Source organism: Cyprinodon tularosa, unplaced genomic scaffold (assembly GCF_016077235.1).
Source record: "Cyprinodon tularosa strain WSP-4 unplaced genomic scaffold, ASM1607723v1 ctg1033, whole genome shotgun sequence".
Taxonomy (NCBI): Eukaryota; Metazoa; Chordata; class Actinopteri; order Cyprinodontiformes; family Cyprinodontidae; genus Cyprinodon; species Cyprinodon tularosa.
This window is the reverse complement of record NW_024037820.1, coordinates 207558-262500: the sequence shown is the minus strand read 5'-3', so window position 1 is coordinate 262500 and position 54943 is coordinate 207558. Positions and strand designations below refer to the sequence as shown.

At 40.9% G+C, this 54943-nt stretch overlaps 1 protein-coding gene across 1 annotated transcript; it reads left to right on the top strand.

Moving 5' to 3' along the window:
- The first annotated feature begins 22661 nt into the window (after positions 1-22661).
- Positions 22662-52661, top strand: lipea (lipase, hormone-sensitive a). The gene is made up of 11 exons (XM_038281557.1): positions 22662-22735; positions 28260-28507; positions 33914-34198; positions 34301-34391; positions 34465-34610; positions 34694-34879; positions 37213-37365; positions 37459-37603; positions 49599-49826; positions 50448-50812; positions 51962-52661. Exons 1-11 carry the CDS (start codon positions 22726-22728, stop codon positions 52193-52195), a joined length of 2091 nt encoding a protein of 696 aa, XP_038137485.1. The 5' UTR covers positions 22662-22725; the 3' UTR covers positions 52196-52661.
- Positions 52662-54943: the final 2282 nt, after the last annotated feature.

The following is a 54943-nucleotide window of genomic DNA, read 5'->3' as shown; positions in this document are numbered from 1 at the left end:
GCTGCTTACTTCACAGAACAGAGAAGAAATGTGTTTGAAACAAACCGTTCCACAGACATGATTTATGTTGAAGTGAGACCTCTTGTTGGTCAGATTAAGTCTTTTTCTATCTGCAGAGCTCACTGCTTTTAACAATGCAGGAGGAAGGCAGAGTACCCAGAGAAAACCCACACATGAACAGGGAGGGGATTAATAATGCTTTTTTTATTTCTTGTTAAAATAAGTCGTTATAAAGGATTGAAAGGATCCAGAATCAAATCTGAAAACTAAATCTGTGGTTGAACCGGATCAGGGTGAACCGGTCCGCTCTGACCGGGGAGGAGTTTCAGGTTCTCTGGCCGGGTGTATGTGGGGAAAGTCACATCTCGAGAGTTGTTGAGGAGTCGCTGATCCACCCTGTGCTTCCCAGGGAGCGGGTGACCCACCAGGCCAGGTGGGTCACATGTTTGGGACACTTGACTCTACGTGTGAATAATTGTGAAACTTTACAGGATTTAGACGAAATGTTTGAGACGCTGAGAAAAAACAGCAACAAAAAAAAACACAAAAGGTTTCTTGGAAATCCTGACTATTTAAGGAAAAGCTCCAGATTTGATCTGTTTTAAACTTGCAGGCAGTTTTAATGTAACCTGCAGTAGATTTACTGAATCTCCTGGTGATTTCAGTAAATCGTAGCTACAGGTTAGTGGATTCCAGAGGCTGAAGATGACAACTTCGCCAATCAGGAGGCGCAAATAAGCGGACCGGCAAGAGAAGAAAGTGTGATCGGTATGTTGTCATCATGGTTAATACAAATATTAACATTTTATGCGAAGGTGTTGAAAGTATTAATGTTTACTCCTCCAGTAGAAGAATAAATCCCACAGTTTAAAAAAACTTTTGAAGAAGTTAGAGGATCAACTTCAGCTTTTTACTCCAGTGAAAGTGTAATACTACAATTTTTAAAACTACTTAAATTATAAAAGTAAAAGTAATGCAGGAGAAAATGTTAAGGCCAGAAGCTTTACTGCTCTACTCTATTAAAGGAAAATTTTTCTACAATTCTGGATGATAACTTCCTTAGATTTCATTTTCTTAGTTTTATAACTAATGGTAACAGAGTCACGTTTACCTTTGCATCATCTGGAAAAACTATTTATTTTGGTTTGTGGTGAGCAACAAGTTGGGGCAGCACCGAGTCAAACCACAAAGAAATTAATTGTGTGGATGAAACTAATTATTTTGATGTTTTTGTTTTTTTAAAGGAAAAGTCAGATCAGCAAGGAATAACCAATGGATCATTATTTATAGCTAAAAAAGACAACTAATTATGTTTGTAGTGAATTAAAGAATTTTGCCTTAATCGGTAAAAAAAAAAAACAATAATATTCGTGGCTATCACTGAGTCTGGGAGTGGCCATTTTTGCCCAAATATAGTAACCCCTCCCTCCTGCCATCTTCCAGCAGTGACGTCACAGTGCGGTAAGCCTAGCGCCATTCTCCCCGCTTTCCAAGCTAAATCAATGGGAACTACTAGACACATCTGCAATCAACAACAATTATTGAAGATTTCCAGAGGACTTCACCATTGAAATTCACCAGAGCTATAGTGAAACTGACAATGCCCACGTGCATGGCAGCTGGATGCTGGAATACATCGGGTAAAAGTGAAAAAAAAACAAATCATTAAATTGTTCTTGGGGGGGCTAGTTGCCCTGGGGCCCTAAGAAGCCCCTTAGTTTGTATGCTTGGGTCTGGCCCTGTTAATCTGCACTAGAAAATCAGAGGCGATCTAAAGCGTCTGTCCTTCCTGACTGAAACCTGCACCGTGAAAGAAGCAGATAACTTGCTTTACAATCCCTGATTTTACTGAAGAATTAAACATCATGGGTCCAATAAAACTTTCAGTTTCTAATGCATCTCTTATTGTCATTCAAACGGTACCATTTGGACACCCAGAACTCAAACATGAGGGATTTAGTGATGATGATGGAGCAGCAAAGACTGAAGGTTTGTGTGTTTGGAGCAGAGGTCATGGATTAGCGGACCAGGGTCCGGATCCGGAATCAACCTGATTTAAAACATTTATAAATTACCACATGTTGTCTGACGGCAGTGTCTAATTTCACTTGCGCCTCTTCTCCTGTTAATACGGTAAAGGCCTGGGGAGCGTCCGGCTCCAGGCTGCACGTGATCCAAATGAGCCAATGAGCTGTCAGTCTGGGTTGCTGCTGCTGCTACTTTTAGACACAGCAGGCAAACCTGTGGCAAGCCGGGCGATGGGAAAGAAGGAGAAGACCATGAGAAAAAGAGAGCAGAGAAAGTGTGGACTGCTGGAAGAACTGCGGTGAACTGGTGAAAGAAAAGTGAAATGGCGTGCTCAAAGATGACCCTGCACATTTAGAGGATGTTTGGCTCAACCTGCTGCTGTGAAGCAGGATTCTCCACCATGAACAGAATCAACAATAAATCTGGATCCAGGCTCAAAATGAGCACCTTGATATGTGCTTGAGAATGGCTTAGTCTCTGGTTAAACCCAGGTTTAAAGCCTTGCAGGGCAGCCTAAAGCCCACTGCTAACATTAAGACAGAAAAAAGAAAGAAAATAACAAACCATCAGTTCAGGAGTTTGAGAAAATATGGGAATCAGGAAATTATCTATAAACCAAACTGAACGATTGTTGTTCTCTACTTTAAAAAACACTTTAGATTTTAAAATGGAAACAGTTTCTATTTTTAATTTCAGTATTAAATTCTGTTTAAAGCAACAGATTAGAATTAAAAATGTCTCTGGACCTTTACTGGTTGATGATTTTCTTTATTCAGCTGATTTTTAATTGGTCACCCCTGCCTTAGACTTTGGACCAGCTGGTTGGGATTCCAACCTTCAGCCTATGCGGCCTTCCCTCCCTCATCTCCACAGGTCAGATCTTAACATGTTGTACCGGTTTGACCCAGTTCTGTGCTCTTAATGAACAGACAACAGATCTGTACTGTAAACAGAGCTGACTTCCTGAGAAAAGTTGAAACGAAAGGTGAAGGTTTTCAGACGGATCCAACCTGAGAGGAACAAAATCTGAGAAGATAAGGGAGGCATACGGGAGCAGGGAGGGAAAGCTTCATCTGTCCAACCCTTCCAGAAGAACGTGGAGAACATCTTAGACAGCTTCAAGTCTTCCAAGGGGTGGAGGTCAGAGAAATGACCAAAAACCCAAGAGCCCCACCTCAGACTCCACAGGCCTCGGATAGGAGGTTAAAGGTCATGACCCTAAACTAGTCCAGCCGATTGAAGGAGAGAAGCCTCTTCTCTCTAAGCTAAGATGGAAGCAGGACTTAGGTGTCTGGGAAAATGTCCTGTGAACAGATGAGACCAAAGTAGAGTGGACAATGATGGACGGGGCCAAAAACACAGCCCACCTCATAAACAAGGAGGTGGAAGCATGGTGGTCTGGGCTTGTTTGCAGTCAAAGGACCGGGGCACTCTGCAGCAACTGAATGGAAACTCCTCTGTAGAGCTACAGAGTGAATTCTGTTCCATAATTATTGCAAAAAGCATTTTTTGTCAATGAAAAATTAGAAGCAAATGAAATCCAGAAACGAAACTTTAAAAAACTTCTTAGAAAAAACAAAGGTTTGACAGTAACCTTGCTGTTTTCTCAGATTTTTTTTTTTTTACAGTATATTTCATAAAAAAAACAAAAATGTTTTCTATTACAGGTTCTATATTTTCTACTGTTTATTTTTCAAATTTGTCTTTTTAAATTTGTTTTTTTATTTTTTTATTTATTGCCTTCTTTTTTTAAATTGCCTTGTTTTCAGATGACATTCTCTTCGCTGTATCCGGAGTGAGAAGCACCACATTTTTATTGGTTAAAAGTGAGTGTTTTTGTAATAAGCTTAAAGTGAAGAGAATGTGATCTGTAAAATGCATTTTGAAAATAATGAAATTCATGAAACCCTGATCTGACCAGTGATGACATGTTTAGCCGCATGTCGTCATTCAACCGCTGGTTGTCTAGGTGGTGTCCTGAAAACAACGTGGGCTACATTGATAATTGGCAATCCTTTTGGGGAAAGCCTGGTCTGATTCGGAGAGACGGCATCCATCCCACTTTGGATGGTGCAGCTCTTCTTTCTAGGAATCTGGACACATTTATTAGTCCTCCAAAACCCTGACCACCCAGGGTGCAGATCAGGAAGCAGAGTCACAGTTTAACAGACCTCTCTGCAGCTTCTCTACTGTTACACACCCTTTAGTCCATCCAGTGTCTTGCCTACAAACAAAATCAAATATATTAAAAAAGAATCCCAAAGGAGTAAATCATGATAATCTAATTAAAATCGAAATAACTCCAAATGGGGAAAATGTTAAAATGATTATGTGGTTTATTTAACATAAAATCTTCAAAAAGTCTGCTAGTTAATGACTTGATTTGTGATAATCACATTGACTTGTGTTGCCTTACAGAAACCTGGCTGCAGCAAGAGGATTATGTGAGCATAAAGAGGCAACTCCTTCAAGCTATTTAAATTATCACATACCCAGAAGTTCTGGGTGAGGAGGAGGAGTAGCAACAATCTTCCATTGCCTTTTGCATTGCCTTTCCCATTTCCACAGTTGTATGTGATCTGTCTGACAATGACGTCACAAGCCAGCGTGCTCTATGTTTACGGAAGTAAACATGGATGGTAGCGCTGGAGCAATTCTAGCAATCTTTCGCAACCATAAAAACACAATCTTTTCAAGATGATTTAAAAAAGATACTTCTCCCCACATCATCGTCTGGCTCAGTGTTGGTTTTTCTTGTCGTTTCTGTGTAGCAGGATGCAGAATAGCGACCTTTGTTGGGTATTAATGGCGTTCAGGTCAGATAATTGTGATCTGGCCGTTCAGACACAGGTTGCATTTGAAAAGATCAGATTCTTATCAGATTCTGGACCACATAGCCAAGCGGCCTGGGTCGCATTGACAAAAATCGGATCTGTGTTGTTCAGACAGCCATGAAAATATCAGATCCAGGTCGCATGTGAGCAGAAAAATCGGATTTGGGTCACTTTAGGCTGCGGTGTGAACGTAGCCACTGATTACTCCAAAGGCAGCTCATAATTACTGCTCTTTTGAACATTTAACCCTTAGTTTCCCTCATCCAAATTGCAAAGCAACAAAACCTCTTCTTTTTGTAACTTTGTATCGTCCACCAGGTCCTTACTCTGAATTTTTAGATGAGTTTTCTCAGTTTCTCTCTTAAATGGTGTTGAATATTGAAGGTAAGAGCTTGAGAGCAGCCTTTAATGCTATCTTAGACGCTATTGGCTTTGTTCAAAATGTGAATAGTCCCACACATTCTCATCTTCATACTTTGGATCTTGTGCTGACATATGGCATAGAATGTGAAGAAATAACAGTATTTCCTAACAACCCTGTCCTCTCTGACCAAATTTTAATAACCTTAATGATTACTTTCACAAAGTTCTCCTCCCCCAAAAGACGGTTTCATTTTAGCAGATAATTATCAGATAGTGCAGTTATAAATTTTAAAGAAGCCAAGTAAGTGTGTGACCACTTACACCATAAAGAATTTTTTCAAGAGTTTCAGTCTGAATTTAGAGCACTGGAACAGCTCTGGTGAAAGTCACTAATGATATTCTCATGGCCTCAGATAATGGACTTGTATCTGTGCTCGTCCTGTTAGATCTCAGTGCTGCTTCTGATACAATTGATCATAATATTGTTTTAGAAAGACTTGAATATTTTGTAGGATTTAAAGGAACAGCTCTAGACTGGTTTAAATCTGATCTATCTGATCGATTTCAGTTTGTTCACATTAAAGGAATAGTATACCCAAAACATGATTAGCCTTCATTTTCTACTCCCCCCCATGCTGAACAACACTCTGGAGTACTTTTTTGATATCTCAAATGCATCTGGAGATCTGGGAGGCTTCTTGCTGTCAGCTGACATTCAAATAATGGAGGTCTATGGCGCCCGAGGCAGAAAGGTCCATAAAAGTCCACAAAAAACGTCCTGAGTGGATAGCGTCCATAATTTACTCGAAACGAAGTCATTTAGAATGTTTTTAGAGCATAAACAGTAGTGTATAGGATTTCCTAAAAGCGCGTTCACGAGTCTACGGAAACCGCGGCAGACCAAACCAGATGAAAGTGCGCATTCAGCCCGGCAAAGAACTCATGCTCTTCCTCAACACTGAAGTCCTCAGACATTTTTCTTTCGTTGTTTCTTTCTTTGCACAGGTAAACAGCACATTTCTTCTTCTACGCTTGCATTATCGGCAGAGCAGACGCTGAATGCGCACTTTCATCTGGTTTGGTCTGCCGCGGTTTCCGTAGACTCGTGAACGCGCTTTTAGGAAATCCTATACACTACTGTTTATGCTCTAAAAACATTCTAAATGACTTCGTTTCGAGTAAATTATGGACGCTACCCACTCAGGACACTTGGAATACATTGGACGAGCAGTATGGAGGAATATTGACACGTTTTTTGTGGACTTTTATGGACCTTTCTGCCTCGGCGCCATAGACCTCCATTATTTGAATGTCAGGAGACAGCAAGAAGCCTCCCAGATCTCCAGATGCATTTGAGATATCAAAAAAGTACTCCAGAGTGTTGTTCAGCGTGGGGATGAGTAGAAAATGAAGGCTAATCATGTTTTGGGTGTACTATTCCTTTATTGATAAATGTTGAGAACAAATTAAAATAAATGGTGTGACTGTGACTATAACTTTTGTTCTGTATTTTTTTTCCAGATTTCTCAAGATTATATGTGATTATATGGGAGTTACTCAGAGGAGCTCCAGTTTCATAAAAGCAGATTTATAGAATGATTTTATTCTGCATTTATTTTGATTCCTTACTAGCTTCCGGAAAACAGCTTCATGTTGTTTTTTTATTTGATTTGGAAAGAATAAAATGCCAGAATTAAATGCTCAAGTTAATAAAACTAAATAAAACTTTCTATTTAATAATTAGACATTGTACCTTCCACTTTTGGGCAGTCATCAGTATTTTTTTACTGAGGGGGACTCAGGCTTAGACAAAATGCCCAAATGGGAACACCAGTCAAAAAAGGCTGGGAAACGCTACACTAAACCAAAGGTCTGTAAACCTGCTTCTTTATTGCGGATACTTCAAAACCAAAGAGATATTTTAAATATAAATGTTATAAGAACCTCTGCTGTGTGGTTTTTTTAATGCAATACCTGCACAGAATATACACAACAGAAGGCCACTTATGGTACAATGTTTTCAAAAGTAATTTAAACAAAATAGAATAAAAATATCCATCGTTAACATATAAAATAAAAATAAATCTTGTACAGATTGCTAAGATCTACCTTTTATTTGAAGGTCTGGACAAATTTCATGTTGCAGCAGGGGCAACAAATGCGTCCTTGAATTGAAGTCACACCGAGCTGTTGAATAAACACAGGTTCTAAGCAGTGACCGTTCATTTAAGCACTGATCCGGTTCAAATGAAACTCATCAGGTTGACGCTGTTAAAAAGTAGGTGAGCGTTTTAAAAATAGCACAGTATTGCTGTGTCACTTAGGAGTTACTTTGAACAGGAAACATGTGCAGAACCTGAACAGTCTGATCCTTCAGAGAACTTCTGCAGTTAATGCCGTAGATCACGGGTAACCAAGGGTAAGGGTAACCGCCCAATCTCAGACATTCTGTAGTGGGAGAAACACAGGTAAGTGACCACGATCATCTGACTGAAGATGATGTTCTCAGTGAGTCGCTTGCCTGGTTTAGCAGTCCAGACCAAGAATGTCCCAGTGCTGCAGTTCCAGAGGTCATGCTGGAAGCCGATCCTGGTCAGGGATCCAGAACAGACAGAAACAGACAGGAACAGGCAGAATCCAGATCAGGCAGGAACAGAAACAGGTGGCAGGATCCAGACTTCCAGGCATCCACAGGCTCCCAGGAGGGTTCAGAGTCTGACTTGGACCAGAAGCATGACCAGGTGGTCACGCACAGGAGCAGACAGGATCAGGTGCAGACAGGCAGGCACAGTGGAAGAGGGTAGCCGAGACAGGACGTTGAACCAGAACTTGATGCAGGACTTTAAACTGGTCTCCTCACTGGAGCCAGGCTTACTGGATAAAAACTGAACCTCCCCCCATATTGAGCCAAAAACCCAGAGGACTCCGTGGGGGAGGAACAGTGGATGATCAGGAGATGAGACAAACACTAAGACCCTCTATCCACTGGCTGCTAGGATCCAGGACATGAACCAAATAAAACTGAACAGACTAACAAAAAGACAAGCAATGATCTAGCACCGAATGCTCAGGTTGAACTGAATATAAACTAGAGGAAACAGGTGAGAGGAATAAATTATAATGAGGCAGGGAGGGAAAAACGACAGGTGAAAGGAATGACTAATTAAGGGAGAGCAAACAGGCCAGATCATGACAGTTTGAGGGCCATCTGGAAATGTTCCCAGCATCGACATTTAAGATTTAAACAGATTCCATCAATCAATCTTCATGTTTAAGCATCGAATAGTGACAGACACAAAGTACATCCAAAGATGGATCAACGTTTAACACTTTGCTAGTACTCATACCTTTGTGGTTTATACTTTACTGGAACAAAAACTATTTCCTCAGGAACAATCACAGAAGGTTAAGAATCAGTTTTTTTTAAATGGGTTTAATTTCTGATTTAGGTCCATATTTGACCAAAAAATGTTCTATTTACTTTCTTAGATTTGCTTTGTGAATTGGTTTGAGCACATTTCAACTGCCCTAAATTTGCCCTAAATTGAGTTAACTGGACCTCATTCCAAACTCTGTAAGTTAACCTTTGGTACTCAAACAGTAAATCCATTTTGAAATTTATTATCATTGCATAATTTTATTGATTTCGGTTACAAACCCTTTTTCATTTCTTTTTAAATGTTTACATACACTGAAATACACAAATCTAAAGATGATCTAACATTACCTGAACCTCTAAAATGAATAATACAATTTGAAGTAGGTATCATTGCACAGTATCAAGGTCAAAAATAGTTGTTTAAAATACAATACATTGTCGTTCTTAAAAACATGAATTGTTTAAGTAATAAGAGCCGACCTTTACAAGTTTATCCACACAACACAAACCTTAAGTATGTTTTATTTTGTTTTTCAAAACACCAAATGCTATTAAAAACCCATGAGCCATCAGCATTTCCAAGTAGCATGTAGACAGGAAGAGGCTAAATGTGACAGAATCCCTTATGCTAACTTCCTGGCTGTTTTTTGGTTGATTTGAATTGATACCCGTCATGGTTTCTGTTTTTCTTACGTTTTTCGGTTACTGTTGATGTTTCTTCTCTCTGTGTCCTGTTTTATAAGATTGAGGAGGAGCTTTATGGAATAACTTGGAAGACATTGCAGTCCACATTTCCTGGAAAGCTGGAAAAAAAAATTCTTACATACGTTACATCAATAAATGTTTGCTTAAAAGTTACTGTTGCAGAGTGTTTGTAAACCTGATTTGTTGTATTCTGTAAGAGGCCTTCTTTTTGACTATTTTAGCTGATGTAACAAGTACATTTCTTCACTGTGAGATCAATAAAGTCAATCAATCAATAAAGTTTATAGTTAGAGTGATTTAGGTTATCCTGAGCTATCTCTATAGTTATGCTGCTATATGCTTAGACTGCTGGAGGACATAGGGACCCCTCTTTCATCCGTCTCTCTGCCTTTTGTATATGTTCTATCATAGAAACTGCAGGTGGATGTTCACCTTTCCCATTCATGATTCGTCGTTGGACTTTTGGCCAGAGAAAAAACCCGTAATATGTAGCCAACATTTGGAAGAAGAATGTTTTCAAGATGACTTGGATAATAGCGCGTTGTGACAAACACCAGATACAGCACTGGGACTTGATCAACAGCCGATACCGCACCGTGACGTCACAAACCAGTAGGTGGCAGTAGTGTTCTTTGACAAACATGGATGCCTCCAGTAAAGCACATTCAGATGAAAATTACTCTGAATTAAAAACTCTGATCATTTATTGAACAGGATGGAATCATTTCAGATTTAAAGAACTTTCAGAAGTTTGAATTTTTAATTTGAGCGGACTTTTCCTTTAAGACATGCAGTTCTGTCTGTCAGACACGATGTTCCACTCATGAGGAAAGGACTTTGTTTGATCCATGGTTGAGGTTATAAAGTGCACTGCACAATAAGGAAAACAGTGTGGAATACAGTCACAGCAATAAAACAAGGCTGGGAATCAGTTAAAAAGAAACTAAATAAGATTTCCGGTATTTCTTCCTCTTTATATTAACTATATTCCAGTGAAATGCAAGAAGTCTCAATTATCAATAATAAATAAAAACAATGTTTCCCGTTTAGTAGCGAAACTCCAATGTTATTTGCATTTTAGAAACCTAGCTTAGATCGAAAGTAGTTTTTATTATTTTAGGATATATAATGATAAGGAAAGAAAGACAAGGTGAGGCAGTTCAGCTTTTGTGCAAGATAGTTAGGTACAAAGTGGAAAAAGGAAGCAAAGATAAAAAGTCAACAGTTGTTAAAAAATGGGCGGCTAATGATCCTATTTTAGTGATTAATATTTACAGCCCCAATTGTGGTTGAGGCAGAACATTTTTAATAAGGTTTGCCGGGTAGGAACCAATGTGCACTGAAGGGTGGCCGTAAACTGATATGTCAGGGTCATTCTGCAATAATCAACACTGTACCAACAGGTAGATGAAAGAGCACAACGTCCATGTTTTTCAAATAAATCACTGAAGACAGACCAGATTTTCATGCAGCCTTTGCTTATAAATATACACACAAGTTTATTCATCTACGCTGTCTAAAACAATCATATATGAAAAAAGTTAAGCAGTTGTTTGGATCTAACAATATAATAGATTCCCTGATGATTTTGCAGGATCACATAACTGCAGAGGTGTCAAGTAAAAAAGTAGAACTACTTCGATAGTGTACTTAAAGGCAAACACCCTTTTTTTTTTCATTGGGCCCGTTGATTTAAAGTTATTACATCATGTTCTACTCACCCATATGAGTTTTGTGTCATTTGGAGCCGTTCTGAAGATATTCCGTTAGGTTAGGTTAGGTTAGGTTGAAGGCACAAACTAAACTTGTTAAAGGAATAGTACACCCAAAACATGATTAGCCTTCATTTTCTACTCACCCCCATGCTGAACAACACTCTGGAGTACTTTTTTGATATCTCAAATGCATTTGGAGATCTGGGAGGCTTCTTGCTGTCTGCTGACATTCAAATAATGGAGGTCTATGGCGCCCGAGGCAGAAAGGTCCATAAAAGTCCACAAAAAACGTGTCAATATTCCTCCATACTGCTCGTCCAATGTATTCCAAGTGTCCTGAGTGGGTAGCATCCACAATTTACTCGAAACGAAGTCATTTAGAATGTTTTTAGAGCATAAACAGTAGTGTATAGGATTTGCTGAAAGCGCGCACATGCACGCTCACGACGCTACGGAAGCCGGCAGACCAAACCAGATGAAAGTGCGCATTCAGCTCGGCAAAGAACTCATGCTCTTCCTCAACACTGAAGTCCTCAGACATTTTTCTTTCGTTGTTTCTTTCTTTGCACAGGTCAACAGCACATGTCTTCTTCTACGCTTGCATTATTGGCAGAGCAGACGCTGAATGCGCACTTTCATCTGGCTTGGTCTGCCGGCTTCCATAGCGTTGTGAGCGCGCATGTGCGCGCTTTCAGGAAATCCTATACACTACTGTTTATGCTCTAAAAACATTCTAAATGACTTTGTTTCGAGTAAATTGTGGACGCTACCCACTCAGGACACTTGGAATACATTGGAAGAGCAGTATGGAGGAATATTGACACGTTTTTTGTGGACTTTTATGGACCTTTCTGTCTCGGTCACCATAGACCTCCATTATTTGAATGTCAGCAGACAGCAAGAAGCCTCCCAGATCTCCAGATGCATTTGAGATATCAAAAAAGTACTCCAGAGTGTTGTTCAGCATGGGGGTGAGTAGAAAATGAAGGCTAATCATGTTTTGGGTGTACTATTCCTTTAAGGTTTCTGTTTGTGGGAGATGTTTTGTGTTTTCCTTTTTTTTGTCTCCACCCATCCACTAGATGGTGCCCTTTTCCACTGTTGGCCTGGAGGGCCTCTTCTGGTTTTCCACCCAGACTTGCGGCTAGTTTGGTCATTACCAGAGGAGTACATGAGCAGCGGACTGTCACCACCTGGACACCAGAGTGTTTGCCAGTATTGGGTACTCTAGCCTCACTGAGATTAGCTGAGTCTAACCCTCTGAGTTTTTGTCTCTCTTTGCCCTGGGTTCTAACCCTTTGTCTCCTTTGTGGTCTCCGGCAGGATAACTTCCTGATCTACTGGATAAGCTTGGTCCTTCAAGCCTTGGAAGGAATAATTCGTCTCCCTGAGATTCTAGAAAAACATCCAGGTAACATCCAAGTAACGTCTTCCTATGGGCAACAACTTGAAGGCACAAACTAAACTGTTCATCATTTATTCTTTACGCCAACATTCAGAACATGTAGGCCAATCACTGTCCCCCAGACACCCGCGGTTATATTTTTTATATTTATATTTTTTTTTTAAACAAAGCGGCGCGTGTATGACGTCATCAGCGTGCGCCGGCTACCATTCATTCATCCTGTCCGCTGAACTGCTGCTAGTTTTCTTCACATGCCTGGAAGATGTCTAGTGCTGCTACCACAGATGATCTCACTCTCCAAATGGAATTGAATGATTCAGATTAGCTAGAATGAATAGAAGGGGTAGAGCGTAGCCGCCTGTGGCCCGTCTGCCTGTCACGACTCCAGTCCGGCGCGTGGATGACGTCATACACACTCCGCTTTGTTTTTAAAGATATATATATTAAAAATATAACCGTGTCTGGGGGACAGTGATTCGCCTATATGTTATGAATGCTGGCGTACCATACAGAATAAATTCTGAACAGTTTTGTTGTGATGGGTTTCAGATGTTTTGCCCACAAGCAGAAACAACTCAGAGGCGGATGAAAAGTTAAACAGTTTATTGGAAGGGGGTAACTCAAAGAGAACAAAGAAGGATTCTCAGCTGGGGAATATCTAACAGTCAGGTGAACCGGAACCAGAAACACTAGAGGGAGATCAAAGTGGTGAGTTCAAGGTCCGTGGGAATTTTCAGGTCAAAGCTTAAATTAAGGCAGGGAAGGACTCAGAGAGGTAGACTTGAGGTTGCTCCTTGATTCCTGTTTGTGGGGACTTTACAGATTTGGTGATACTTGGCTGGAGGGCGGACAGGCAAACAGGTAGGGGTCCAGAGGAGCAGCGGAGCGGACTGTCAACGAGTTTTCCTGAAGTGGACAACTAACAGGAGCGGTGAATGTTTTCCTAGAATCTCAGGGAGACGAATGATTCCTTCCAAGGCTTGAAGGACCAAGCTTATCCAGTAGATCAGGAAGTTATCCTGCCGGAGACCACAAAGGAGACAAAGGGTTAGACCCCAGGGCAAAGAGAGACAAAAACTCAGAGGGTTAGACTCAGCTAATATCACTGAGGCTAGAGTACCCAATACTGGCAAACACTCTGGCGTCCAGGTGGTGACAGTCCGCTGCTCATATACTCCTCTGGTAATGACCAAATGAGTTGTAGGTGTGGGTGGAAAACCAGAAGAGGCCAACAGTGGAAAAGGGCACCATCTAGTGGATGGGTGGAGACAAAAAAAGGAAAACACAAAACATCTCCCACAAACAGAAACCTTAACAAGTTTAGTTTGTGCCTTCAAGTCGTTTCCCGTAGGAAGACGTTACTTGGATATAACCTAACGGAATATCTCCAGAACGGCTCTAAATGACCCAAAATTCATATGGATGAGTAGAACATGATGGAATAACGTAAAATCAAGGGGCCAATGTAAAAATAAAACGGCACTCCCTTTTAAGTACACTTTATTCCATTACTTATTTTTCTTACTTCTTCTGACTTCTATTCATTACATTTTTACACAAGTATCTCTACTTTCTATTCCTTACATTTTTAAAACAAACGTTGCTTGTTACTCTTGGCTTCGGTTTAATGTTTCTGAATATTTATTTCCTGTCATGTGCTCCATCCAATGCAGATCATTGGCTCCATCCACATCTAGTGAAAACTAGTGTGATTGGATGAGTCATAGAACGCAAACACTCATTGGTTAGCTAAAGGAAATCATCAGAAGCAAGCAGGTGTTCTTCAAACTGCTAATGTGAATTGTCTATGCCATGCTACAATGATCGATTCAGAAAAAGATGTTGAAATGTCTGAAAGGTCGGGCACAGGCGAGAGCGTATCGGGAGACGGAGACCAACAAGACCTCCCTCATCCTTGGCCCTATCTCAGAGAATCTTTAGAAATAGTCGAAAAATTTAGCTTTCAGTTCATATAGTGGCATCTGGATGTTTTTTTAAAGGTTACTTTATACTTTTATACTTAAAGTAGTTTTTGGAGCACATACTTTTTCATTTTTATTTGAGTAAAGAGGTCAAGTTGATACTTCAACTTTTACCAGAGTGTTTTTAAACTGCAGTATCTACACTTCTACTTAAGTAACAAATGTGTGAACTTTTGACACCACTGCATAACTTTCACTTCTTCCCCAAAGAAACATAAAGACTTGAGGGGGGGGAAATTCAGATTTGACAGTTTGATATCTTTAATATAATGATATGAATTATTAATTACAGTATTTTTGTTGTTGGATTATGGTTAATATACTGTAGATTAAAATGTCTAATTAGTGAGGACATTACACCCGAGAGTGTTACTGCTGCCTCTCTCTGGTTTAGAGGGGAACTACTTGCTAAGGAGGGGCTTAACTATGTCCTCATGGGAACAACAAATTAACTGGTTAACTAAGTATTTCCTGCTCCTGGCCCCCATCTAGCTCAAACCCCCAAACCCTTACAAGAAGTTGAGCAATGATGCAGTAAATGCACAGTTGGTGCACGTTCTGCTTCTAAAAGGTCAAATGTGCAGATTTTAATTCACATAATCCATTGTGGGGAAGTAAAAAGCTATTTCTCAATCAAGAGTTTACTGAATTAAATCTGCTGGTTTGTGCTCACGATGGTAGAGATACAAGATAAGATGTAATAAAAACACACGGAGTGGGAGGGGGTAAGTGACTCAACCAAGCAGTCATTTCCCATAATCAATACTCTTGGATTTGAAGTCAATAAGGGAGTTGAAGTATGCATATCAAGATGGAGACTTGATAGAGTTAATTAGGAGTTATTCAAAGGTTTAGATAGCAACCAATGCGGTTTTTATCTGATGTGGAGTTATATAACTCTAAAATAATGTCTACTGTTGTCCAAGGAGCTGAGGCCTCATGTAACAGGAAAGGGTGCGAATGCAATGAAAAGTCAGTTTCTTTGTGGATTGAGCAGTGTATTTTAAAAGGAAAGAAAAATTTAAGCCATTAAATATAAATTATACATGGGATAAATTAATACAATATTAAAGAGTGCAGGATGAATATTTAAGACGCAAAAAATATCTCCTGGGGATTGTTATCTAATACTGTTAGGGGAGAAATAAAGCTGTGTGAAGTTATCGCAGAGATGAATGTGTAAAAATGGAAATACGGTATTTCCCCTATAGACCACCAGGGCGGCCGAGAAAACCTTTGTTCGACCTGAAATGACTCATTTAATCATCCAAAACGTTATGGAACACATTAATTAACTGAAAAATGTTGCATAGTATTCCTTTAAGGGTCTTGCTCAGGGACCCAGAGTGGCAGTCTGTTGGAGTGGTGCTTGAACTCTGAACCAGACATGGGCAATGTGGAGTCAACAAGTCATCTCCATGTCATGTATTTGTTCTACCCAGCCCCTGAAGCAGGCGAGTCCAATCTTCACCGTGAATTAACCTGTGCAGCTTGGACTCACCTGGTTAATTGGGGCTGGGTAGATTAAATACATGACATGGAGATGACTTGTTGACTCCTCATTGCCCATGTCTGCTCTGAACCACTTGGATCCAAGCGCAATGCCATAACCATTAGGCCACCAGTCCAGTTTTCTTAATGGTGTCCTTCAACAGCAACTTGTTCTTGGTCATCAATCAATTTTGAGTCTGACTGTTTGAGTTCTGACTTTGGCCTGGTGTCCTTTATACAGATGATGACTTCAAACAAGTGGCCTTTATATAGAGTATGGCTGTGTCCAAACGTCCGAACATCCACCCTAACCCCTAAATCCCTCCATCCCTATATAGTGTGGATTATTTAGTGGACTTTATAGGGAACCTAGTTAACTGGCAGTTCGGACAGATGATCACTACTTTTTGCTCCCCGTTGGTCACGTGACTCCGCCTCCCGGCACGCTGCCTGCACCATCTTTATTTGTTGCTGCTGTCGCAGCAGGCCGCTGTGACAACAAATCCCATAATGCTTTGCAAGGAGAGCTCTCTCAAAGCATTTCGGTATACATCTGCTCGTCTAGTGTCCATGGATGATCACTTCTTTTCAAGGTGCACTGTGGAAAATTTTAAGTCTACTACTTTTTCATCCACACTCATTAAAAATGGTGTAACCACTATATAGTGCCCTATATAGTGACATGGGCGGACATTCGGACACAATGAGTTCAAACAGGTGACATTATGCTAGTAACAGGTGGAGGACAGAACAGCTTCTTTAAATAGAAGCTGAAGCTCTGTGAGGACTAAACATCTAGTTTGTTTCCATCCTTCCATTTTCTCCTGCTTAGTCAGAATCATGATGGGGCCGGTGTCTGTCTCCAGCAGTCAATGGGAGAGATGTGGGGTACACCCTTGTTGTGATTCTATAGTTAAATTCTATTCCCAGCCCGCTGGGAATTTATGTTTCTGATACTTTAAGATGTTTATTGCCCTCCCCTGTAGGGGTGGTAAAATATCTTATTTAATCAGATATTATTTCAGCTGTTATATACTGTTTATGACACACAGTCCTACTAACTGTGTGTTAGAACAATAGATGAAAGAGTGATTCGAGCACTAATCATGGTCAAACAGTTATTTCTGCACATACATGGAATAAATTCACCACAACTTCTGTTCAAAACATAAGTTTATTAACAAAAATCATTCAGCTCCAAGTCAAACATATTTCAGTTTAACACTCTCAACTAAGACTAGTAAAACTCAACTAAACTAAACTAACTACTATGTACAAAGAGGAAGGGGAAAACGGTTGAAAACATATTAAAGTTTAAGATGGATTCTGTGTTTGAAACCAAAGTTTATCTGGAAGAATTTGGAATGTGATCAAATTAGCTTTTCACTAATTTTAAAGAAATTGGAATGTTTTCAGACCAATTCACAATGCAAATCCATGAGGTGAATAAAACATTATTTGGCCAAATAATGTTTTATTAAATGATTTGCTTAATCAAGAACCAAAAACCTTTAGTTAAATGATTCTTTACCCTCTTTGAAATAGCTAGCAGCGAATAGACATCAGGATTCCACTAAATGACTCTTGGTCATACTTGGTAATGGAAACGTAATGAGCATCTGAGGAACACATAAACACTAATGTTATATCAGTGTTTAAATCCTTAGTGAATAAAGCTAGTCTAAGCTTTAGCAACAGCTCAACACATATTCCTGTAGCATAGCGTAGCATGCAGTCCATTCGTTAGCATCAATTAGCGTTGTCTTTACTCAGCAGTAAACACACGATTTGATTAGCATCATCAAAAGACACATTGCTTGTTCTGTCCCTAATCATGCCAGACCCGCAAACCTTTTTCCATGTCCATTTGGAAAGCTTGAGTTTATCCAGTTTTGCAGCTCTGCAGTCAGGGATTCTTTGTCTCAGTCTCACACCAGGGGTCCCCTCAGTCTCAAACCCAGGGCATGCTCCTCGTCCAGTTTGGCTCTGTAAGTTCTGAAACTCAAGAGAAATGTATTGCAAAAGTTCTGTTTGCAGCAGTTTGGTTCTGAAGGGTTCGACTTATCCTCAATGGTTCTGGTTCCCCTGGGGCCCGCATCTCCACTGTGGGCCACAGTGGGCCCCAGCTTTGAACGCAGGAGCAGAAGGGAGCAAAAGAGAGAAAGAGACAGAATCCTGTGTGCTCTGTGGTTTTGTTCTGTCCTCACAGAGGGGGGTTGGTGGTTGGTCACACCTCTGTGACTTCCATGTGGCTGCTTTGGCTGAAAAAGGGGGGGCTGCTGAAGTCCCCAAGCTGTTATTCACCAAAGCTGCATTTTCTTCTCTGGTCATCCTATCAGGATGAAATATGGACACTGGTTCCCACTGTCCAAAAAGTATGATCATGGCATAACACCCTGGACTGGCTGCAGGGCATCACAGAGTCAAACAACGACACACACACTCACGGACAATTTAGAGAAGCCAATTAACCTAACAGTCATGTTTCTGGACTGTGGGGGGAAGCTGGAGTACCCGGAGAGACCCAACACATGCACAGGGAGAACATGCAGACTCCATGTGGAAAGACCATGGGTCAGGAATCGAACCCAGAACCTTTTTGCTGCAAGGCGACAGTGCTACCCACTGCCACACCATGCAGCTCTAGTTTGTTTGTTGATAACAAATACTTATTTTTCACCATAATTCACAAATCCATTCTTTAAAAATGGGGTTTCCTAGATTTATTTTCTAGTTTCGTTTCTCGTAGTAGAAGAGAACTTGTGATAAAATTACAGACCTCTAATCTTTTCTAAGTAGGAGAACTTGCACATCCAGTGGTCAAAAATTGAAGTCGTAAAAGGAAGTGAGGCACATATTTTGTGAAACAAGCCATTTTTACGACTTTCTTCTTTTAATGTTACGACTTTATTCTCGTAATTATGTCACTTTATTCTCCAAATGTCACAACTTTACTCTGGTAATTTTTCAACTTTTTTTTCGTAATTTTCCGACTTTATTCTAGTCATTTTATGACTTTATTCTCGTAATGTTACAACTTTATTCTCTTAATTTTACGACTTTATTCGTGCAATTTTACGACTTTTTTCACGTAATGTTACAACTTTATTCTCGTAATTTAACGACTTTTTCTCGTAATTTTATGACTTTATTCTCGGAATTTTACGACTTTTTTCTTGTAATGTTACAACTTTATTCTCGTAATTTTAGGACTTTATACACATAATCTTACAACTTTAGTCTCGTAATTTTAAGACTTTATTCTAGTAATTTTACGACTTTATTATCATAATGTTATGACTTTATTCTCGTAATTTTGTGACTTTATTCTCATAATTTTACAACTTTTTATTTTTTTATTTTACGACTTTATTCTCGTAATGTTACAACTTTATTCTCATAATTTTACGACTTTTCTCGTAATGTTACAACTTTATTATCATAATGTTAGGAGTTTATTCTCGTAATTATGTGACTTTATTTTCCTAATGTTACAACTTTATTCTGGTAATTTTACAACTTTTTTTCGTAATTTTACGACTTTATTCTAGTCATTTTATGACTTTATTCTCGTAATGTTACAACTTTATTCTCTTAATTTTACGACTTTATTCTTGCAATTTTACGACTTTTTTCACATAATGTTACAACTTTATTCTCGTAACTTAACGACTTTTTCTCGTAATTTTACGACTTTATTCTCTGAATTTTACGACTTTTTTCTTGTAATGTTACAACTTTATTCTCGTAGTTTTACGACTTTATACACATAATCTTACAACTTTATTCTCGTAATTTTAAGACTTTATTCTAGTAATTTTACGACTTTATTATCATAATGTTATGACTTTATTCTTGTAATTTTATGACTTTATTCTAGTAATTTTACGACTTTATTATCATAATGTTACGACTTTATTCTCCTAATTATGTGACTTTATTCTCCTAATGTTACAACTTTATTCTGGTAATTTTACAACTTTTTTTGTAATTTTACGACTTTATTCTAGTCATTTTATGACTTTATTCTCGTAATGTTACAACTTTATTCTTGTAATTTAACAACTTTTCGTTGTAATTTTATGACTTTATTCTCAGAATTTTACGACTTTTTTCTTGTAATGTTACAACTTTATTCTCGTAATTTTAGGACTTTATACACATAATCTTACAACTTTAGTCTCGTAATTTTTTTAAGACTTTATTCTAGTAATTTTACGACTTTATTATCATAATGTTATGACTTTATTCTCGTAATTTTAAGACTTTATTCTCATAATTTTACAACTTTTTATTTTTTTATTTTACGACTTTATTCTCGTAATGTTACAACTTTATTCTCGTAATTTTACAAATTTATTCTCATAATTTTACGACTTTTCTCGTAATGTTACAACTTTATTATCATAATGTTAGGAGTTTATTCTCGTAATTATGTGACTTTATTTTCCTAATGTTACAACTTTATTCTGGTAATTTTACAACTTTTTTTCGTAATTTTACGACTTTATTCTAGTCATTTTATGACTTTATTCTCGTAATGTTACAACTTTATTCTCTTAATTTTACGACTTTATTCTTGCAATTTTACGACTTTTTTCACATAATGTTACAACTTTATTCTCGTAACTTAACGACTTGTTCTCGTAATTTTACGACTTTATTCTCTGAATTTTACGACTTTTTTCTTGTAATGTTACAACTTTATTCTCGTAATTTTACGACTTTATACACATAATCTTACAACTTTATTCTCGTAATTTTAAGACTTTATTCTAGTAATTTTACGACTTTATTATCATAATGTTATGACTTTATTCTTGTAATTTTATGACTTTATTCTAGTAATTTTACGACTTTATTATCATAATGTTACGACTTTATTCTCCTAATTATGTGACTTTATTCTCCTAATGTTACAACTTTATTCTGGTAATTTTACAACTTTTTTTTTGTAATTTTACGACTTTATTCTAGTCATTTTATGACTTTATTCTCGTAATGTTACAACTTTATTCTTGTAATTTAACAACTTTTCGTTGTAATTTTACGACTTTATTCTCAGAATTTTACGACTTTTTTCCTGTAATGTTACAACTTTATTCTCGTAATTTTACGACTTTATTCTCATAATCTTACAATTTTATTCTCGTAATTTTAAGACTTTATTCTAGTAATTTTATGACTTTATTATCATAATGTTACGACTTTATTCTCCTAATTATGTGACTTTATTCTCCTAACGTTACAACTTTATTCTGGTAATTTTACAACTTTTTCCCGTAATTTTACGACTTTATTCTAGTCATTTTATGACTTTATTCTCGTAATGTTACAACTTTATTGTCTTAATTTTACGACTTTATGCTTGAAATTTTAAGAGTTTTTCACGTAATGTTACAACTTTATTCTCGTAATTTAACGAATTTTTCTCGTAATTTTACGACTTTATTCTCCGAATTTTACGACTTTTTTCTTCTAATGTTACAACTTTATTCTCGTAATTTTACGACTTTATTCTCATAATCTTACAACTTTATTCTCGTAATTTTAAGACTTAATTCTCGTAATTTTACAAATTTATTATCATAATGTTACGACTTTATTCTTGTAATTATGTGACTTTATTCTCCTAATGTTAAAACTTTATTCTGGTAATTTTACAACTTTATTCTCTTAATTTTACGACTTTATTCTTGCAATTTTACGACTTTTTTCTAGTCATTTTATGACTTTATTCTCGTAATGTTACAACTTTATTCTTGTAATTTAACAACTTTTCGTTGTAATTTTACGACTTTATTCTCAGAATTTTACGACTTTTTTCCTGTAATGTTACAACTTTATTCTCGTAATTTTACGACTTTATTCTCATAATCTTACAATTTTATTCTCGTAATTTTAAGACTTTATTCTAGTAATTTTATGACTTTATTATCATAATGTTACGACTTTATTCTCCTAATTATGTGACTTTATTCTCCTAACGTTACAACTTTATTCTGGTAATTTTACAACTTTTTCCCGTAATTTTACGACTTTATTCTAGTCATTTTATGACTTTATTCTCGTAATGTTACAACTTTATTGTCTTAATTTTACGACTTTATGCTTGAAATTTTAAGAGTTTTTCACGTAATGTTACAACTTTATTCTCGTAATTTAACGAATTTTTCTCGTAATTTTACGACTTTATTCTCCGAATTTTACGACTTTTTTCTTCTAATGTTACAACTTTATTCTCGTAATTTTACGACTTTATTCTCATAATCTTACAACTTTATTCTCGTAATTTTAAGACTTAATTCTCGTAATTTTACAAATTTATTATCATAATGTTACGACTTTATTCTTGTAATTATGTGACTTTATTCTCCTAATGTTAAAACTTTATTCTGGTAATTTTACAACTTTATTCTCTTAATTTTACGACTTTATTCTTGCAATTTTACGACTTTTTTCACGTAATGTTACAACTTTATTCTGGTAATTTTAAGACTTTATTCTTGTAATTTTACGACTTTATTATCATAATGTTATGACTTTATTCTCTTAATTTTATGACTTAATTCTCGTAATTTTACGACTTTATTATAATAATGTTACGACTTTATTCTCTAAATAGAAAATATAAATATCTCTAGCCTGGCTCTAATACTCTTAGTCTTCATATTTCCCCCTTTGATTAGGTAATAATGTTTTTATATCATAATCTTGTTTTTTTTCTAACTCTGGCTTCTGTTACCGCCTCAGGTGTGCGCGCTCCTTTCATCGCGGGAACGCGCGGACAGGAACCGTCAGAACATGAAGGAAGAAGAAGAAGATGCGGCTGGGTGAGTCTACGTTCCGATTTAAAACAGCCCAGAGTGACGCATCTGTCGCGTTTCGACGGCTTTAAACTCATAAATTGGACAGATGTCGTTATTGTGCCCCAGCAGCCATGTCTCCGCGTGCCTGCGGTACTTCACGGAGCTCATGTGTCCAACTGAAGTCACCGAACTCGGTGTCGTGAGCGAAGTTGCGTCCTAAGGGGAAATGGGCGCTTTCTGCTCTGTGCTTTTGTTTTAGTTTTAGCGCGAACCAGGAAATAAAGTTCCAGCTGTAATGATTAAAAACAGAGCAGTTTGGGCAGATCTCAGTGTTGGGATCGGGCAGGTTGACAGATCCACGTCATTCATCAGCTGACGAGCTGAAAGGAGCGCCTCTGTGTGTGGGGGCCACAGGGGGGCCACAGGGCATTCAGCTGGTAAACAAAAGGCTGCCCAGTCCTGCTCTAAGCCCCGAATTAGTCACAGAGAAAAACCTTAAACCAGCCGAAAATCACCAAACCACAGGAGAGGCTTCAGGAAACTTCCTTATTAGGATTGTCAGGTGTAAAATTACAGGTGTGATAAAGTACAGGGGCGGATTTAGGGAAATTAAGGGCCCTATGCAAAGACAGACAAGGTGCCCTCTGAATGGAGCAGACAACACATCAAACAGCCCCATTCTCCAGATGTAGAAATGTTAATAGAATAGACATCCATTATCTGTTCTAGGTTGTGTCCCTCTCTTCTTGTCCCTTTTCTTCTTGTTTTCCTCTCTATGTTTTGTACTCAGCTGACTTTTCATGCTGTCTCTAAAGGAATGAAAGATTTTTTCCAAGCACTAAGCTCACTTAGCTGATTGCTCCTTCCTGTGTTTCCAAAAAGGCCAAAGTAAATAACCCAGTCCTTCTTTTCACTGTAGACAAGCCATGATCTGCTTATCTGTTCTCCATTTTTCATTTGGATGAAATAATAGCTGCATGAATCATGACAGCAGACAAGATAGAGGAGAGCAGGAGGCGGGGTTACCAATCTACTCGCTCTGGAGAGCAGAGTTCGCTGCTTTTAGATGTTGTCTCCAAAGTCTCCAGTAGCAGAAAAAAGTCTCTAGATTTGGCGCTAGGAGCTTTTTAGAAATCAAAGTGCTAGAGGGGTCTGAAAAGTGGCTAAATATAGAGACTAAAGCGCTAAGTTGGCAACACTGCTCTTTGCATGGTTTGTTTTCAAATGGTTTGCTGCTGTCTGTTTGGACCTTTCTGAACATGTGCAGCAAATGGACTGATCCAATATGGTGGACACTGAAGGGGGGGGGGGCTGAGACACACTTAATATTATCAGCGTTCTGATGGCATTTTAGCCAAAGGACTTTTATGTGCACAAATAAGGAATATTTGTATTAACCATACATGTAAACAGAGTTTTATGGGGCCCCCAGGAACTTGGGGCCCTAGGCAACTGCCTAGTATTGCCCAATGGTAAATCCGCCCCTGATAAAGTAAGCCTTCTGCTTACCTGCAACATACTGCAGGTTGATTTATAATAAAACTAATAAAGCGTCTTTATTCCTTCATTTGTCTTTGTGAGGGGTGTGACATTTTCTATCCATTCGGGTTTAAAGGAAAAGTCCGGTGAGCAAGGAATAATCAAGAGATTATCAATATTGATACCAAAAACTAATACATTTGCAGTGATTTAATGAATTAAGCACTAATCAATAAAAAATAAAAAGAATAATTTTCGTTGCGATCACTGAGGTCTGGGTCCAGCATACCGATATTCAATAACCGTTTATCCTTTTAGTTTTGTATGAAAAATACTTTAAACTACCTCAGCAGGTGTGTATCTCTTTAGTCACGTAAAAAAAAACTATTTAATTACTTAATTTTTGGTGTCTTTTTTATTTTTTTTTTTATTTATTTTATTTTTTTTTTTATACAGTGTCCTGTCTGGCAAGGTGGCAATAAGAATAATTGTCTTGATGCCAAAAGGAGCCCAACAGATTTTACTTTCACAAGTGGAGCAGTATGGCAATTGCCATACTGCTCCACTTGTTTCATGTATATAAATTGCTTTATTATAATTATGCAGGGAGTTTTACAGTTCATATGGACACTGCAATGTAAGTAGAGCAGAAAAACAGAAGAAGAAGAAGGGAAAAGAAAAAGAAAAAAACAGGACAAAAGATGAAAGAAAGAGGAGATAGGAAGGAGACAATGACAAAACATTTTCAGTCTGCTTCAACACCTGTAATGAGATGGAAAAAAAAAAAAAAAAAAAAAAAAAGAACAGCACAACCAAAAAACATGGTACGAGATATACAATAAAGCAAACACCTTGAAACTATCGCTAACGTAATATTATTAAGTCTGACATGTACTCTGTGTTACCTGAAGATATGAATGGGGGGTTTCTGTTTGGAAGTGAATCTCTAAGTACCTGAAGCCTAGCACCTGTAGTTGTTTGTGAGGGTGAACTTGTGCATGTAAAGTTTTAACCATAGAAAAAATGCTCAATAGTGGTTGTGGAGAGCCGGAGAGGCGCCCCCCCCAGAGCACTGAGTCCAGCGCCGGGAGACCCAAAGCCCCAGGCGCCCAAGGGGACCCCAGAAGCGAAGGCACCAAGGCGGGGCCAGCCCCGGAAACCAGACCCCACCAAGGCAGGAGGAGAGACAGCCACGAAGAAGCCCCCCAGCCACCGCCATGCCGGCGCCCCGGGGAGCCGCGGGGACGAGTCCGCGGGCCCCGCCGGCAGCCGGCCACCCCGAAGTAGGGCCGGGCACCGAAACCCAGCCCCCCCACGGCGCCGACCGAAACGCCCCATCCCCACAGAGCACCGAAACACGCCCCGCCCCCCAGCACCAAGCCCCGGCAACCGGCCGCAACACCCACCGCGACCGCACCACCCAGGAAAACACTCAGGCGGCCCCGCCCCCGGCCGGGGCCCATGCGCATCCGCCGCGAACCGGCCGCGAGCGCCGCGGGACCCCCCCAAAACGGCCCCCCGGCCAAAAGCGCAGCCCCACCCCACCAAGACCGATGCCAACAGCGCGCAACGAAACACATCGCGCACAGAATCCGCCCGAGAGCAGAAAAGCCGCCCGGCGCAAAACTGCAAGAAGAACAGACCGCAGCCGGCGCAACCACCCCCCCCCAGCAGCCCGAGGGGCAGCACAAAGCCAGAGCGGAGCGAACCGCGCCGCCCCCCCCACCGGACGAAGCCAAAGCAGCCCAGCCACGTCCGCCGCCCCCCCCCCGCCGCCCGCACCAGGCCCTGACACGCGGCCAGAGCAGCTCCGCCGCCCCGGCCCCCCACCACGCGCCGGCCATAGCCACTCCAGGCCCCCACCCGCCCCGCAGCCCCACCCGCCGCGATCAGCGGGAACAGTCAGAGCAGCCCCGCCATGCCTCCAGGAGGGAAAACCCACCCGAATACCTAGCCAGCGCAGCCAGCCCGCCCAGACCGGCCCCCCAACACTACCCCCGCCGGAGCCGCCCAGACCCCCACACACCAGCGGCGCGCCGCCAGCAGGACCCCCACCCAGCAGGCCCGCCCGCCCCCCGAGAAAACAGACATGCCAAACCCCCCAAAGGAAGAAGAAAAAAAAACAAAAAAAAAACAATGCCCCCACAATGCGACAGCGGACACCAGACACCGACCCTCCCGCAACCGCTCCCCCCCACCGAGGAAGAGAAAAAAAATATAAATAAATAGGTAAAAAATTGGTGTCTTTTTTAAGTGTATGACGATCTGACCTTAAATTGTTTTTTTGTGAATGACTAAAAATGAAAACAATAATTTTCGTTGCGATCACTGAGTCTGGGGGCGGCCACTTTTGCCCAAATATAGTAGCCCCTCCCTCCTGCCATCTTCCAGCAGTGACGTCACGGTGCGGTAAGCCTAGCGCCATTCTCCCCGCTTTCCAAGCTAAATCAATGGGAACTACTAGACACATCTGCAATCAACAACAATTATTGAAGATTTCCAGAGGACTTCACCATTGAAATTCACCAGAGCTATAGTGAAACTGACAATGCCCACGTGCATGGCAGCTGGATGCTGGAATACATCGGGTAAAAGTGAAAAAAAGAGTTATCCACCTTTCTGATTCCTGATCCTCCACGGACGGGTTGGTCGTTGGATCGCCAACTTGAAGAGGGAGGATTTGCCATCGAACTTCTGGCCAGAGAAAAAACCCGTAATATGTAGCCAACATTTGGAAGAAGAATGTTTTCAAGATGACTTGGATAATAGCGCGTTGTGACAAACACCAGATACAGCACTGGGACTTGATCAACAGCCGATACCGCACCGTGACGTCACTAACCAGTAGGTGGCAGTAGTGTTCTTTGACAAACATGGATGCCTCCAGTAAAGCACATTCACATGAAAATGACTCTGAATTAAAAACACTGATCATTTATTGAACAGGATGGAATCATTTCAGATTTAAAGAACTTTCAGAAGTTTGAATTCTGAATATAACCGGAGTTTTGCTTTAAATCCCTCTATAAATGTGACAAAGCTCTCAGTGTGGATGAAAGAATGAACAAACCGTCCTTAGACTCCTGCATCCTCAGGGCTTTTTGCGATATAAATACTTTTGCACAGATTCTTCAGTGTTATAGATTTAGCTTTTAAAGCATGTGACCATCTACATCTTACAGTTATAAAATGCACCCTGCGTTTTGGATGCATGTTAATATGGTGCTTTATGACGTCTTCTCCAGTGTTTTCCAGGAAAATTTGTTCAGAAATAAAAGAGACGTTCATACATCGGATTTAAATCCATCTAAGTCTGATTTCTGGGTATTTCCTGCCATCGACAGGATACGGTTTTATGAAATGTTCTGTGAGAACCACAACATTTCCTCCAGGTCGATCAAAATGACTCATTGTAGAAGAAAATCGACACAAATCCATCATTTCAAGAGATAAGCTTCTGATAAGCGGTCCTGACATCACCGCTTTCCTGTGTCGGCTTGTTTATGGTTCTTTGTAAAGCTTTTAATCAACCTTGTAAATTAATCTAACTTTTCTTGCACTTTGTTTTTGTTTCAACCACAAACTTTAATGTGTTTCATTGCGATTTTTACATAACAAAGCAGCAAAATATGAAGCTAAATTCATAGCGGAGAGAGCTATAGTAACTCTGGAGGAGCTGCAGAGATCCATGAGATCCACTCTCCTCCGTCCTGATCACAAACCACATGGGAGGTTGAGTAAAAGATGCAAAGAAGGTGCTGTAAACGAGGCCTGGTTTGGTGAACTCCCTTCCTGCTGCGGACTCAGTCAGCTTCTCTCATTGGTCCAAAGTTCTGCCTTCAGGCTTCTCTGGATTCAACCCTTGACCAAACAGATAACAGGAGGACAGATTAATCAGCGCAGCAGTGAGTAATGCTGAAGGGATGAGCCCAGTGGGATCCATGGGTTTACCCTGGATGATTTTCTTTTTCTCTGCAGATACTGAGAACATCACATGTCTCCTGAGCTGATAGCGCATATAAGAGGCTTTAAACCCTCATTTCTCACTTTTCTTCCTTCTTTCCTCCAGCCTCTGAAATGGATCACAAAGCTGTTTTCACAGCTTTGGAGAAGGTCTGTGAAGACAACATCTGTGTGCTGTGTGGACCCTCCGAGTCGCCGTACGGCACCATAACCAAGCGCTTGGTCGCATGTATGAGGAAGATCCAGCAGCATGGCCGCGCCCTGGAGCCCGTGGTGGCCAGCTTCGCCGCCGTCTACCATCACTATGACTTTGACCCGCAGACACCTGGAAACGGATACCGAACCCTGGTAAAGGTGAGGCTCATCGCCCTGCAGGGATCAACTTTTAAGTGTTATTTCCAACGTTGTTAGATGTTCCTAAAGGCATTAAAATTTCCTCCAGCACAAGGTCCGACCATCCACCTGCATTTAAGCCAAAGTTTCACGGCAAAATGAAAGTTACGTTTGTAACTACGGTTCTATGAATCCTGGACGATCACTAGAGGGCAGTGCTGAAAGCATTGAATGCTCTCTTTGCATGTGGGCAGTGTGAGGAATTATACCAACACAGCCACACCTGTGACATCCTGGATGAACAATCAGCAGCTACATATGCTGCCATCATTTCCATTCTATTCCGTTTATTTCTATAGTAACAATTCACATCATGTCATCTCAGGTCACTTTCCAGTTCACCAGATCATCCAGTCAGATTGATTCAAAGTTTTCTATCTAAGGAAAACCAGCTGGTTGCATCGACTCATTGACTCTTCAGCAATCCCTCACACTAAGCATGCTTGTAGCGACAGTGGAGAGGAAAAACTCCCTTTGAACAGGAAGAAACTAGGTTCAATCATTCTGCTTCATTCTATCTCTATTCTCCCAATCTTCAGCATTTGTTATAAATCCGCGTATGGTTCGTTCTTTGGTTTTTTTTCCGTTTCAAAACAAAAACGAAAAAACAAAACAAGCATGTGGTTTTTTTGTTTTTCCGTTTTTAAAAGGAAATTAGAAAAACGGCATTTGCAAAAATGAAAAAAAAGGGTACGTTTTTTTTTTTTTAACTGCAATGGTTAAACCAAAGACAACCTTTTATTTTGTTGTTAATTCAACAGACCTTATGGCAGATCTGAACTCCCGACACATAACTTTTTTTTAGTTACCAGTAGGTGGCGGTAATGTACGCCTTCAATTTCTTGCCAACCGCCATTACAACCCACAAGAAGAAGAACTTTTTCAGTTTCGATACAGAGAAACAGGTTAATAAAGAAACTTAGTAACATGAAAATTAAACTTTGTCGATTTATTGCAGAAGGAATCAGGAAGCAGAGGATATCGGGTTATATTTGAATTTTTGAAACAGATTAGGTTGTATAATAGGATATAGTTTTTTTTTTTTTCTGCCATGTGTTCCACACTCCATACTGTACCAGTTGGTGGCGGTAATGCTCACCTAAGGTTTTTTGCCAACCGCCAGTAAAACTCAATAAGAAGAAGAAGAAGAACCTAACTCAGTTAATACTAACAAAAATGGAAACATTTGTGTTATTTAGAGGGAATCGGCGCAAGTTGTGCTCCATATAAAACTTTCTGACACTCGTTACAGAGTAATGTGGAGCTCCATGGCGGCTTGAAGCATCACTGATTTCAGAATGTTTTTTTTCCTCTCTCAAAAAGTTCGATAATCGATGCAGAAAACGGTTCAAGTGCAGCCATTGCCTTTTGTTTAGATATGGTTTGTTTTGATGCCGTCTTCATCCGCTGTAAATGTTTTTTCTTTGGCGACTTACTTCATTTCCGCTACATATTAAAACAACAACCGTGTTTTATTTTCATTTAGATGGCAAAACAAAACTCAAACGCTGTTGATTTTCTATTAATTCGATTTTTAATTTTTTTCGATTTAATTTCAATTCAATTCAGTTTATTTATATAGCGCCTTTACAGTTCACCAGATCATCCAGTCAGATTGATTCAAAGTTTTCTATCTGAGGAAAACCAGCTGATTGCATCGACTCATTGACTCTTCAGCAATCCCTCACACTAAGCATGCTTGTAGCGACAGTGGAGAGGAAAAACTCCCTTTGAACAGGAAGAAACCTCCAGCAAACATTTAGGTTTTAAAAACGGAAAAACAGAAAAACCACATTTTCGTTTTTGTTTTGAAAGGAAAAAAACCATACACGGATTGTTATATCATCTTTTTTTTCTCCAAAGTATTTTTATTAAGCATTCAGTCAAGAAAAATACAATTTCAAGTACATTAGAACAATTTTCCCCCTTTAACCCCTCGAACAACCCTCCCGTTGCATCATTAAGGACAGTCAAAATATGACAATGTGTATTACTCCAGTGAAAAGAGTGTGGCAGAATAGGTAGCCAGACACTGAAAAACTTGTGGGCGTGGCCTCTTGTAGAGAATCTGATTTTCTCTAATGTCAAATGATGCATAAGATCAACCAGCCATAACTTAAAGGATGGCGGGTGTGTGTCTTTCCATTTAAACAAAATTTGTCTTCTAGCAAGAAGTGTGGCAAAAGAAATTACATTTTTAATTTTGTGATGAAAATTTTCATGCAATGATATTCCAAATATCGCGATTGTGGCCTCAGGTTTAATGCTAATACCTAAAGAATCAGAGAAAAATTTGGGCTCCCAGGAGTTTTTCAATTTAGAACAGAGCCAGAATATGTGTGATAAGGTGCCCAGTTCAACTCCACATCGATCACAGTTGGAGTCAATGTCTTGTTTAATTTTGGACAGTCTCACTTTGGACCAATGTAATCTATAAACAACTTTGAACTGAATGACTCTTTGCCTCAAGCAGAAGGAGGATGCATGAATGTTATTTAGTATGGATTGCCATATGTCTTCAGAAAAGTCCGTAGCCAGTTCCTCCTCCCATTTCCTCTTGACATCTGTTAAAGGTTCCATGTTAAAAGAGTTAATAGCCGTATATATTTTGCCAATAAGTCCTTTAGTGTTTGGTTTTAGAACCAGGATATTTTCCAGGTGGTCGCAAAGGAAACTGGCAGAAAGAGGTAGACACAAAACTGAAAACGGAGCTGAAGATATCTGAAGAAATGTGAGTTAGGGATTTTACACTTTGTCTTCAATATTTCAAATGAAACAAACTGGCCATTTATAAATAAGTTCTTTAGTGTCTTCAGTCCATTTGCGTCCCAGAGAGCAAAAGAATCATCAATAATTGAAGGAATGAACATGTGGTTTTTCACAATGGGGTTATATCATCTTTTAATGTTTTTTCCTGATTTTTGTCGTCGTAGTAGCTTCATCATTAAGGTATTTCATTGTACCATAACAATTTTTGAAAAAAAGAAATAGTGTTTAAAAGTTAGCAACACCCAGCTTTAGTTGATCCAGCTAGAAAGCGCCAACCAGGGTCTAAATCTGGCTGTAGTGATGGACTCAGGCCTGAACCTTCAGAGGCTCATAAAGACAGGAACAAAATCAGCCTTCTATCTGCTAACCAACATCTCCAGAATGAAAAGACTAATGTCTGAGCAGGACCTTGAAAAACTAATTACTACTTCACAGGTTTGCCTGAAACGTGGATCAGCCAGCAAAGACTTAACTACGGTGCCCCTGAAGTGCAAACTGCAACTACAAATCTAAAAGCGCAACTACATTAAGGAAATCGCAATTACATTAACCTACTGGAAAAGGTAGGTACCAGTGGGAAACATGAGACATCGCTGATTGGACGACGGCGCCGTTTGACCCTTGAACCGGAAGTCCTTCTGCCTGCTGCGGCTTTTGAAAACATGGATATTGTCGGCGCCCCAAACATAGCTGCCGTTATCCAGGAATATTTTGAATCAGGACATACGTACGAGGTGATACTGGATATGCTCAAGACTAATCACGAATTTTCAGTTAGTTTGCGTACACTGAAGACACACTTAAAAGAAGTTGGACTGTTCAGACGACGCAACTTCCGGTTCAAGGGTCAAACGGCGCCGTCGTCCAATCAGCGATTGTCTCATGTTTCCCACTGGTACCTACCTTTTCCGGCAGGTTAATGTAATTGTGTTTTCCTTAATGTAATTGCACTTTGCTTTATGTAGTTTTGTTTTCCTTAATGTAGTTGCGCTTTTAGATTTGTAGTTGCAGTTTGCACTTCAGGACAACGGTATTTAACATCAAAGTCTGCAGAATTTCTTGGTTGAATCCCTTTATGTTTTCGCTGCATTTTCTCTCCATAGTACCTTCATACTTCCTGGTTTCATTTAGCTATATTAAAAAGAAAGGTTTTAGGCCTACCGTATTTTCACGACCATAAGGCGCACCGTACTAAAAGGCGCAGTCTCAGTTATATGCGCCATTACTGTATTTAAAACACACATAAGGCGCACCGGACTATAGGGCGCGGGTTTTATATCCTCTACTACGTTTAAATAGCTCTACTGCGTATTTAAAAATAGAGCGGTTGACACCTTTTCATACCCCATTGTGTGTATCGCTACAGTGCTGGTCCCCTTCTTCTCCACCGTGTGATTCACCGGGATGTCGAAAGTGAGCGGCACCTCGTCCATGTTGGTGATGTGGCTTGGCTGGATGCGTTTGTCGGCGATGTGTTTGATGCAGAAGGAGTGGAAGCTCGCCGGCTTTACATTATAATCCACCGGACGTCGCTGAGCTACCGTAGTCCTGGTCCGGATGGAAAAATGGCACCGTTTCATAAAACGAAAGCACCTCCTTGAAAATGTTCAATCTTCATTTCTTCCACTAGCGTTGCTGCTTTTAGTCAAACAGCGACCGTCGAAACGCTGGCCCCACTCGTTCTTTGCTCGATGATCCACCGCTCGAGTCTTTCCTCCAACTCGGGCCACCTCGCCTTATGTCCGCGGAAACTCCGCTGCGTCTTCTTCACCTGTCGGAGTTCGTTTTCCAGCTTCCTCCGCTTGTGAACCATCGATTCATTAATCGTGAATTCTCTCGCAGCTGCTCGTTTTCCATGTTCCTCTGTGTAGCTGATAGCCTGCAGTTTAAACTGTGCTTCATAGGCGTGTCTCTTTGCCATTTTTAGGGTTGTTAAGACAACAATGTTCTGCATAAAGCACATACCTGTTCTGTTATACACAATCCACGCCCACACTTCCCCCTTTAACGTTCCCATGGTGGTCTCAAAGGTCTGCAGTAACAACACACATAGGGCGCACCGCACATTTTGAGGGGAAAAAAAGACGTTTATATGCGCCTTATAGTCGCGAAAATACGGTACTCTTAAAAGTAGACGGGGTGCATGCCTTACTAGTCAAAACTCCTACTTGGTTCCACATCGCAAAATTTTAAATATAATGTAATAATTTTTTCCTGAAATTGGTGTATTTTCCCTTAATTTGAGCAAATAGGTAAGACAGTTTTCAGGTGATATTTCCATTTCTTTAGTTCTTTATTTAGGTTAGTTATTGTGGATTTCCCAACCGTTTCATGCAACGTTCATCTGGATGCATCCTGAGTTGTTTGAGAAGCATCGCGTAGTTTGCAGGAAGTCATTAATGAAAACAAATCCAAACGGTCTGATTAGTCTCAATGAACCGATATGTTGTATTTTCTCCGGTTCTCCTTCATCTGATAGAATCATTTTAAACTAAAGGAACCTGATTCCTTTTCCAGGATGTTCACTGATCATGCAGTTTGTTTTTCTTGCCACCAAGCAGCGTTCATCTCCACCTTCCGCCTCCGTCTCCGTTCCAGGTCTTGCAGTCCTGCCTCGTGCACATCATCCATAAAGGCCGTTACATCGCCTCCAACTACAGCGGCGCCTTCTTTAGGGCGGAGCACAACGCTACGGAGATGGAGGCGTACTGCAGCGCCCTCTGCCAGCTGCGAGCCCTGCTCTACCTGGCACAGCAGCTGATCCACGACAACGACCACGGTCAGCTGTACACGCAGCAGGACACCGACCTGAGCGACAGATTCGTGCAGGAGTACAGCTCCATGCACAAAGCCTGTTTCTACGGACGCTGTCTGGGCTTCCAGGTGGGCCGGCAGCTTTGTGACGCACACATAGAGTCAGATCCGATGTTTGTGATCGTCCCGCTCATCCATTAAGAGCTGGATGTGCTTTGTCTGGTTCTGCAGTTCTCTCCCGCCCTGCGGCCGTTCCTCCAAACCATTGTCATCAGCATGGTTTCATACGGAGAGACTTATGGGAAGCAGCAGTCTGGGATTGGTGAGCCTCTTTTACCTCCCGCTCTGCAGCAAACCGTCTCCCATCCTGATGAAACGAGTTCTCTCCCCTGCAGGAACAGCCGCCCTGTCGCTCCTCACATCAGGGAAGTATGTGATCGATCCGGAGCTGCGAGGGGCCGAATTCGAACGCATCACTCAGAACCTGGACTTGCACTTTTGGAAATCCTTCTGGAACGTCACAGAGTCTGACATTTTATCAGTAGGCAGGGTCAAATACTCCTTATTTCATCAGATTCGTCAGCGACAGCTGCGCCGCCTCCTCACATGTTTTCCTCTTCCCAGGGATTTACCCGGATCGCCTCGAACCCGGTGCAGGTGAACATCACGCTGACCGTACCTCCGGTCAGCCTGCGTCTCCCTCTGGCCTCGGACCCCAGGCTGTCCACCAGCATATCTCCTCCCATTGCCCACTGGGGCCCCGGGCCGGTCTACATGAGGCTGATCTCCTATGAGCTGCGAGAGGGTCAGGTGAGGATCATAAATATACGATCCATGGGTTTAAAATGCAAAGGAGAAGAAATAAACGTCATCAAAGTTTGATAAACGTCATCTGAAGGCACTTTCCAGTTCACCAGATCATCCAGTCAGATTAATTCAAAGTTTTCTATCTAAGGAAAACCAGCTGATTGCATCGACTCATTGACTCTTCAGCAATCCCTCACACTAAGCATGCTTGTAGCGACAGTGGAGAGGAAAAACTCCCTTTGAACAGGAAGAAACCTCCAGCAGAACCAGGCTCAGTGTGAGCGGCCATCTGCTGAGGCCCACTGGGGTTCAAGGAGACAGAAGCAGACATAGAAAAAGAAGCATAGATACAAAAGGCAACTGTCAACCAGCTCCACAGGCGGCCCCGTCCAGGAAACACACAGCCAGGCAGACGAGCTCCGAGCCAGCTCCCATGTCAGAGGATGAAGAGAGCACATCCAGTTAGTCACAGTCAGAGAAACAGGACTACACTGGAAAACAGGCCAAGCTCCAACATCTAGAAACAAAGGTGTTGATGGCAGCAGCACAGCTGATATTTCTCTCCAGGATGGAGTCACAGCCAAACAGGAACAGACCAGATGAAGCTACTATGAGAAAAAGCAGAGAGAGCAGAACGTTAGAGTTTGAACTAACAGATTCTGCAGAGTGGAGAGAATAGAGATAGAATGAAGCAGAATGATGAAAAAGGGGTCCCTATGTCCTCCAGCAGTCTAAGCCTATAGCAGCAGAACTATAGAGATAGATCAGGATAACCTGAGCCACTCTAACTAGAAGCTTTATCAAAAAGGAAAGTTTTAAGCCTAGCCTTAAAAGTAGGCAGGGTGTCTGCCTCACGGACTAAAACTGTTATATGGACCGCACTGTGTGGTTCTGGTTCAGATGGGAAACAGACCTTAAAAAGAAGCGTTGTTATGCAGCTCATTTGTAAAGTCCTTTGATATCTTATTGCCGTTTATGACAAATGATCAAACTGGAAACAGAACAAGTTTGCTGTTGGACTCTGTTTATCTGCTTGCAGAGAAAGTATTAAAGGGATTTTTTTTTGTGTGTGTGTTTGTTTGTCGTCAAACAAATCCCAACACCAAGAGGAACCCGAGTTAATATAAAAAGAATTTTGATAATTGATTATTTCATTTGTGAAGAGGAAAAAAAAGCTTCCTAAAGCAGCCTGAAATGTTACATTTAATAAAGACCATTGGATAGCAAGAAAGGATTTATGAAAAGTCCTACGGCCTCAGTAGGAGAGGCTCCAGTGCAATAAATAACCAAATATCATCAGCATAAAAATCCAAGTTTGCATCAGACCAGAAGTGGATTTAGGAAATATGGGGCAGAAAAACAGGCAGGGGGCCCTCTGAATGGAGAAGACAACACATCAAACAGCCCCATTCTCCAGATAGAGAAATGTTAATAGAATAGACATCCATTATCTGTTCTAGGTTGTGTCCCTCTCTTCTTGTACCTTTTCTTCTTGTTTTCCTCTCTATGTTTTGTACTCAGCTGACTTTTCATGCTGTCTCTAAAGGAATGAAAGATTTTTTCCAAGCACTAAGCTCACTTAGCTGATTGCTCCTTCCTGTGTTTCCAAAAAGGCCAAAGTAAATAACTAGACGTTGTCTCCAAAGTCTCCAGTAGCAGAAAAAAGTCTCTAGATTTGGCGCTAGGAGCTTTTTAGAAATCAAAGTGCTAGAGGGGTCTGAAAAGTGGCTAAATATAGCGACTAAAGTGCTAAGTTGGCAACACTGCTCTTTGCATGGTTTGTTTTCAAATGGTTTGCTGCTGTCTGTTTGGACCTTTCTGAACATGTGCAGCAAATGGACTGATCCAATATGGTGGACACTGAAGGGGGGGGCTGAGACACACTTAATATTATCAGCGTTCTGATGGCATTTTAGCAAAAGGATTTTAATCAAAAACATAATTAATGTGCAGAAATAAGGAATATTTGTATTAACCATACATGGAAACAGAGTTTTATGGGGCCCCCAGGAACCTGGGGCCCTAGGAAACTGCCTGGTATTGCCTAATGGTAAATCCCTCCTACAACAGACACATTCAGTCCCAAATAATGAATAGAGGACGACCTAAAAACGGTTCCTGTGGCGCTTAGTGGATAGTTACAGCTTCAGAGCAATAACTGTCATGTTCAGTTTTATTCTGAAAGGTCCAGCTATCATTCCCAGACAGTAAAAGGACAGAACATTTCTGAGACACTGAAGGTTTAGTCTGGTTTAATGTCTTAAAAACAACTTAAAAAATCTGGTTTAGCTGTCACTTTTTTTTTCTGATAAATGGTTTCTCCTTTGACGTTTCAGGACAGTGAAGAGCTGCTCAGGTTGTCCCAGAGCGATGTGGGCCCCATCTCATCGCCTCGCCTGCCCTGGGTCCAAAAGAAGCCTCCATCTCCTTGGCTGCTCGTCCATTTCCACGGAGGAGGCTTTGTGGCCCAAACGTCACGTTCGCACGAGGTAGACCTCACCGTGTAGCCCAAGCTGTTTGTTCTTCCTGCTGGGAGGTTACCTCTTATCCCTGAAGATAACCGATTTCTCTCCTTTTGCCAGAATTACCTTCGGAACTGGTCGAAGGAGCTGAGCGTCCCCATCCTCTCTGTGGACTACTCTCTGTCACCTGAAGCGCCTTTTCCTCGAGCTCTGGAGGAGTGTTTCTACGCCTACTGCTGGGCCCTGAACAACTGTCATCTGCTCGGTTGGTTCTCCGTCTTTGTAGAACCTCCTTTAGCTTCATATCATAGTTTGTTTTTTTTATGTTTCTACCAGTTTGAACATCTACATACTGCAGTTCTGGTCCATTGTTCTTCATAAAACAGCTCAAGGGGATCAATTTACAAGCCTGCTCATGTTGGACTTTAACTAGGCCAGAGGTCGGCAACCCAAACTGCTCAAAGAGCAATATTGGACCAAAAAATAAACAAAAAACAAATCTGACTGGAGCCGCAAAAATGTAAACGTCTTAATAATAATAATAATAATTCATTTAATTTATAATGCACTTTTCACCAAAAAGGCCTCAAAGTGCTACAAAAAAGCATTTAAAAAGAAATACATAGAGATAAAAGAAATAAAATAAAATAATAAAAGCTGTATTAAAAGAGAAAAAAGAAACATCTAAGGGGGACCAAAAGTTTTGCTAAAAATAAATGTTTTAAGGCCTTTTTTAAATCACTCAGTGGACTGAGGAGCCCTCAAGGTGTCAGGGAGGGAATTCCACAGACGTGGGGCAGCAGCACAGAATGCTCTATCTCCCATCGTCCTGAGTCTGGTTCTGGGAATGTGGAGCAGGTTTGAGTGAGTGGAGCAAATGGAGCGGGACGTGTTCTGTGGCTTGATAAGTTCTTTGCATTTGCATGGATGCATTGATGTCTGAGGAGGGAGACCTTGTATTCTATCCTGGTGGGGATGGGAAGCCAGTGCAGTGAATGGAGACTGGGGGTAATGTGCTCATGTTTCCGCACTCCCATCAGGATCCTAGCTGCAGAGTTTTGAACTGAAGCCTCTGTCTGCAGACTCTTTTTAGGGATCCCAAAGAGAAGTGCGTTGCAATAGTCCAGTCTGGAGGAGACAAAGGCATGGACCAGCTCCTCGGCGTCTGGGAGGGAGAGAATGGGAGGTGGTAGAAAGAAGTCTTGCATAATTGACTTATGTGGGCTTCAAAAGTGAGTAGTGAGTCCATTCTTACACCAAGATTACTAACGGTTGATGAAAGCGGAGTGTTAGTACCAGAAAAAGTGATGCTGGTTATGGTTAATGATTTAGTTTGACGAGGAGTTCCAACCAGCATGGCTTTGGTTTTGGAGCTATTAAGTTGAAGAAAGTTTTCCTCCATCCATACCTTTCTCTCCTCCAGACAGGTGGTGAGTTTTGATGGGGATGACTGTGAGGGTGGGGGGTCAGCTGTGACATTTACATAGAGCTGTATGTCATCAGCATAGCAGTGGAATGAGATATTGTGGCGGCTGATGATTTGGCCAAGGGGGGTAAGGTAAAGGATGAAGAGGATGGGGCCGAGGACTGACCCCTGGGGGACACCACACGTTACTGTGTGCCAATTTGATTTGGAGCGGCCGAGGGAGATGGATTCTGTCCGGTTGGTGAGATATGACCTGAACCAACTGAGAGCAGTGTCATTTAGTCCAGCGGTGAGGTGGAGCCGGTTTAGGAGAATGCCATGGTCCACAGTATCGAATGCAGCAGAAAGGTCGAGGAGGATGAGGAGGGATGAAGAGCCAGCATCGGATAACATGCATATAAGCTTCGTATGGCAACACGGGCTCTAAGTGTACTATAACAGGCTTCCCGCGGGTCCTTAAAAAGTCTTAAAAGGAATTGAATTCTTCAAAATAAAACTAAGGCCTTAATTGGTATTAAAATGTCTTAAATTAGTCTTTCATAGGTCTTATTTTTTAAAACATCATAAATAGGATTATTTTTATTTCGATTTATTTTTGGAATCTAAATAAAACGTTAAAATTGAAAACATTTATTTTTTTATATAAAAAAAAAAAAAGTGCTCACCATTATTGGTTCCGTCCCGATAGCGGAACCAATAAAGCGTTGTTGCAGCCGGGACATTTGGGAGATGCTCCATTAAGTTTTTGTCTGGAAAACATGAGCAAGTGTAAATGTAACCAAAATTGTCTCCAGCCAAGAGTTTTCTCCATGGCTAAAACCAGGGAACAAACATGATTCAATTCAATTCAGTTTATTTATATAGCGCCAAATTCACAACACATGTCATCTCAAGGCACTTTACAGTTCAACCAGATCATACAGTCAAATTGATACAAAGTTTTCTATCTAAGGAAAACCAGTTGATTGCATTGACTCATTGACTCAAATACAATCCCTCACACTAAGCATGCTTGTAGCGACAGTGGAGAGGAAAAACTCCCTTTTAACAGGAAGAAACCTCCAGCAGAACCAGGCTCAGTGGATTTATGCAAGAAGTCATTCAAGCTCAGAACGATGGGAATTAAGGCAGTGGAGTTGCACATGCGAAGCACGAAACACAAAGCGTCAAAATGGAGTTACGGAGAAACAGCCGGTATTTCTCAGTTTAGTTCCACCCTTGTCTCTGCAACGCCTCCACTTATCACCAAATCAAACATACTAAGAAAACCATACAAAGAAAAATAGCTGCAAAAAAGACTTAGCACTGGTTATGTTGGGGCTTTAAAACTGATTTGTTTTGTTCCCTGCTAAAAAAAAAGTTTGTGAATTCAGTTAAATAATTGTACAAATATATCTGTCATCTGTGTGTTTTTAGCTTTCTTCCTGTATGGGAAGCTTTTCAACATTTGAAACATTAGTGCAGTGGTTTATGTTAAAATAAACCTTTGGGATAAGTTGTTGCAAGCGGGTTTTTCTTGTGAATTTGGTCTTAAATTTTTATTTCAAGTGGCATTAAAAAGTCTTAAAAAGTCTTGAATTTAACTCGCCTCATGCTGTAGGAACCCTGATATAAAGACTCAAACTCACTGCGGATCCAGACAATTGAATTGAGAAAGCTTCCTGGAGAGGTGGAGAAACGTCTTCAAACCTTGGAAACCAAGTCCAGTGGATATTTTTTGAACTTTTATGGAATGACTATGACCTGGATGACTGAGAATCTTCATCAGAATACAACAATATATACAGGTGCTGGTCATAAAATTAGAATATCATGAAAAAGTAGATTGATTTCAGTAATTCCATTTAAAAAGTGAAACTTGTATATTATATTCATACATTACATACAAACTCATATATTTCAGATGTTTATTTTGTTTAATTTTGATGATTACAAATGACAACAAATGAAAATCTCAAATTCATCATATCAGAAAATTAGAATATTGTGAAAAGGTTCAAAATTGATGGCCCCTGGTGCCACACTCTAATCAGCTAATTAACTCAAACCACCTGCAAAAGCCTTTAAATGGTCTTTCAGTCTATTTCTATAGGCTACACAATCATGGGGAAGACTGCTGACTTGACAGTTGTCCAAAAGACGACCATCGACACCTTGCACAAGGAGGGCAAGACACAAAAGGTCATCGCTAAAGAGGCTGGCTGTTCACAGAGCTCAGTGTCCAAGCACATTAATAGAGAGGCGAAGGGAAGGAAAAGATGTGGTCGAAAAAAGTGTACAAGCAAGAGAGATAACCGCACCCTGGAGAGGATTGTGAAACAAAACCCCTTCAAAAATGTGGGGGAGATTCACAAAGAGTGGACTGCAGCTGGAGTGAGTGCTTCAAGAACCACCACACACAGACGTATGAAAGACATGGGTTTCTGCTGTCGCATTCGTTGTGTCAAGCCACTCTTGAACCACAGACAGCGTCAGAAGCGTCTTGCCTGGGCTAAAGAGAAACAGGACTGGACTGCTGGTGAGTGGTCCAAAGTCATGTTCTCTGATGAAAGTAAATTTTGCATTTCCTTTGGAAATCAAGGTCCCAGAGTCTGGAGGAAAAGAAGAGAGGCACTTCATCCACGTTGCTTGAAGTCCAGTGTAAAGTTTCCACAGTCAGTGATGGTTTGGGGTGCCATGTCATCTGCTGGTGTTGGTCCATTGTGCTTTCTGAGGTCCAGGGTCAACGCAGCCACATACCAGGAAGTTTTAGAGCACTTCATGCTTCCTGCAGCTGACCAACTTTTTGGAGATGCAGATTTCATTTTCCAACAGGACTTGGCACCTGCACACAGTGCCAAAGCTACCAGTACCTGGTTGAAGGACCATGGTATCCCTGTTCTTAATTGGCCAGCAAACTCTCCTGACCTTAACCCCATAGAAAATCTATGGGGTATTGTGAAGAAGAAGATGCAATACACCAGACCCAACAATTCAGAAGAGCTAAAAGCCACTATTAGAGCAACCTGGGCTATCATAACACCTGAGCAGTGCCACAGACTGATCGACTCCATGCCACGCCGCATTGCTGCAGTAATACAGGCCAAAGGAGGCCCAACTAAATACTGAGTGCTGTACATGCTCATACTTTTCATGTTCATACTTTTCAGTTGGCCAACATTTCTATAAATCCTTTGTTTTTATTGGTCTTCAGTAATATTCTAATTTTCTGATATGATGAATCTGAGATTTTCATTTGTTGTCATTTGTAATCATCAAAATTAAACAAAATAAACATCTGAAATATATGAGTTTGTATGTAATGTATGAATATAATATACAAGTTTCACTTTTTAAATGGAATTACTGAAATCAATCTACTTTTTCATGATATTCTAATTTTATGACCAGCACCTGTATATATATCAAGGGCGTCTCCCCCATTGAGGAAAGGGAGGAAGATCCTCCCTAAAAAAATTGTCAAAACTTGCAGAAGATATTATAATAAAAATGAAAAACGTATTAATTATATAATTGTTGGTATTTCATAGGTATTTAGTAGGTTGTTTGCGGTAAAATTCTATTTTAGCACTTCTAAATCGCTAAACGGTCCGCTAAGGACCGTCCTCCCTAACCCCCTCATTGACTCCCATTATAAATGCTCAAAACCTGGCCGTAGCGCGGGCTTCTCATTTTAACATTGAAGTGAATAGAGGACAGGGAGGACGGTCCTCCCTTTGGGCGGGTCAGCTCGAAATGCTAGCCTGTCATCAAGCGGCCAATCTGCAATGCTGCATTCGTCGATGTGCCCAATCAGAATGAAGAGGATGGGCTGATCGGATGACAGTGTCATGCAATTTTTCATTCATTCTCTAGAACGGACATCGACTTGTTGAATAGTGCCTTTGATTACTGTTGAATTAAATAAACGAAACAATGGAAGTAATTGATGTTGTTTTCAGGATGTTGAAAGGCAGGGTGAGCAGAGTCATACCGAGTTTTACAGATCTCTCTACGAAGCAGTGCACGACAGCATCAGAGCGCAGCTCGATCGTCTACATTTTATGGAGCTGTTAGACTTTGACAAATTCGACTCATTTAAGGCAGCATTCCCTACCAAAGCATTAGCAAACCTATTCGAGACATACGGCCACTTCTTTGATGAGCCTAAATTAAAAGCACAGCTGCAGCACTACTACAGTGATGATGAGCTCCACTCCTCCAAAAAACTGTGCGAAGCCATAAGCTTCATGAAGTCCAACGGGCTTGATGAGGCGATGGCTGAGGTGTACAGACTAATGTCTCTGATTACTACTATTGGTGCCACCAGGGGCGGATTTCGGAAATTTTGGGCCCTAGACAAAGACAGGCAGGGCGCCCCCTGAGAAGAAAACGCATAAAGCAGACCCATTCTACAGATAGAGAAATGTTAATAGAATAGACATCCATTATTTGTTCTAGGTTTTGTCCCTCTCTTCTTGTCCCTTTTTCCTCTCTATTTATCAGCGTTCTGATGGCATTTTGGCCAAAGGATTTTTATCAAAAACATAATTAATGTGCACAAATAAGGATTAGTTGTATTAACTATACATGTAAACCGAGTTTTATGAGGCCCCCAGGAACTTGGGGCCCTAGGCAACTGCCTAGTATTGCCTAATGGTAAATCCCCCCCTGGGTGCCACCTCAGCAGGAGTTGAGAAGAGCTTCTCTTGCCTGAAACGTATTAAAAGTTTCACAAGAATGGGGCATGAGAGACTGAGGAGTTTGGCAATCATTTCTATTAAAAGGAAGATGCTGAAATGTCTCCAACAAGACCCCCAGTTTGCCACCCAGACATCCAGGAGACTTGATTACTTTTTCAAATAAATTCAAAATGTTTAGGCCTTTTAAAATACTTTAAATTCCACACAGCCCATTTAAATGTAAAAACATCATATTCAAAATCATTTCTGCCACCTTTGCTTCAGTGTAAAAACAACTGATATGCCCACACAAACTTGCTCTATAGGCCTACTTCAGTTTATTACAAACAATGCAACCCCTTTAACAGTGCCTCAGCACCAAGCACCGAAATACAAATGTAACCTCCAGATCTCTCTCTCTCTCTCTCACACCACCGAGTCACAATGGGGGGGGTGCTAAAGATGTAATGAGACAGAGACAGGATCCAAATAAACAGGTTAGTGAAGATTGATTGGTTTATTGAGAGGGTTGCTCTGATGGCGGGGCTGAATCTGTGTGGGCAAACAGGCTGCAGGTAGACAGGCGGGCGGATCGAGGGAGGTTTACCAGTTTTTGATCCAGTTGGGCGGAGCTTTTCCGAGTCTGTGATCCAGAGAGAAGGGAGCAGGCAGAGCGATCCGAATGACTCAGAGATGCGGGGATCCAGAGGCAGAGCAGAGAGAGAGGCTCGGTATCAGGAGGGAGATCGGGTCAGAAACAGGTAGACAATCAGGTAATCTTTTCTATGCTGGACTATTCGTAGCGGGTTGGCTCGAGATAATCTGGCACAGAGGACTGATCTGATGGGGTTTATAAACTGCAGAAAACAGGTGACTCCCGTCAGAGCTGATTGCGGACGGGAGGAGCAGAGCAGGTGTATGGACTGAGTGATCAGCTGTATTTATTGAAATGACTTTAAGAGGTGTTGCCATGAAAACAAATACTGGACAGAAATATTACTATTACTGGGTGGACACACTGACAAAAAGATCTGAGGATTCATCAAACTTAAAATAACAAAATAAGGATGATCAGTGCCGTTTACATGGCCTCAGTGGTCCTTTAAACCAATGAAATGAAAACATTCAAATGTATATTTCCCCTTTTGGAAATGACGTGCATCGTATCAATTTCATTTTTACCTTCTTTGTTTTTAAAGCCAAAATGCATCCAAGCATCTGACTTGAAATGTGATGGAGCCGCGGGGCGAATTTTCATAGTGTCCTCCATGTTTTGTTTCGTTTTATTATGTTTTATCGTTTTATTAGTTTTATTATGACTCGTCTCAGTATCCCACAGCCGGACATGCTTGTGACACAAAGCAGCGGGCGTCAACACATCCGCAGCGACATCTGCTGGACTGGAAGTTGTATTCCACTTAGTTTGGCTGATGTGCGCCAACCAATCATGTATTTTATTTGTTCATTTTTTTTTTATAATCGATTCTTGAAGGCAAGAATCGATGCAGTAGACCACAAAAATTAGAATCACGATGCATCGTCATGACGATTATTTTGCACACCCTTACAGTCCAGGTGGACCTCTGGTTCTCGGCAGGTCTGCCGGGGGTCCATCCTGTCTTTATGATCAGTTGATGAATCGATTCAAACCTAACCCTGCTTTATCCTGACCAGAACCTTCACCCTGACCCGTCTGCTGGGTTCCTTGGTCTGGTTTCAGATTTTATTTAGGGACATCCAGCTAAAGTGGGAATGAATAGGAATGCAAAACGTTGTATCTTTTTTTTAAATGATTAAAAATCTAATTTCAACATTGTTATTTAACATTAGGAAACAAGAATCAGTTTAAATAAAAAGTCACAAAAATAAACAGAGCTGGTTCCAAATGAAAGGAGCTTTTATCCTGAAAACTCTTTGGGAATCGCGATCACAATTGGATCCTTTTGGCATAAAAAGAAGTCTTCAAAGTCCGCATCAAAATCTAGATAAGTCATTTTTTCTTAAAATAAGTGCATTTGTTCTTGGATTGAGGAGGTAAAAGAGACATTTTGCCAACGGAACAAGACAATTTACACTTAAAATAAGAAAACACAATTGCATTTTCTTATTTCAAGTGCATATTATCTAATTATTTTATTCTAAGAGTGAAAATACTCATCCCATTGGCAAATGATCTCATTTACCTACTCAAATTAAGGGTAAATACGCTTAATTTAAGGAATTTTTTTTTCCAGTGCACTGAACCACTTCAGTTGGAGCGAAACAGGAGAGATGTGACCTTAGATGGTGTTTCCTGTTCATTCTGACCTCCATGTTTTTAGATGAACCAAGACTTTTTCAGGGAATTGTTTGGACCTACAGCAAAGGAAAGAATTATGAAGAGCAATGCATGATGGGAGTTTTTGCTGCATCATTTTTTTTAACAGTAAAATTCAGATTTTTATTCAAAATAGTGAAATTAAAAGGAAGCTCTGCAGCTGTGATTCTGTAAGGTGGAGATAAAGGAAAGCTGAGCACCAAAATGGACCTTAGAGATGAAGTAGAAAAACTTTTCTAGATTTTCACTCATTCGGTGTTTCAGAGAGACGTTTACATCCAAAACAATTGATCTCTTGAAGTTTTCCATCTAAAAATGTGTGTTTTCTCTGAACCAGTCTTTATTGTCACTTTGTACTTAGTTTTTTATGGCTCCCATGACATTTCCATTCCCTAAAGTGCAACAGTGATGAAATGTAAACATTGTAGGAGGAAAGACATGTTGTGAAAAAAAACAAACGCATTGATAAGGTCAGTTTGATGCAGAGTCTGTGATAGGAACTAGAGAAGGGGTCACTAATTAAAAATTAGCGGGGTCTAAATAAAGAAAATCCTCAGCCAGTAAAGGTCTGGAGACATTTTTAATCATAAACCATTACTTTAAACAGAATATAACATTTAAATAAAATGCAGGTGTTTATACGTCCATGTTATACTTTGAATTTTTAAATAAATAAAAAAAGGATTTTTTTTCCATTTTAAAAATTGAAGTGAAGCAATCTTTCTCTGTTCGATATATAGACGATTTCCTTAGACAGACTTTATCGTCATTTTGTAAACGGGGTGTATACAAAAGGAAGTTTCATTCAGTACAGCTCTCAAGACATTTTCATTTTTGAAGTGCAGCAGTAATAAAATGTAAACATAAGACTAGGGATGCACGATATAATCGGCCCCCTATCGGTATCGGCCTTAAAACTGAATATCGGACATCGGCCACCCCACCGATATTTAACCCGATATTTGATCAGCTTCTGAGTTTCTAAAGTCTAAAAAAAAAAATACTTCTTCTTCTTCCTCAAAAACTTCTTTTTTACAGACTTAAAAACTTCTAAAGACGAGGGAAAAAATATTGATCCATTAAAATATCCCAATATCTTCATATGCTGATATATTGCCATTTAAAAACACCATATCAATCTCTTTTACTAATGAAATATTGCTATATGTCATCGTTATGCTACGAAATCCCCCGAAAATTCACCAAATGTTGCCATATTTTTATATGTTGATATATTGACGCGGTATCGATCTATTTTACTAACAAAATCTCACAAGAATTTGCAAAATATCACGAGAGTTTGTAACAGAACGATGAAATTTCACCAGATTTTGAAAGTAAAATAGATCGATACCGCGTTTTTAAAAATCAATTTGATATCAGCATATGAAATATATTTGAGTAAATGGATAACAAAACTGCTATTTTCAATGACTACTTATTTTTGTCCAGCTTTAACATTAGTATCGATATCGGTTATCGGCTACATGAGTTTTAAAATATCGGCATATTGGATATCGGCCAAAATCCCAATATCGTGCATCCCTACATAACACTAGTGTATCATTTACAGTTTCCAACATTCAGTGCTTTTTTCAGTCTAATGGCAGCTGGGAAGAAGCTGTTCTGGAATCTGCTGCTCTTGCATTGGATGCTTCAAACATTGTGACTTTCATATCTTTTATAAAACCCTTGAACTGATCTTTTTTCCTTTCCTTGTTTCTGTCTTAATGTTGGCAGTGGGCTTTAGGCTGCCCTGCAAGGCTTTAAACCTGGGTTTAACCAGAGACTAAGCCATTCTCAAGCACATATCAAGGAGCTCATTTTGAGCCTGGATCCAGATTTATTGTTGATTCTGTTCATGGTGGAGAATCCTGCTTCACAGCAGCAGGTTGAGCCAAACATCCTCTAAATGTGCAGGGTCATCTTTGAGCACGCCATTTCACTTTTCTTTCACCAGTTCACCGCAGTTCTTCCAGCAGTCCACACTTTCTCTGCTCTCTTTTTCTCATGGTCTTCTCCTTCTTTCCCATCGCCCGGCTTGCCACAGGTTTGCCTGCTGTGTCTAAAAGTAGCAGCAGCAGCAACCCAGACTGACAGCTCATTGGCTCATTTGGATCACGTGCAGCCTGGAGCCGGACGCTCCCCAGGGCTTTACCGTATTAACAGGAGAAGAGGCGCAAGTAAAGTTAGACACTGTCGTCGGATAACATGCAGTAATTTATAAATGTTTTAAATCAGGTTGGGTCCAGATTAGCCAGCAGATGTTGTGCTGAAAGCCCTAAAAAGAAAAGGCACGGCACCACGCACCATCAGGCTGAAAGTCGGCCCAATTGGAAAATTCTCTCTCTAATGGAGAAAAAGGGCAGAAAAATCATACAGTGTACGCCCTGCTTATGGTTAGCATCTATTTCCATCTCCAAGCTGAGCTGAGCCACATGGAGAAACTGAATTGGTTCTGGTTTTATGCCTAAATGAGGCATAATTTAGGGCATTTGAACCCAATGACAACAAGGCTGTTGGGTCCGATACTGATGCATGGTGGTGGTAGCATCATGCTGCGGGGCTGTTTTACTGGTAGTGGTCCAACGAACAAAAGCTATATACGAAAAAAAGGAAGTCTATGGAGATAAAATTAGTGCCAGAATTATCTAAAGCAAAATAAACGTTTCAAATGAGATTTGAGTAATTTCTCAAAAAAGGCTTTGAGCGTAATTCAAAACCAATATTTTTAGAGTTTACTTTTTGCGTTTTTTTTTTTTTTATTATTCTTTAGGACTTTCGTTAGATAATCTTTTTTTTTCCATGTCCCATTTTTGTATTCTTTGCATTTAATTATAAGAAAAGTCCGCTCATATTCAGAATTCAAACTTCTGAAAGTTCTTTAAATCTGAAATGATTCCATCCTGTTCAATAAATGATCAGCGTTTTTAATTCAGAGTAATTTCCATGTGAATGTGCTTTACTGGAGGCATCCATGTTTGTCAAAGAACACTACTGCCACCTACTGGTTAGTGACGTCACGGTGCGGTATCGGCTGTTGATCAAGTCCCAGTGCTGTATCTGGTGTTTGTCACAACGCGCTATTATCCAAGTCATCTTGAAAACATTCTTCTTCCAAATGTTGGCTACATATTACGGGTTTTTTCTCTGGCCAGAAGTTCGATGGCAAATCCTCCCTCTTCAAGTTGGCGATCCAACGACCAACCCGTCCGTGGAGGATCAGGAATCAGAAAGGTGGAATAACTCTTTTTTTTTCACTTTTACCCGATGTATTCCAGCATCCAGCTGCCATGCACGTGGGCATTGTCAGTTTCACTATAACTCTGGTGAATTTCAATGGTGAAGTCCTCTGGAAATCTTCAATAATTGTTGTTGATTGCAGATGTGTCTAGTAGTTCCCATTGATTTAGCTTGGAAAGCGGGGAGAATGGCGCTAGGCTTACCGCACCGTGACGTCACTGCTGGAAGAGGGCAGGAGGGAGGGGCTACTATATCAGGGCAAAAATGGCCGCTCCCAGACTCAGTGATTGTGACAAAAATTATAACTTTTCCTTCAAGTTTCTCTTCGTGAACATTTTCTTTCAGGTTCTAAACTAGAAATCCGAAACCACTTTCGTAGCAATGACCCAAATCTGGTTCTAGACTGGATGACATGAAGGTTCTGGAGTTACGTTCCGTTGGTTCTGATCCAACCCTATTCAGAATAAATAGACTGTGACTAAAAGCTGGTTCTGTACATTAAGCGGCCCGGTTTCTACCTAACAGAGGCGAGTCCAGGAGCTCATCTCTGTGGTTCTGGAGGAACAGGTCGGAGCTAACGGACTCATTCTCCATGATCTTCTCTGAATCCCAGGTTCCACTGCAGAACGGGTCTGCTTGGCTGGAGACAGCGCTGGAGGAAACCTCTGCATCACCGTGTCCATGAAAGCCCTCACGGTCGGGATCCGGGTCCCTGACGGCATCATGGCTGCCTACCCCGCCACCCTGCTCACCACCGACGCCTCGCCCTCCCGCCTGCTCACACTCATCGACCCTCTGCTGCCTTTAGGCGTTCTTGCAAAATGCCTCAACGCCTATGCAGGTATGTGGGCGCCGCTTCACGGCTCCTTTGACTCGGCAGAACTTTCTGTCGCCTTTGGACCGAAACGCTCCGGAGAAATGCATGTGTAAACCTGAAGATGTGGGAGGAAAGACGGAGGATATTTACTGACCAGCAAAGCTCTGAAGTCAAACACTGACCTTAATATATCAAACTTGCTTGCGAACCTTCTGCCACAACAACTCCTTGATAATCGACCAATCACATTCACTTTATTCACTCGTGTAAAGTCGGCCACCACTCGGGAAAATTCGGAAATGCAACGGTTGGAACGGACGCTTCCCTACGACTTTAAAATGAGATTATTAGATAATAAGGACCTGGAGTAAGACAAAGAAGTTGTTTATTTCTTGTTTTCAAATGTAAGTTGTCTTGTTTCATTGGCAAAGTTTCTGACTTACCTCCTGAATTCAAGAACAGATGCACTTATTTTAAGAAAAAATCTCGATTATTTCCAGTACATCCAAAGAGGTGACTGACTTAGCATCTTTTCCAGAGATTCTGGTCCAAATACTATAACTTCTGCATTGTCTGCATTCAGAAGCAGAAAGTTTAGAGTTGGGTTGGATTACTCTGTAAATAATTGGGCTTGCTCTCCCCCAGGTTCAGACTTCCAGACGGTCCAGCCTGCAGAGCGAAGAGGCAGCCTGAGCGCTCTGGGCCGAGACACGGCCCTGCTGCTCAGCGACCTCACTCAGGGAGCCTCCAACTGGATCCAGTCCTTCCTGGACCCCAGCAGAGCGTTGTTTCGGTCACACAGAGGGATCGATCACCGCAGGGCGTCGGCTCCCGCCGCCACTGTGACCTCTGCAGACATCCTTCACTATCCGGACGGCTTTGAGCCGCTGCGCTCGGAGTGCCACGCTTACGTCCTTCCAACGTCCTGCCCTGTGATGAGGAACCCGTTCGTGTCTCCTGTGCTGGCGCCGACCAGTCTGCTGAGGGGCCTGCCCCCTGTTCACATTGTGGTAAGAGACAGAGGATAGGTTTGTTTCATCCCGATCCGAACCAGATCTATAGATTCATGCACCACCAAGCGGTGAAAGAAAAGGGCCCTACTTCCTGATTGACAGAATAGAAATAATACCATAGAGCAGGGGTCCCCAAGGAAGGGGTCGGGTCGCCCCATGGAGTCAAGAGATCGTTTTTATAAGCCTGGATTTGCTTTAAATCAGAAAAATATAAATGACACACAACTTTTACTGTCCTAGTTAGGATATAGATACGGTAGCTTAATACAGCTAGCCTCATACACTTAGCTTCATACCATTAGCCTCATACCGTTAGCGTCAAACAGTTAGCCTAATACAGTTAGCTTTATACAGTTAGCCTCATACAGCTAGCTTCCTACCAGAAGCCTCATACCGTTAGCGTCAAACAGTTAGCCTCATACAGTTAGCTTTATGCAGTTAGCCTCATACAGCTAGCTTCATACCATTAGCCTCATACCGTTACCCTGATACAGTTAGCTTCATACATTTAGCCTCATACAGTTTGCTTCATACCATTAGCCTCATACCGTTAGCGTCAAACAGTTAGCCTCATACAGTTAGCCTCATACAGTTTGCTTCATACCATTAGCCTCATACCGTTAGCGTCAAACAGTTAGCCTCATACAGTTAGCTTCATACAGTTAGCCTCATAACGTTAGCCTGATACCGATACTTTTTTTCTTATAATTACGAGATCTTATCTCGTAATTATAAGATGTTATTTCTTAATTATGAGATCTTTTCTCAAAATTACGAGATACTAAAATCAGCTGTTTTTTTTTTCTGTGGTGAGTGCAATACGCTTCTGTACAAAATAGTCTTTATTTCATTTATTGTGCGTTCCACTTTTGGACAATCATCCATACTTTTGACTGGGGGGGGGGGGTTTATGGTGAGACAAAATGCCCAAAGGATAGATGAGTCTGAAAAGGTTGGGAAACACTGCATTAGATGTTCAACCCCCTGAAGACCTGGCGATCCTGTCACACAATACTTTCCAAAATTGTTAAAGATAATAAAAAAACATCTAATGTTTTGCAATACATTCATTTGTTAGGGGGTGTGAATACTTTCCAGAGTTCGGGTGTTTTCCTTATAAGCTGAACGCAGCATGTTTTCCCGCAGGCCTCGGCGCTGGACGCCTTGCTCGATGACTCGGTGATGTTCGCCAAGAAGCTGCGGGCGGTGGGCCAACCCGTGACCCTGACGGTGGTAGACGACCTTCCGCACGGCTTCCTCAGCCTGTCGCAGATCTGCAAGGAGACGCAGTTCGCCTCCGACATCTGCGCTGCACGCATCATGGAGGTCTTCCAGCCAGAGAGCGCCGTCGGTAAACCGTCCACCCCGACAGACACTTAGCGGCGGGCATCGGGGCGGTTCTAACACTTTAATCCTTTACTGCACAGCTTAACTGTCTTTAACAGATTTACCGACTAACCCTCTGATTAGTGGAGCTTCTGGAAGCTCAGGAAATGATCTCTTCTTTGGGTTCTTAATGGGTCACTGGTACCGTTTGGCAGCTCAACGCTGTGGGTTATAAAGCCGTTTTTAAAATGGGGCCAGGAGGGAAACCAGACATTCCTCCTATCAGAAACGCACTCCACCTCATCCCAGTTCTGGTTCTGTTCTGGGGTCCGATCCACCTCAGCTGACTGTTGGAGCAGCAGAACCGGAGCTTCATCTTCCAGCCCAGCTTCTTCTTCCCCACCACAGATGTTCTCATGCCTCCGGATGAAGCTCTGCTCCATCCGGTCGTCTTCCTCCCCTTCTGCCATCGAACCCGGTCCGTCTGAAGCAGATGGACCACAGAGGGACTTTAATCTGCCTCAGGCTGACAGAGAGCTTCTAGTCCGAGTCCTGCTGGCAGAGGGAACTAGAATCCAGAAACGGGACTCCTGGTTCTGTCCGGTTCCTCTGATGTTTCCCTCCATGTTGAGCTCTCTTCTGGTTTACTCTCTCTCTGCAGAAACAAAGGAAAACAAATTCACCTGTAGAGGTTCTGATGGCACCTATCCTGATGCTTCACCTTCTGCCTTTTATGTCACTTTAATCAGGCTTAACAGGAAGCTCATCCCAGATGTTTTCACCATGAATGTTTTTGGACCTCATGTATAACTTGATGTTAACCATGTTTACAGCAGTTTGTGGTCCAGAGGGTGGAGGACACAAACTGAAAAACAATTCTAGAGTGTGCAATAAATCTGAACTACCAGAACCATTTGTGTGGTCAGGAGTGGTTTATTACTTTCTGTTATTATTTATTGAAGGTTTAAATTGAAAGGAAGGTTGGTTTTTCACCACTTCTGGACTTGAACAGAGTTGGATACAAAGGAGGATGATTTTGGTATAAAAAACATTATTGTTTCGACACCCGAGAGAGACAAGACTAAATCAATGAAGGGCTTATAGGAGGAGATATTGCTGCAAAAACCTCAAAAGGACATAATCAGGAGGTCTCAAAATGTATAAGACATTTTAGAAGAATACGGAAGCCAAAGAAGAGTAATAATAGCATAAACATTATATAAGTAGACGCCTCATTTGGAAGGGTTTCCCTATTTAATTACGATTCAGTTTATTTCGATAGAGCCAACACACGTCATCTGAAGGAGCTTTACAGTTCAATCATCCAGTGAAATTGATTCAAACTTTTCTATCTAAGGAAAACCAGCTGATTGCATCGACTCATTGACTCTTCAGCAATCCCTCACACTAAGCATGCTTGTAGCGACAGTGGAGAGGAAAAACTCCCTTTGAACAGGAAGAAACCTCCAGCAGAACCAGGCTCAGTGTGAGCGGCCATCTGCTGAGGCCCACTGGGGTTCAAGGAGACAGAAGCAGACATAGAAAAAGAAGCATAGATACAAAAGGCAACTGTCAACCAGCTCCACAGGCGGCCCCGTCCAGGAAACACACAGCCAGGCAGACGAGCTCCGAGCCAGCTCCCATGTCAGAGGATGAAGAGAGCACATCCAGTTAGTCACAGTCAGAGAAACAGGACTACACTGGAAAACAGGCCAAGCTCCAACATCTAGAAACAAAGGTGTTGATGGCAGCAGCACAGCTGATATTTCTCTCCAGGATGGAGTCACAGCCAAACAGGAACAGACCAGATGAAGCTACTATGAGAAAAAGCAGAGAGAGCAGAACGTTAGAGATTGAACTAACAGATTCTGCAGAGTGGGAGAATAGAGATAGAATGAAGCAGAATGATGAAAAAGGGGTCCCTATGTCCTCCAGCAGTCTAAGCCTATAGCAGCAGAACTATAGAGATAGCTCAGGATAACCTGAGCCACTCTAACTAGAAGCTTTATCAAAAAGGAAAGTTTTAAGCCTAGCCTTAAAAGTAGACTGTGTCTGTCTATGCTGTGGTTGAGTCAGAGCGTCCGCCATGTTGATTGTGGCAAATCTGTGGATAAAGACACTTAAACAGCATCAGAGGGACTTTAATCTTAGAACATACTTTGTATTTGTTATACTGTAATTTTTTTAATATTACAAATTTATTTTCATTTCACTTCGGCTTCATTCTTCTGACTTAATTCTGGTAAAGGATAAAAATAATTAAAATAATCTAACCTGGTCCTGTTACTGACTGGACTGAAATAGTTCTGCAAACTGTGACTATTCTGGACTTAATTCTCATGATATGATATTTTTCTCTTTATATTACCACTTACACTCACCGGCCACTATATTAGGTACCCCATGCTACTAACGGGTTGGACCCCCTTTTGCCTTCAGAACTGCCTCAATTCTTGGTGGCATAGATTCAACAAGGTGCTGGAAGCATTCCTCAGGGAGTTTGGTCCATATTGACATGATGGCGTCACACAGTTGCCGCAGATTTGTCGGCTGCACATCCATGATGCGAATCTCCCGTTTCACCACATCCCAAAGATGCTCTATTGGATTGAGATCTGGTGACTGTGGAGGCCATTTGAGTACAGTGAACTCATTGTCATGTTCAAGACACCAGTCTGAGATGATTCCAGCTTTATGACATGGCGCATTATCCTGCTAAAAGTAGCCATCAGAAGTTGGGTACATTGTGGTCATAAAGGGATGGACATGGTCAGCAACAATACTCAGGTAGGCTGTGGCGTT

Bases quoted from the DNA above. Each gene is read 5' to 3' on its own strand.
- lipea (XM_038281557.1), top strand. The intron at 34,199-34,300 runs GTGGGCCGGCAG...CTGGTTCTGCAG, and splicing joins GACGCTGTCTGGGCTTCCAG to TTCTCTCCCGCCCTGCGGCC. The intron at 37,604-49,598 runs GTTGGTTCTCCG...TCTGAATCCCAG, and splicing joins GAACAACTGTCATCTGCTCG to GTTCCACTGCAGAACGGGTC.